This window comes from Callospermophilus lateralis, chromosome 5, assembly GCF_048772815.1.
Source record: "Callospermophilus lateralis isolate mCalLat2 chromosome 5, mCalLat2.hap1, whole genome shotgun sequence".
Taxonomy (NCBI): domain Eukaryota; kingdom Metazoa; phylum Chordata; class Mammalia; order Rodentia; family Sciuridae; genus Callospermophilus; species Callospermophilus lateralis.
In genome coordinates this window covers 83,152,014-83,224,102 of record NC_135309.1, presented here as the reverse complement: position 1 = coordinate 83,224,102, position 72,089 = coordinate 83,152,014, and the positions used below count along the sequence as shown (strand labels likewise).

Sequence of the window (72,089 nt, the reverse complement as noted above, 5' to 3'; positions counted from 1 at the left end):
CAAAACTGAAATTCATTTTATGTGCTGGTAGTACATGACTACTTATAACCTGAGCAAAACCTGTGGCTTTATGCTTCTATGCAATTACTTATGTTATTTTTGCACCTGTAACACTCTACTTCACCTGCTAATTTCTACTCATGCTGCAAGATCAGATTTCATTTCTTCTTGTAGTCTTTAATAAACGTAATTTCCACCTTCAGAGTCATTAATTGTTCCTCTTCTGTTTCCATGAAACCTTGAGCTTATCTTTAAACACTGTATGTACTGAATTATAATAATATGATTCCTTTAATTATCTCTCTCCTTTAATAAACTGTAAGCTTCTTAAGGATAGAGATTGTGTTGTACATATCTTTCTATTCTCAGCGCTATAGTATTGCCGGCATAGAAAGCACTCTAGGAATGTTCAGTGGTTGATGTTTCCATAGGTAATAATTACAGAGTTGGACTAGAAATCTACTTCTGACTCCATATATTTCCTTTATAACTTTGTGATGCTTCAGAAAGAAGAGTCCGAAGGCCCCTATTCAGGTTTTGGTTTTATTCCTGACTATCAGTCAATTTTTTAAAAAATTCAGTTTCCTGATCTTGAAAATGAGAACAATAATATTTGTTCTACCTAGCTCCCAGGGTTGTTTTGGGACTCAAAGGAAAACTACAAAGTGCTATGTAGAGGTACTGTTTTTAAGATAATCATGAAAACAGGAAGTCATCTTATTAGTATATATTAAATCAACTTCATTTAAAACCATATTATTTGATGTTTGGTGTCTTAAAATGACAAATATATTTAATTTATCCAAATTGATGCTATTTTGTTATTGTTACTTCCAGAATGACTAATATGCTTGATAAATTGCTTATAACTAAATTAGAGCTTGTCTCTAAGACAGAATCCTCAGGGTTCACACTCAGAAGCCAATTATAGATGAGCACATGTTCTTGTATTTCTGCTGGTGGCTTATTCTTCCTGAATGGATTCCCAGCAGGAAGCATGTTATATTGATTTCCTATCTCTAACAGGTTGTTGTATAGTTAGCTTGGAAGATATACATGGTTGTAAGAATTAGTAGTATTTGTTGGAGGAAGCAGAATACCTTTATAATAAGTTCTCTTTGCAAAATCTTTATAAGGAAAAAAAAATATTGTGAAAGCCCTGACTAGTGATTTAAGTGCATGTTTCATATAGCCTTCTAGTGGATCATTGGGTGGCATAGAAAGTAGAGCCACTCTTGCTTCCACCATTGATTCCTAGTCTCCCATGAATTCTTAAGGGAAGGTCATAGAGTTCTCTGATTTAATGGATGCATATGCTACATCCTGAAGTAAGGCATGCCCTTTCCTCATAGAATATTTCTTCTGATGCTGCAGTTCTATCTTCAACAGGATGTCTATTGTATGAAGCCCTGTGCTTTTTATATATACCCCTTTCCCTTTTAAGTTGGTACATTATCTACATGATTCCTTGTTTGGAATGCTATGCTTACGAATTGGATGATCTGTAACTCCACAAATAATGGGCTTGGCTGAAGGAGAGGCAGTGGGAAGGAAAGGCTCACTGCAGCTCTGTAAAGGAAGGAACCTTTATTTGGAATATGTTTATTTTCCTGTAAGGAATAATTGTCAGTGCTTCCAGGGAAGAATAGGCCTATTGCAGTCAACTGGTCAATGGGGACTGGTTGATTTCCTTGAAGACTGATTTCATATCAAGGAGTCACCACTTGTTTTTGTTGCTGACAGCTTAGATACTCTAAAGCAGTTAATATTGGTCTTGATAAGTGGATTCCTGAATTGTGGGATCAAAATGTAGCCTCCATTTCTGCAACTGTAGTCACTCTTTTCATGTGCAGATTTTGTTATTTTTAAGATGATCAATGGTGGAGGCTAGTTAAAATAAGTTGAGTTACTTTGTCTGCTTGGTTATTTTGTGACTATTTCATGGTGAATACTTTCAGTGATTGTTATTAAATGATGTTAAAATTTTCATGTGGGAATTCCTACTTTTATCAAATGAGAATATCGTTGAATTTTCTTAAAAAGCAAATATAAGCTAGATGAACTTGATAAAAACAACCCTTTCAGTACTCTTGACCTCAAGAAACAAGTGCAATAATACTAGAAATATTTGTGCTTGAAAAGTTGATGAAATTTGGATAAGAAGTCTCAAGGTTTTTTTTTATAACACAGGTGATACAGTTAATATAATTCTGGGTACAAGTACATATAAATGTCATTGTCTATTCTATATGAATATCAAAATGCTTCTCATCTTCTATATACCTTATAGATAAAAGTGTATTTACCATTTCTACTACTGTATACTTTTTGTCTTACATCCTATTAATTTGCTTTACCAACAAAACTGCAACATGGTATAGCCACTAAGATTGGGGCTACTACTTGGTGGAGTTTGTGGTAGTATTTAGTCTTTCCTCAAGGATCCAGTTGGGAAAGTCTGAGATTTGATTTTTATTGTTGTTCATTACCTTGGTTTGGTTAGATGAATTTTCAGAGAAGTTTTCTGGGTCTTAACCATTATGATAACTCTTATTTCAGAGGCCAGGGACCAGTGGGAATTATATCCACTGGTGAGTATATCAATCCCTTCACTCAACTTTTAAACATCTCTGGAGCTCCATCATTCTAGTAAGTTCTAAAGTTGCTTTTCAACTCGGTCCAGTCTTCCTACTGCAGGAGATAAGGGCCTCTTTGTAAACTACCACAGCAAATTTCTGACTTAACTTTAGTCTTTAGCTGTTAGTTACTCCCCTAAATCTTTTCATAGCATCACTATTTGTTAGTAACTATCAGTGAACTTCACTGTTTTTGTAAGCATTTGCATCTCTAATCTCCCTCTTCCTATCTTTAAAATGGCTGAATTCTTGCACTGCAGGGACATTTCCTCAGGTCATTACCCACAAAATCTTCAAAAATTAAGCTTCAACTTGTGTCAGCAACTGTCTGTGCTACATTCTACTCAGGTTGTGGCATTCCTTGACAGTAAGGAGGAAGTGAGTTAATCTCCAAATCTTTCTTTCTGCCAGTTTTCTTAAACTACTGCTCTTACTGGGCTGGGGTTGTGGCTCAGTGTAGAGCACTTGTCTCACACATGTGAGGCACTGGGTTCGATTCTCAGCACCATATACAAATAAATGAATAAAATAAAGGTGTATCAACCGTAAAATACATACATACATACATACATACTACTGCTCTTACCAATTGTGTAAGTTCAAGTTCTCCAAGGGGCAAACATCAAGATGGTATTATATATGCAAAAGATTTATTGAAGAAAATTCCAATGAAGGATATAAGGGAGAAAGTGTGAGGGGCAGAGGGAAACCTTGGACCATAATGCAATTGTGAGAATGTGAAAATGAATGTAGTAATGAGGGTTGGATAAGAAAAGCTGTAGACTAGAGTGGAGTTCTGGTTGATGAAAAATCTTAGAGCAAAAGTGCCTATTAGAGGTGTTCTGTCAGGATCTTAGTACCCCCTCATTGGTTGGGGTTAGTCCTTATGGGAATAGGATGAGCTTGAGGGTAGCATAGTCTTGGCCTGCTGGGGTGGATAGGAAATGTGGCAGCTAGAAGCTGTAGGTCAATTATGCTCCTTGCAGCAAGTTCTCAAGAGGTGAAATCTATGTGACACACTTCCCTGGTCACCAGAGTAATCCCAAGAGGCTACGAAGAGAAAGGAGTAAAAAGAAAATTTATATGTGATTGAGTTGTTTTATTTGATATTATAATAGTAAATTTCTTTTGTAATATATAAATCAACCAAGACCATTTAAAAGAATTAAAAACAGCTGTTGCATGAATAGAAGTATATTTTTCTGTCTCCTCCTTCCAGATTTAAACTATATAAAATAAAGTTTGAAAATGAGTAAGTCCACAATTACTCTGAAGTACAAGAAGGGAGACTATAAGAGGAATAGAAATATGTGAAATTTCTGATATTCTTATATTAGTAGGAAAACGTAGGTCAAAAAACACTTAAGAGTGGCGAGAGGTAAAATTGGTTCTGGAGAGGGCTCCATGCCTGCAGAATGCAGATATGGAGCTGGAAGTTCTCTGGGGCTGCCCCATAGGTCACTGGTATTTGATGTTGAGTGCACAGTCAAGAGTTCCTTAGTTCATTTCTTTGGATGTGATACTTGTCTTTTACACAGGGCAAAACTAGTCATCTAGGCACTGCTGTGCACTTCCTGTCCATGTTTACACTCAGCCCACATTCTTGAACCTGCTTCCTAGCTGAAGGCAAATGCTTCTATTCATAGCTGCCCACAAAAACTGTAATGGTGTGGCATGGGTAGTAAATGCAGTTCCGATGACTGATATCACCCTGAGAGAAAGCACCCACATTTGAAAGGTGAATTCTTGACATCACAGTCAGAAGCAAGCAGCATGTCTCTCCACTGCCCTCCCCCAATCAGTGGAAGCAGATAATGGTTTAAAAGAGTCATAGACACGTGAATAATGAGATGTGTAAAAGAAACACTGAAGGCAAGCAAGTAATCAAGTATTTCCAAATATTTTCACATAATCAAATCCATGAAAATTCATGGATAACATAAGAAGAAACAGAATTAAAGAATGAGTTAGACTTTAAAAAGTATAACTGGTGTACATAAAGAGATTAGAGGTAAGTTAATTCAGCAGTGAAACAGCAAAAGATTATTAAAAGTAATCAGAGGTCATCAAAATAAAAGGCACAGCAATAAGGGTAGATAATAGAATAATAGTAGATTAAGATTTACTTAGTGATTAATCAAACTAGACAAAGGATTTCACCTAGAATTCAGCACAAAGGAAAAAAAGGTGAAAAGTAGAAAAGAAAAATTGATGTAGGTTTAAACTATTATATCCATCTAGAGATTCTATAGGTAGAGAACATTGTGTGATAGTACCTGCTCTTCTAGTACCTGCTGCTTATTTATTTATTTGCAAATCCAATAGATTAAAAGTTGTGAAAGTTTTTTAAAATGCATATTTAATTTATATGATGAATTAATGAGGTGCAGCATCATTTCCTGTATGGAGTATATACATATGTTTGTGTGTGTGCATATATATATATATTTTTTTTCTCTGTTATCTATTAGTGACTTTTGACTTATTTATTTTTGTGTTTTTTATATACTGATATACATCTTCTTTGTATGTGAGAACTAATCCTTTGCCAGTAATATAAAATGTGAACATATATTTTAGTTTGTCATTTAAAAAGGTAAGTTATGATATATGTTAGCTTTCTGTCACCATAACAAATTCTTGAGATAATCGACTTATAAAGTGAAAGGGTTTATTTTGCTTAGCAATTTTGGAGATTTCAATATAGGATCAGTTGGCTCCATTGCTTTTGGGCCTGTAGTGAGGCAATATTTTGTGATGAGAGCATGTAGCAGAGCAAAACTGATTGCCATATGGGAGCCAAAGAGAGGGAAGAAGAGGAAGGGTTGGATCCCCCAATCCCCTTCAGGAGTGTGCATCTAGTGACCTAATGGCCTTCTAGTAGAGCTCTACCTCTTAAAGGTTCTGTCACTTCCCTAAAGTGAGTTTTTGGGAGACATTTAAGAGCAAACTATAGAATGAAGTATTCCAGAAGACTTATTTTTCTCATTTATTCTAATATGTTGATATTTTATTAAATGTTTCCTTAGTCATATATAACTTTCTTAAGAACTGATATTATCTTTTGCCTAACTCCCCAGCCTAAGCTACATTTTCAAAACTCCTAAGAACCCTTTTAAAAACTCATTTATATTTTTCTTTTTAAACTTTATATCTTAAATTGAGAATTTACACTTTACTACTATTGTATTAGATATTCATTATTTTCCTATATTAGAAGATGTGCGTTGTGTATTTGTATTTATGAGTATAAAAATGTGTTCTCTTTTTGGTTTCATTGATCTATTTGCTTATTTCTCTCCTCTAGTTACCAGAACTTTAGGTTCACAGCTGTTCATGATATTATGCTTGTTATACAAATTAATTTCTGTGATTTTGTGTTTATTCTCTCTAGAATCACTTGAATCTTTGTCAAGTTTCTACATGAAGTATACATTTTGTTTTAAAATACATACATTAAAACCACAGATGAACAGTTATATAGTTTAATGAGTTAATATAATGTGTTTACTATTATAGCTACTACCTGAGTTAGGAAACATGTTTTTTTCCTGCCATCTTAGAATCTATCCATGTGCTTTACTCCATCCTAATGGTACCAATATTAATCACTATCTTGATCTTTTTTACTGATCACTTTCTTAAATTTTATTATAGTTTTATTACCTATACATGCATTCCTATATTATGTTATTAGACATTGTTTGCCTATTGGTTATGCCTTCTACATCTTTTAATATATAAATCCTCTTTTCATTTTTTTCTCTGAAATTCATTGGTTGAGAAACACATATCAATTAACCTACAGATTTCCCTTCTGGATTGTGGTAATTTTATACTCTACTGCTATAGTGTTCAAAACATTCCTTTGCCCTCTCATTTCCGGATGAATAGCAGTTAGATCCAAGGCCTTGATTCGACTAAGTTTGCTCCCTTTGGTAAATCTGTTGTTGATGATAGTGGTTTTTCCTCAAGATGCATATAATCTCTGGTATCTCTCTCCTTTTCTATTTCACTGTCTCTCAATCTTTCATTTTCTTTCATGTTAGCAACCATTGGTGCTTAATGCCTTGACTAATTAATTCATTAGGGGTTGCAAAATAGTCAAGATTTTATATTCATTTATCAGCTAGAAAAAATTTCCTGAAGAGATGCTTCTCTTCATCTACTATGTAGTGACCCAATGGAAAACAGTAGTATATAAGAAAAGCTGTGTAGATGCTTAATTATTTGCCTTAATTTTCTAATTTCCAAGATGCTGGTTCCAGTCATCTTCTGGAAACTCACTTGTCTTTTTGTCCTTATTATTAAAAACTAATTTGTGTATTTTGATCAATTGGTGTTATTACCTCATTGAAGCTCAAAATGATCTATTTTGGGCCAGTAAAATTTTTTTTCTTTTTTTTTTATTAGTTGCTCATGACAATACAATGATCTTGACATATCGTACATTTGAATCAAATGGGGTATGAATTCTCATTTTTCCAAGTGTACAGGTTGCAGAAAAAATTTTTTCTATCAGATCCCGAGTACTTCTGTACTTTCTCTAATAAGTCTCTGATTGTTTATCTTCTATCTGATTTTTCAAGATGCTCTAGGCTTATCTTATATATTCTAAGTTCTAGAATCTATCTTTGTCTAAAAAATCAAATTCTAGTTAATTTTAGTGGAAAATTTGACTTCAAGAATAAAATCTAGTTAGGGATTCTGCTTTATCTTAAGATGGTGATTGTTTCTAGACATTTATTAAGATTAAATATGTAAACACACCTGCAAAACACCTCCACAAAAATATATGTATATATGTGTGTATTTATATGGATATCTAAAAATAATATACTTCATATGCCTATATTGATATTTTGAATTCCATGTCATTACTACAGGGATTTTTTTTGGAGGGTGATGGAGTACTGGGGATTGAACTAAGGGGCACTGATCACTGGGCCACATTCCCAGCCCTGTTTTTTGTATTTATTTAGAGACAGGGTCTCACTGAGTTGCTTAACAACTGGCTTAACTTTTGCTGAGGCCGGCTTTGAACTTTTCATCCTCTTGTCTCAGCCTCCCAAGCCACTGGGATTACAGGCATGTGCCACAATGTCCGGCAGGGATTTTTTTAAAACCTAACTTCTACTAAAAAGCACAGAAGATGATAGAATTATTTCATATTTTTATTTTCTTTATCCTGTGTTTTACATACCACTTTCTAAGAAAAATAATACTAATATTACCACTATTAGTATGATTATAAAACACAGTTGTAGAAGTGATTTTGAACTCATACTATCCTATTCCTTGTTCATATTTTAGTAATTGAATATACCTACAATATATGGGTATATAAACATTATGTACAATATTCTTTTCCCTTAAACTCTCCTAGCTCTAAATGTAATTATAAATATAGTGCTCACCACCAGTGCTTATATTGATATGTCTCTAGCTATTTTGGTTGCTAAAATTCTCAGAATGTGCTCATGAGAACATTCTTGAGTTATTCAATATTTAATAAATGTTTGACTTATACTTTTTATATTTTAAAGTCAATTTTGCTGGATATAAAATCCTTGACATATGCATTGTGTCAATGAAATTCTTGAATATGTTATTAGGTATATTATGTATGTTATTATTTTCTCTTATGTTATAAACATTATTGTCCAACTCTGATGATAGCCTACTTTTCTTTTCCTTTTAAAATGATTGATTTTTTTTTGAAAGATAGAGAGAGAGAGAATTTTTTAATATTTATTTTTTAGTTTTAGGTGGACACAACATCTTTATTTTATTTTTATGTGGTGCTGAGGATCGAACCCAGCGCCGGGTCATGCCAGGTGAGCATGTTACCACTTGAGCCATATCCCCAACCCCAAATGATTGATCTTTTTAGAATTACCCAAAAGATTTTTTTTCTTTAAAGTTCAGTAATTCTATTATAGTAAGACATTAATGGTAGTAGTCCAAGTCTAAATTTTCATACATATGTGCTTTTTTACTATATAGTTTCCAAATTTACTTCAAGAATGTCTTGAAAAAATTCTCCTTACCAAAGCAAAATCAATCAAACAAACAAACAAAGAAAAGAAAAGACAAGAAAAAGAATCTCGAAGAAAAGTTTTGAGGTTTTAGTTTTTAGTATTTGTTCGATCCCCATTGCTTTGGTTTTTTATTTCAGGGATTTTTGTGATCAAAATCTTGATGTCTTTCCAAGATAATGTCTTCAATATTTTCTCTCTTCACTGTAACTTCCTTCTAATCACTTTCTTTTTATTTTTGAAAATTTTAAACTACATGCAAATAAAGTAAAATTCATGTGCTTTTGTGTATAGTCCTGTGGATTTTAAGAAATTCATAAAACCTTATAATCATCGCTACAATTAAGAACATTACATTGTTTCCAGTTTGAGGTAACTATAAATAAACCAGACATAATAATTTGTGAATGAGTTTTCATGTAATATAAATTTTTATTTCTCTTAGGTAAATATGTATAGGAGTAGGATTTCTAGTTGACATGGTGAGTGTGTTGTGACAGGTATTCTGCCACTAGAATGAATTAGGTTAATGTGAAAAAAGAAAAAGAAATTAGTATTCAAGGAAATGACCTAATATTGTTAGTAAGTTCTTGGTCTCAATTATTTCTAACATCCAGGAGTTTGTCTCTAGTTGGTTGTCCAATTGTTGCTTGAATTTTATGAAATAAACTAACATCCTTTAGATAATTCTTTTTTGTTCCTTTAGGCAGTTCTAAATAAATATCCATCTCATGCAACCAAAGTAAGATCTCTGATAACTTTTCATAGGCCCCTTAGAAGGAGCTAGCCACTGTGCTAAAACTCTTACATGCATTTTATAATTTGCATGGATTATCCAGCCTATTGGTGGCAATGAAAATTGAACTCATTGTTATGAAAAAGAATGAGGAGAAAAAATGAAAACTAAATAACTTATATGGAAATGACATGTTTACTAAAGATTTATAAATATGCTGTCAAGATTTTCAATGTATTTCTTGTTTTTGAGAAATTTTATTATAAATGGCTTCATTGTTTAGTATACACATTTCAATGTTGATAAATAAGATACAAGTGCACTTTGCACAAAAGAACAGGCTACATTGCTATGAATTCATATGTACATATGTAGATTACTTCTTTTATGTATGTTAATAAATAAAATATTCATGAACTGAGGCCTTAAAATGAAAGACTTAACACTATGATGACTAAAGCACTTTTCTATTTCCATTAGTTTTAACAATATTGAGTTTGAGATTCCCTTGGGGACAGATGTTTAAAATATAAATGATATAAAAGACCCCTAAATATGACCATGACCTTTATTGAATTATTTAAGATACTTTGATATCTTTTCCATTTGGGGATGAATACTCTTTTTTCTTAAATAAGTACAGGTGATGCATGCTTCTGGATATGGGAAGAGGGAAAATATAATGTGTGGGTTAAAGGGCCCAGGGATGGCTTCACAGAGAAGGTGGCACTGGATCTGGTTATTATAAATTGTTGGTGTCAAGAGACCATTGGCACTAATGAGAATAAATTTATTAAATTAAATTATGATGCAATGTACTAAACTGGAGTTGAGACAATAGATTCTCCTTCAAAAAGTTATTAAATTTCTCCTTTGAAGTAGTTTGAACTCCCATTGAAATCATCAAATCTAAGTGGCTATATTATTATTATTTAAAAAAAATCATGCCTTCTTTAATCCTTCCTCCTGTCACCATGATAGAAAGCAACTTCTAAAAAAAATTTTTCCCCTACAAAATTTATGATTGAATATTTTGTATTGTATTTATCTAAGATTCTATAGTGTATCTTTACTTGTATTTGACTGACATAAGTTCCAGCAAGAGAGCTGTTTTAAAATTTTAATGACCTCTTGGAAAAAATAATAGGTCATTAAAAGCGAACATTATTTACTCACCAGAGATCAAAGAATCAATGTGGTCACTCAGTAAAATATGCTGTTAGGCTTAAAAAATGACTTTTAAATGGCTTTTTAGAGTGATAAAACAATCTCCAAAGCTATAAGAGTATACCTTAAAGCAGGAAAAAAATATAATGGCATTTAGAAGCAGTAGGAAAAAAATTAAATATAGCATATTTGTAATTGATTACAACAGGCCCTCTGACATTTCTGTGTACGGGCTTGCTCATGAAGCCAATGCTAAATAGAGAAGTGCTGCTGATTATTTATGAAATATATAAGAAATAATGATTCATCCTTGGCATAAATTCTGAATTAATCTCTTGAGGACTTGTTTTATATGTAGCATTAGCAGCCTGATTTGACCCACATGGATAAGAGACCATTGTATAAACTTGTGATTATAACTTTTCTAAATGATGATGAGGTGTTGACTTAACAATATACTTTCCCACCCCAAAGATTGTCTTAATAAACAAGAGATTGCACACATTTTCTAATAGCATTTGTGTGTACTTTAATAAATGTGTTATTATATATGTGGTACCATGTTAGGTATCACTTGAATGATTTTGATCCACTATTTGAATTGTGTTTGGTAATGCTAAAGACTGAATAATTTGAAGTGATTGTCAGTGTGCCACCATTGATTGATGTCCTCAGTTTTTAAAAACAATAGTGAGATATATGGGGTGGTCCAAGACTCTGGGCAGGTGAACTTCATCCATTTTTCTTAGCATATGATATAATGTCCAATTTCTATGTGTGTCATTTCAACAAAATGTTGGGAAACAGCATTTGTTGAGCAGCAATTATATAGAGGATATTGGCTTATGAGCTAAAAGTCATTTAAAAACAAACAACCAAATTCCAAATGTTTTCTTTGATATAAGGAGGCTGATTCATAGTGGGATAGGAAGAGGGAACATGGGAGGAATAGACGAACTCTAGATAGGGCAGAGGGGTTGGAGGGGAAGGGTGAGGGCATGGGGTTATAAATGATGGTGGAATGTGATGATCCAAAGTACATGCATAAAGACATGAACTGGTGTGAATATACTTTGTATACAACCAGAGATATGAAAAACTGTGCTCTATATGTGTAATAAGAATTGTAATGCATTCCGCTGTCATATATACATAAAAATAAAAAAATCTGTTTGAGAATAAAAATAAAAATACAAGATTTGTTCTGTAATAAATACATTGATAGAAGATATGCAATGGATAAAAAAAAAACAGTAATGAATAAAAAGTAGTCCCAAACTCAAAGACTTTTAATTTGTGCTTTATTTGTTTGTTTGTTTGTTTGTTATATTCTTTTTTTTTCTTTTTTTGTGGTACTGGGGATTGAACCCAGGACCTCATACATGCTAGACAAGTGCTCTACCACTGAGTGACACCCCCAACCCTTAATTTGTATTTGAATGAATTTATCATGTATTCCAAGCCCCCATGTCTTGCAAGATCAGTCTTGCAAGATCAAGGTAAGTCTTCTAGGCTAAAGTCTGTATCTTCTATATAAATCCAGTTAATTTTACTTCTCTCCCCCTGGACTATCTAGGCTCTTGATATTTCTTTATCTCCCTGACACTGAATGAGGGGGCATAGTCTATGGCTCCTATCTGCTTGAGTGAATTTCCATCTATCTTCTCAGTGTCAGCAGAGTATAGTGATTGTTCTAGGAAGCTCATGCAGTACAATACCTCCCCTAACTCATCCATTTACCCTTCAGGTATGCCATATCTTAATTTTCACCTACCCTTTGTGTCTCACTGTTCAGGAGAGTATTTTTGGATCCTCAACAAGTTCTACAGCATTCCAGGAAAGATGATGGAGTGGGCATAAATCTCAAGACACTTTTCTGCCTAGACTTTCCAGTTGTAATTTATACCTAAAAACAGTGGCTCCTTTTAGCAAGCATCATACTGCTAGTCAGCCTCATTTTAGAAATCCAGATATGGAATGGAAATTTTCTGTCTTCATATTCTCAATATTTGGTGGTTGCTCTGGACTCCACTTCTCTGGGTATCAAAGCTTCAGTGGAAGAAAGATGGACTCAGGGACAACAGTTGCACGCAGCTTCCTTTCTCAATCCTCTCTAAGCTTTCTTCCACCTCATATATGCCTATCCAAAGTTCTGGACAACTGAGCTTATATAAGAATACTTCTTCCTTTCACCCTCTGTGGTTTATAAACTAATCTGATATTTTTTCAAAATGTTTCAGTAGAAAACTTCTGTGAGAAATACATTTTCATATTAACCTCAGAAATCACACTGTAAGCATTCTAACTAATTGCAGTGCAACTCATTTCATTTCATTAGAAAAAATATAATGCTGATCTAGATCCAGTAAATTGATTTCCTGACCTGCTTGTGGCCTTGACCAACATTTTGATAAAGCAGAACTATATACCTTTATTCTGAGTGCCTCTCTACTCCTAAGAAGCAACACTAGGTTTTTAGAAACCTTGTAGACATTTTCTCCTTCTGAGTAGATTGGGCTTAAAAATAGAAAGAGCATTGACCATTAGAACTAAAGATGTATGCCATGTAGTTAAAGAATCCATTCAAAAATCCATTTGTGGCTTGGGGATGTAGCTCAGTGATAGAGTGCTTGTCTAGCATGCATAAGGCTCTGGGTTCAATCCCCAGTACTGCCAAATAATTTTTGAGTAGTTTTTTGTTATTGTTCTATATCCTACTCTCCACCTTTGATAATGAATACTTTAAGGTACATGAGTACAGAGTAGTAAGAAAAATGAAAGAAATAATCTGCCAAATTTATCTGCTACACATAAATCAGACTCAGCAGCACAGAATATTAAAATGCCACAAAACCTGAGAGGTATTAATTCTCCCAACTGTTCGCAATGAACACTAATCTTCACAGGAGTTATCTGACTTGTCCAAAGCCAATGCCAGAGTTTGTTAGAGCTCAAACTTAAACCCTTGGCTCTTGGCTATCATCTAACCAGGTAATACTGTCCAATCTCTTCTTTCAGAAAATTGTCCAATACAAGTACATAGAGTGTACTAAAATGGGTGGTGTTGATTCCACATGATATGCTTAACAATACGATACGTTCCCCCCTGACCTTGATGGGTCGAGATTGAAGTATTCATTATGGTAGACGCAGTTTCCCTAATTTTCTATTTTCTTTCTCTTTATTGTTTTCTTCTTTTCACCATACTTTGGGTGGAGCATGCTGCCTTTACTTCTGTGGAATCACTATTAGGCCTTGGTCTTAAGGAGTCTTAATGACTTGTGCTATAAAACAAACTTTTGAAGATTAAACTGATTGTTACTTTGCTATTTGGCCAATTCACTCAGTAATATAGTATCATTCTCTATTTTTCTCTTCTTAGGGAAGACATATTTTGTACACTGACATGAAGGTATCTGGATAGTTCTGATGATCTACTTCAGGTATGGGCAAAGAGAGGTTTATTTGAAAAAAAATATTTATCTTAAGAAAAAGTGCTTAACTCTTTTAGAAAGTGATTTATCAATATGTGTCAAAGATTTTGGAACTACATGTTAGTGTTTATCTCAGAGTTGTGTCTAATAACAAAATGCTACATTGGATAAAACTTAAATATCAACATAATTTGATGAAATAGATTATGATACTTGTATAAAATAAATTATTATTGACCCCTGAAATTTGATACTAATGATCAGTGCCCAAGAATGTGGAGAATGTTTGTGCTTTAAAGGTTTTATTAAGAACATATGAAATTGTATCCTCAGTATGAAATTAAATATATAAAAATAATTGCATAGAAAAATATAATAAGGGGCTGGGGATGTGGCTCAAGCGGTAACACGCTCGCCTGGCATGCACGGGGCGCTGGGTTTGATCCTCAGCACCACATAAAAATAAAATGAAGATGTTGTATCCACTGAAAAACTGAAAAATAAATATTAAAAAAACAGTTCTCTCTATCTCCTCCCTCTTTCTCTATAAAAAAAAAAAGAAAAAAGAAAAATATAAGAAGAAATAGATCAAGATATGTCTAGCTTTGGGAGATGGAATATGGTGGTCATATTTTCTTCTTTCTGAATTTTAATTTTTTTATTTAATTATCATGCATTAAAGATTCTGAGAAAAACATAAATTAATGTAAAAGAATGATAAAATATATAAAATTGATTTAAAATACTGAAAGCAGAAAAAATGATCAAGTTTTAAATTTTTAAGATTTTTATATTGTGTTTGAGTACAATTGCATTTGAATACAATATTTAAGGGAGTTTCATGAGTTGGGGAATTAGTAATTTTTCAGATGGCATATTCTGTGATGTAAAGTCCATAAATCACAGCCACTATTAGTAACACAAAATATAAAAAGAGCTATTGAATAGAAAGAAAAGATATTGAATAGAACGATCATCAATCTTTAAGGAACAAGTGAAATTATTATTTAGTATTTTGAGTGGGCAGAGTGTTTGTTTATGTCCTGCTGCTATTTAAAATTTAGGACTATTGTTATTAAATTCAGAATAGAGGGACAAGTTGGAAAAAAAATAAATGAATAGCTCTTTTACCTCCTCTCTGAGGAAGTTACCTGCAATCAATCCTGCTAGAATGAGCAGCAGATACAAATAGATCTGCTTTCTTGAATTCACCGACTGCCTCCACAGTCCACACTGCACAAGTTGAAGCAATCTTCCTTTCAAAATATTGATTTCCTATGGAATTGTCATTTGAAATGATGGATCTACAGTTGGGTTGGGACCTAGAGAAAGCCGATGGTTGTGTTTGTGTTGCAGGCATGAATCTTGATAGGTTTTGTCCTCCACACAAAGGACAAAAGGAAAGGAAAGAAATTTTTAGAGTTGGGAGAAAGATTAAGGAAAATACTTTAATCATCTTACAATTTTATAAAACACCTTCTAAACTTATGACAGAATTATTTTGAGCCTATCATTTCATAGTAGATAGTTTTTTTAAAAAACTATTATTCCTAAAGCCATAGTAGTCATACTTACAGTTATGTAGTTTTCAACAGAAATACAGAATGTTTTACTTTATTGGTTAGACTATTCATTTGTATAATTTTCTTTTTCCTAGAGGAAGTCTGAAGGCTGACCCTTGGGTCAGAATGTTAACAATCCTTTCTCTTTTCTAGGAAACCTGAAGCTTTGCATTTTAGAAGGGAGGGCCTGCTTTTTCTTTCCTTACATCTTAATGTATTTGAACCTTCTCCCTTTCCCCCAATCTTCTTTTGTGTCTTCTTTTGTATGATATGGATTTCATCCACATGGATCTTCACTTTTTGTAGTATGTCATTGCTTTTTTCTGTCACAATTCAGCTCAGTTATTACATTGTTCCTTTTGTTTTCATGTCATTCCTCTCTTGTTATTTTTTACATCAAAAGTAGCCCAACTTCCTTGGTTTGGGGTTCACTAATTATATTGGTTACTTTCTTGACATGGATTCCTTTCCTATTGTCCTAGATAGGCACAAAACTATTAATACATCCTTTTCTCCTTAGACTTTAAGAATAACCCACAATGCAAAGTGTGTGCATATGAGTAAATACTCATGTATTTAAGTATATGCTAAACAAATACATTAAGTTCATATCCTAATTAATGTATAACTATCATCAATGAATACAATATTATTAATAAATAAATTTTCTAAGAACAGAAATTTGGCTTTATTATTAGACAGTAGTTTTAAACTATTCTATAGAGAAATTTTTGTCTAAAAGTCACTGATACCTGTCCCTATATCAAGTATAATAAGTCAGATTAAACCATTTGTAAGTGATGGAATATGATCACGGAATACAAAATATCAGGTACTCACAAGAATTTTTAAATTTATGTATCTATGTATCTGTGTAGACTGAGATATATCTGTCTATATCTAAATTTATGTCTCTCTGTATATCTAGAGAGATATTGAGAGATGTCTTATCTATGTATATCTACATATAGAAATGGATATATCAATAACAAAGAATCATAGTGGTCCTTTACCCTAAGAAAAGAATTACCCAATATAGCCAGATGGTTGGGGTGGCTTGATGAGCTGGGTTTAAAGGAGCTGGATGCAGCAATAACTAAAAAAATGGTGAAGAAATCATGCAACACACGAAAATGAGTTTCTAAGATTAAGGGCGGGACTGCTTAGTGATGCCAAGGGTCAGCTGCACACTAAGCAGCGTTGGAAAGAGAGGAGAGAGAGAGAGAGAGAGAGAGAGAGAGAGAGAGAGAGAGAGAGAGAGAGAGAGAGAGATATCCCAGAACCCCCCTATTTATTGGGGAAAAGACATTGGATAGAATATTCCACCCAAATAAGGCAAGGGTAGGGTTTCAAAGGGTGGAGTCTTGCTTGGTAATGTCTTGTGGTCAGCAGATTGATTGACATCTTGGCAAATCACACCCATCTCAGGTGCTTTGTGGGATCACAGGCAGAGCGAGAGGAAAGGCACACTTGCTTCTCAAGCCCAAACAGTGCGTAATGCCGAACAGTCCCTAATATGCTCAAATGTGCACAGCTCACATACACAGCCCATGGATGGCTGGAGACAACCCAATGTCTCAGAAATTTCTGAGATCACATGGTAAATATTTGAGGAGACAGATATGTTTAATTTTATTTAAATGTTATGCAATGTACACATATATCAAAACATTCTATGGTACCCCATTAATTTGCACAATTTTATGTTATTTTTAAAATAGTTGTTGATGGACACACAGAATACATTTATTTTGCTTATTTTTATGTAGTGCTGAGGATTGAACCCAGTGCCTCACACATGCTAAGCAAGCTCACACTGAGCCACATTCCCAGCCTACAATTTTATGTTTTTATATATCAGTTAAAATAAATTTAAAAATTTTTATGAGTACCTTTTGTATAGTATTCATGTTCCATCACTTACAAATGGTTTAATCTGATTTATTATACTTATATCTTTCTCTTTCTCTGTATCTATCTATCTATCTATCTATCTATCTATTTTTCTATCTATCGAGTTGGGGAAGCACATATTAAAGATTTATATCTCTCACTCTCTCTCTCACAATGAAGATACATTGAAAATAGGTGTTTCTCCCCTTCTCTAGTTTGTTGTTTTTAATCTAATTTTGACTATACAAAATCATATCTAAACCTCAAATTCTGTTGTAAGTGGAATTGTCACTGAATGATATTTAAAAAAAATAACATAAGACTATGAGCTTTAGTACACAGGTTTTGACTTCTGTTTTTGTCTTTTTGAGGCAAAAATAAAGCATCATATTTAATAAAACATTTTGTTTCTTTCTTGTTGGACATATGAAACAATGGGGTAAGTGTGATGTTGAAATATTTGATTATTCTTAAGTGATATACATAATAATAGGTAGGCCAACTATTAAAATATTCTGAGGATTAAAAGCATCTTGTATACATGTATTTGATACTCAGTCACCCAGAAAAAGAGTAAGGAAGGGTAGAGAGAGAAAGAAAGAAAGAGAGAATTAGAGACAGAGAGAAAGAGAACACAACAGAGAGGGGGAATCCTTTCCTTTCTGGGGTGAATGAACCAAAACCTGTAGTTTGAAACTCATTTCATAATCACTTCTAGCTTATTTCCCTAATTTGAATCACAGCTTCGACAACATTGTCAAGCTAGCAGCAACCTTACTCAACCTTGTTTTGTTTAGGGATACATTACATATATTTGTTGTTTTAGAGAATATACTTTATTTGGAGATCAGACTAGGATGTGTGCTAGGTATATGAACATTAGGTGGAATAAAACATAAAAACACCGACCTGGAGTTGTGATTTTCTGATTCTGGCAATCAACTGAATATCTGAAATACTGTAAAAACGGAGTAATCATTTGAGACATGCTTACTGGTGATAAGTTGTCATCATGGCAGCATCTTATTATTGAACAAGGGGTAATTTTTGAATGGGGATGACTCTTCCAATTTGGACAAGAACACACATCAGGATTCAGGTGCTCACTTCAGTTTCTAGTTAGAGAAATTTTAATTGATCAAAGATCTATATATTAGGAACATGAATCAAACAGGTTTTAATAGTAAAATAATTTCTACTCTAATAATATAATCTAGCATTTTTAAAGATTCTTTTAAAGATTTAAAAATATGTTAAAATTAAAAATAAATGAATGTTTTCAAGCCAGAGTTCATTCTTCCAATCCTGGTTTAAAATTGTTAAATCATTAATTGGAAGTTTTATTTTAACAGTACTTTTAAAGTAGAAATCTGTCCTCTATCAAGACAGTAATCCTGTATTGAAATTATCTTACAAATAAAATTTTAATTAGACATAGTACAAAAATGAATATGACATTCATTTTCCATATATATAGACAGAAGGATTTTTATGTTACTTCTCTCTGTGCATGTGCATTGTTAATAGGAAATTAGTGGCATTTGCTAAAATACTATACTTAGACCCCTTGCATTTATTTTTACAAAGTAAGTAGTTTACATTTGATGTTGAATAAAATAGGATAAGTTTTGTTGCTGTTAAATAAAACATGTACCATTTCTCACTCATCTTTTTTGACACAATTTGAATTTCTGATATTTGTCTATCTTATTTGCCAGTCACTGCTATTTATATTAGTAGGCAATGCTGTTTTCTATTTAATTTTGGTATAAGCACTATGCAAGAATAATTTTGAGTTTGGTATTTATACACTCTGTCATGCAGCAAACAAAACTTCTTTTAGAGAAAGTATTTCAAGAGAGAGAAGTGATAGTGAAACATTTGAGAATTCTAAGAGTAAATCAGATTTAAACTGAATTTTTAAAAACTGTTGCACATCTAAATTCCTGAAGATGCCTCTTGATAGGCATTATAATTGAGATGCTGGTGAGTATAACTGGAGTAGCAGGACATTTTTTGATAATTCTTGGATCTAAGCCTTTAGCTTATAAATATTGAAAATGTGTTAACATGTATTGATGTTTGGTCATGAACTCTGGGGCAGTAAGATACATAAAGAAGACACTGAATACATAATAAATGAAAAAGGAGCTAAGCTTGCTCTTAATTGATGTACTTTCATATGAATTTTTTTCCTCACATGGAAAAGTATTTTTATTGTGAATTTTTGAAAAGGATTGTTTAGAGTACAAGTTTCCAAACTTCAAAAATTTATGAATAAAATTTCAGAGTAAACTTCTTAGTTAATATAGTATAATAAGGATTCTGGAGATCACTTTAGTCCTATTATCAGTGTTATTTTCTAGCTCAATGCCAGTAATCTATTTTGCAGACTGAGTTTAATGAACTTTTAGGTGAATATTATTTTATGTATTATCAAAACCTAGTAGAAGACTCCCCCACCATCAAATATTTTGTCTTGTACACAGCAGTAAAAGATGTATAAAAATGATTTGAGAATATGAAATTTTTGAAGTTGTACACTCTGTTAAAAAATAAGGACTTAAATTTCTCTAAACAAGGAGCAATATGAATGTATAGGCAGAATTCTTCGTGAACAACAATAATTAAATGTGTGTGTGTGTGTGTGTGTGTGTGTGTGTGTATACACACACATATACATATATTTGCCAATGGAAAACTTACATATCTTACAATTTTTTTTAATTGGTCAAGGAAAACACCAAGCTTCTGATAGTGGAATGAAGTTTTGACTAAGGTCTTGTCTTCCTATCTGAAAAGAGTTCTCTGAGTATGAGTTTCTAACAATATGGGTAATCAGAAATTTTGAGAAGAAAAGAAAAGGCTAGTCTTGCAGGATGTCAAGAAAGGGCATGAACAAGCACTAGACAAAAAGAACACATAGAAAAAAGACCCCTAATTGGATGAATACCCAGCTTGTCACAAAAATGCTTAATGATGGAGTAAAGATAAATTTGTCAGTTTCTCATATGTTGAATATTCATCATATAGTCTATGCAGCTGTATCTTAGAATGCCATTTCCTTTTGATAAAAACATAAAGCAGATTATGCTACTAGTTTATTCTTAGGAAGTATATTGTATACCTTATATGCCAAAGTGAGCTATTGAAGAACAACTTTAAATGATTATTTTGTTATTATCAGTATATTCTTTTTACCATATGATCAGATGGTGGCACAAGGATTACCCAATTCTTTTTTAAGGTAGGCAAAACATTATTATGTAAGTGAGAATATCTCTAGATGGTAATTCTGACATTGCAATTGATATTTGTTCAGTGTTAAAACTAATACAATATTTAAAGGATATCTGCATGTACACTTTCAGGTATGAACATTGTTCCTGATTATTCATTAGTAAGGTAACTGGTATTAATTATTACTCTAGTAGAATTTGCTGCCCAATACTAAGTCTACTCTTATCCTCTTAGATGTAACAACATGTGTGATTCAAATTTACAGAGCTTATAATGTCTTAGAAGTAACATTAATAATATCTTATTGGAGTTTGTAATTCTATATCTTAAAGTGATTTAAATGACCACTTTAAATTTAAAAATATCTGTTCATATATTGCTTCATTTTTTGTGGAAAATATAATATTTGACTTTAAAAGGGGACTTGTAGTGCAGGTGGTAAAGATTTTCTCCCATTCTATAGACTCTCGTTCATGTTCTTGATGTTTCCTTTGCTGTGAAGAAGCTCTTTAGGTCGATGCCATACCATTTATTGATTTTTTGATTTTATTTCTTGTGCTTTAGGAGTCTTATTGAGGAGGTCTGTTCCTGAGCCAATATGATGGAGAGTTGAGCCTACTTTTTCTTCTAGTAGGCGCAAGGTCTAATGCCAAGGTCCTTGATCCACTTTGAGGTGAGTTTTGTGCAGGGTGAAATATAGGGGTTCAATTCCAATCTACTACATATATATTTCCAGTTTTCCTAGTACCATTTGTTGAAGGGGCTATCTTTTTCACCAATTTATGTTTATAGTGCCTTTGCCTTGTAAGAGATAACTGTATTTATATGAGCATGTATCTGTGTCTTCTGTTTTGTTCCATTGGTCTTCAATTCAATGCTATTTTTGTGCCAATACCATGCCATTTTAGCTTCTGTAGCATTTTTGCTACTATATTATACCATTTTTGCTACTATAGCTCTGTAGTATAGCTCTGGTATGGTGATACCTTCTGTATTATTTTTCTCCCTAAGGATTGCTTTGGCTATTATAGACCTCTTATTATTTCCAAATGAATTTCATTACTGCTTTTTCTATTTCTATGAGGAACATCACCATTAATCTCCAGGATATACAAAGAACTCAAAAAAGTTATCACCAATGAAACAAATAAACCAGTCAATGAATAGGCAAAGGAACTGAACAAGCATTTCACAAAAGACAAAATATGATTAGTCAACAAATACGTGAAAAAATGTTTGCCATCACTAGCAATTAGAGAAATGCAAATTAAAATTATACTGAGAATCCATCTCACTCCAGTCAGAATGGCAATTATCCAGAATATAAGCAACAATAAATGTTGGAGAGGATATGAGGAAAAAGGTATACTCATACATTGCTGGTGGGACTGCAAATTGGTGCAACCACTCTGGAAACAATACGGAGACGCCTCAAAAACTTGGAATGAAACCACCATTTGACCCAGCTATCCCACTCCTGGGTCTATACCCAAAGAACTTAATATCAACATACTATAGTGATGTGGCCACATCAATGTTTACAGAAGCTCACATCACAATAGCTAACTATGGAACCAGTCTGGGTGCCCTTCATTAGGTGAATGGATAAAGAAAATGTGGTATACATACACGATGGAATATTACTCAGCCATAATGAAGAATGAATTTAAGGCATTTCCTGGTAAATGGATGCAACTGGAGGCTATCACACTAAGTTAAATAAGCCAATTCCCCAAAACCAAAGGCTGGGTGTTCTTTCTGATATTTGGATGCTAACTCATAATAAGTGGAGGCAGATGTGGAGAACAGGACTTCATTGAATTAGACAAAGGGGAATGAAGGGAAGGGAGGAGGATGGGAATAGCAAAGAAATGATTTTCCCGTGTTCATGTATGAATACACAACCAGTGTTAACTCCATATCATTACAACTACAAAAGGGAAGTTATATTCCATGTAATATGTCAAAATACATTCTATGTGATGTATGACTAAAAAGAACAAATAAAAAATTTAAAAAGAGAAGTAATGGAGATTCTACTAGCATTTGTAACATATAAATATATGTATTTCCTATCAAGTATTTTTCACTTGCTTGTCATGACATTTTGTAGTGGGTTAAATGTTGGCTCCCATAAGATAAATTCAGGCCCTAATTCCTGGAGTTTGCAAATGCTATCTTATTGGAAAAAGGGTCTTTCCAACTGTAATTAAATTAGGGATGTCAAGATGAAAAAAGTCATCCTCAGTATTCCAGATGGACCCTAAAACTAAGGACTAGAGACACAAAACACAAAAGAGAAAGCAATGTGATTGCTGAGTTGGAGACTAGAGTGGTATGTAAATAAGGACAGCCACAGGAAGCTGAGAGGGAAATAATGCAGTCTCCCTGGAGACTCTCAAGGGGAGTGAAGTCCCAATACACCTCAATTTCTGACTTCTGGCTTCCACAACTGTGAGAGAAAAAAAATTCTATTGTTTTCGGTCACTCAGTTTGTGGTAACTTATTATAACAGCCACAGGAAACTACTCATCTCATTTAATCACAAACACTTTCTCATGTCATCATTAATATATTATATTGTAACAAAAACAAATAATCAGAAACATGTAAAGGAGGTGGCAATAGGGAGTGAGAGGTTTGAACAGAAAAACTTGTGAAGACACGGCAAAAATCAAAAATTTCTACTCATAAAATAAGAAATTTCAAAAATACTTTTTTCCCTCTCTTATTCTATTTTTTTCCCCTGATATTACTATTTACTGTTTTCTACTTGTATAAGGTTATTTGTTTAGGAATAGACCTTTTTTTTCTTCTTTCCTTTTTTTTTTCTCTTTTTTTGGTGCTGGGGATATTGAACCAATGACCTCACATATGCTAAGCAATTAATAAATAGACTGTTTCTTAACCCTTTGGTTAGGTTAGTTCCAGGAACAGAATGACAAGGGAAGTTAAGATGTGGTAGTTACAAATCTTAGGAAACCTTTCAACTTCACAAGGAGGCACAGTGCCTTTTAGTCATATGGACAATGCCCTGAAATCCATCCTTTTCTTATATGTAGGCTCAAAATATTATCACAGCATGAAATTATTAATGTTATTTGCCCAAGGTGCAATTATTAATGCTATTTCTTACCTGAATATATGAAAATATTAAGTTTTATTTTTACAACAAAGTTTTATTTTTACAACATGTTTTTAAAAATTCTCTTGAGTGCTAGGCATTGTGGTGCATGCCCGTAATCCCAGCAGTTTGGGAAGTTGAGGTAGGAGGATCACAAGTTCAAAGCCAGGCTCAGCAACTTAGAGAGGCCCTAAACAACTTGACAAGACTCTATCTCCAAATAAAAAATAAAAAGACCTGGGGATGTGACTCAGGGGTTAAACACCTCTGGGTTCAATCCCTGCTGTCATTAAAAAAATATACATATATATTCTTTTTGAGTTGATGTACTTATTATTTGTTTTTTTATTTACTTGTATAAATGTTTTAATTATATATAAGCATATAACCAAAGGATAATAGATGGGCAAGTTTTCTTCATTAATTGGGGGTCACTGATTACTTAGGAAATTAAAGTTTGGACATAAAATAAGCCATCAGTCATTTAAAGAAGTCTTAGGAAGTATGCTGAACTAACATATATAGAAAGATTATTTCAATTGCATTCAAGAAAGTAATTCAACTATTTAGGTTCAATAGTGGCTTTCTGTATATTGAATTCTCACATATCATCTTTGGAATGTATAGTCATTTTTCTTAAAAATTGATGAGGAACTCATGAATTATATCCATTGAATGTCAGACTTATTGTTCTTTGTAAGAACAGACATTAAATTCAGTATTATATTTAAAAATCAGATTAAGTGAGAAGCACTGCCTTTTCTATCTTGTTTTATTTTAGAGAACATTATTTTCTAAGAGAAATTGAAAGGATTTTATCAATATTGGCCCAGATCCTGTTAGTAACCTCTGTCCAATAGCAAGGTAGGTGGCAGATAAAGGGTTCTCTTCTTTTAGATTAATCTCCCCTTTCCCCCATCCCTAGCTATCCTCTGAATCCAATTTTATTTATAAAAAATAGAAATTGCTTTTTATTGTTCTCAAGGTAAATGTAAGAGTTTTAACATTTGTGAATGAGTTCTTTTTAGTGAAAAGATTCTACTTCTTGCAACTACCATCCCTTTCTGTCCCCTTACTCACCCTTCAATTATTTTATATTCTAATTATATTGAATTATTAAACCATGCTATTCTGTATCTCTATAAAATTTTGTAAGCATAGAGAAGTTCTGGATGAGATGCAATCATGTGCAAACATGATGTCATTTGTCTTGAAAACTGGAGGAGTGAGTGTATTTTCTATGCATTTATTTTTTATTTTTTTGAGAGAGAGAGAATTTTTTAATATTTATTTTTTAGTTTTTGGTGGACGCAACATCTTTATTTTATTTTTATGTGGTGCTAAGGATCGAACCCAGTGCCCCATGCATGCCAGGCGAGCGTGCTACCACTTGAGCCACATCCCAGCCCTGCATTTATTTTTTATTCGATTTTTTTGTTACTGGAGATTTAACCCAATAACCCCAGCTTTTTTTTTTTTTTTTTTTTTTTTTGAGAGGGGAGGTGGCGTGTCTCACTAAGTTGCTTAGGTCAATTGAGGCTGGTCTTGAACTTGTGATCCTCCTGTCTCGGTCTCCTGAGCTGCTAGAATTACAAGCATGCGCCACCATGCCTGACCACATTTACATTTTAGAATAGCTTGTCCTGAGGGAATAAAAAGAATGGGTATGTGGTACTAAGGGAACCAGCCAGTGAAGTTCACAAACAATCTTGACTCAACATGTTGTCCATCATTTGTTCAGATCCCTATTAGGATCATCTGAATTCTATGGAGAACAATGCAAAGAGGGTGGAAGGAAGGAAGGAGGGAGGGAGGGAGGGAGGGAGGGAGGGAGGGAAGGAGGGAGGAAGAAAGAAAGAAAGAAAGAAAGAAAGAAAGAAAGAAAGAAAGAGAAGAAGGGAGGAAGGAAAGTGAAAGAGTGAGTCTTCAGTCAGCATTTCCCTAGAATCTAGAATCTATGTTCAAAAAAAAAAAAAAAAAAAAGGAACCACAGCACTGTTGCTTTTTGAGTCTTCTCCCTTTTTGGACCTAAACAGCACTCTTTGTAATTTTGATTACATGAGGGCTACACTGGTGACTCCCAGAGAAATGTGGTTCATTATTTGTGATGATACTCTGAATCTTTTGGTACCAGAGATGCCACTGAAAATATACTTTTTTTTTTTTTTAATTAGTCTATCTAAGATAGTATGGTCTGGGCACCATGGCTCATGTCTATAATTCCAGTGACTCAGGAGGCTAAGGCAATAGGATCACAAGTTTGAGGCCAGCCTCAGCAATTTTGTGAGGCTCAAAACAACTTAATGAGATGTCTCTGAAAATGAAAATTAAAAAGGGCTTGGGATGTGACTCAGTGATGAAACACCCCTGGGTTCAATCCCCCCCAACCCCCAAAAGACACTAGGAGTTCTTATAGATGTTTGATGGATATAGTAGTAGTGGAATTGGTATGGATTGAACATTCTGAATTAGATAGAGCAAAGATACCAGGAAATTGTGACTGCTGTTTGTATTTTCTCTTTTAAAATGTTCAGAAATTTCACATGCTTTTGAAATTCAAATGTCTTCCCTGTTCATACATACTTCCCTTCACCTGTAGGACAGTAGCTTCTGATGTGAATGTGGAGGTCAGTAGAATATCAGTTCCAACCCAGTTTTCTCTTAGAATAAATCGGCTCTTCATTGGTCACAGGTTTGGTTTGGTTTATTCAGTTTTCAAGATCAGATGCTACTTCTTTCAAAAAAAGTCTTTCTCAACAACCTTGTTCAAGATCCATAGAGATTTGACCATAATCTCCTTTGGGCTATTTTTGTATTTTGTATTTGCTTCTTCACAGTTGCACATTTTATATACATTGTCTTCCTATCTATAGTGTCTCATTTCTACTGTTTTCCAAGTCCCACCCGGTATCTGGCACATACTATAAACTTAATAAATGGTTGAATGAATGAATACACACACTTGTTTTAGTCAGCTTTTTTGCCTCTGTGACTAAAGGACCCAACCAGAACAATTATAGAAAAGGAAAGGTCTATTTAGGGGCTCACTGTTTCAGAGGTCTCAGTCCATAAGTAATTAATTGGCTGCATTCCTCGGGGCTTGAGGTGAGGCAGGGCATCATGGAGCAAGAGTATGGCAGAGGGAAGCAGCTCACATGATGATTAGAAAGTAGAGTGAGAGAAACTCCACTGACCAGATACAAATACATACCCCAAAGCCAAGCTCCAATTCCCGCCTCCTCCAATCACACCCTACCACTTCAGTTACCACTAGGTTAATCCCTATCAAGGGATTAATTCACTGATTGGGTTAAGACTCTTACAACCCAATTATTTCTCCTCTGAATTTTTTTGCATTGTCTCACATGTGAGCTTTTGGGGGATACCTCACACTCACACCATAACAACACTGAATGTTACTTTAACGCCAGGAATATTTGTTCAAGCATTATTCAACTTGTAAAGTAGGCATTTTACCCCTTCAGTACCCACTATCTGCTTTAGTTCTTTTTATCCTTCTCAAATATTCAAACCTTGATCTTCTATTCTAGTAGGCAAATTCATTCTGAAGGGTTTTTTTTTCTTCTTTTCTTTCCAAACTTAACTATATAGTGCCCTGATTAATAGAATCTTGCTAAACAAATGTATCTTTTCTAAAATACTTATCTATGTTGCTATGTTAAATGGCTAAAATGTCTTCCTTCAATTACTATTTAAATGTTATCAAATGATGAAATTTCACTAGAAATAAAGTATGTTAACTCAAAAACCTAAGTCCATTATGATTGGGTTTTGTCCCTATGGCAAGCTTGCTGATCAGATTTTTGATAGGGTGTATTTTTCAGGCATTCCCCAAATCACATCTCTTAATTTCTTATAATGTCAATTCTTCCAAATTTCCTCTAAATTAGTCAATTGCTTTGACTCCAGGATAGCTTATGGCTCACTGAGGAAATGGCCAGATGTTCCATTTTGTTTCCTAACTCACTTTACTACCCCCATGTACACATGAGAACTCTCACATTTGTCATGTAACATTACTGAGTAGGATAAGATTAGTGGTAACAGTTGCTAGAAAAATCAGTATAAAGTAATTATTAAGAAATATCTGTTATTTGTATTCTTTATTGTTTTTCTTGATAAAAACTAACAAATGAAATCAAACAAATGAGGAAAGAATCTTTTTATAATGACATTATAAGCTGAGACCTACTGGTTTCATGCAGAACTCTGCTTTGCACACTGAAAGAACTCTAGAGGACTGATGTAGTTATTGCATCCTATTAAATAAGAGTACAGTTCACAAACTTACTAGTTAATGATTCAATAAAACTGAGAACATAAATGTGTCTATAAAACTACAAAACTTTCTCATCATTATTATTTTCACTAACTAGCTCTGATTTCCACCAATGCTTTTAATGGTAAACACTTTATTCTTTCATTTCACATACTGGTTATAGAAATGGGGGCATGCAGGCAAGTGGCAATGCGATGTGTGGGATAAGATTTTTAAAATTATTTAATCCCCATTCTCTAAGAAAAAAGAAGAGGGGATATTAGAAATCACCAGACATAATTTTATAACTCTGCATATCAGGAAATTGGAGACGTTAAGTGGCTTTCTGTTTATGGAGTTGGAGCAGACCAGAAGTCAGGTCTTGACTGGGATAGACTGGAGCCAGGACTTTTGTCTGCCTCTCAGGCCATTTATCTTTCCTTTACATCATGCAGTTCCTGATTAAGACACAGAGTTAATGGTCTCTTGTGGTATCTGATAATGCAAATATGGCTAAGGTGCTCTTGAAAGTCCTTGGTGCTTACTTCCCTGTAAAATGGAAAAATGAACCTAAATCTGATTGCTTATTTTGAAGTATTTTCTAAAGAAATTCTTGGTGATGGGCATGGAAAAATAAAATCTTTTTGCTTTTTTTCCTTCAGTACTGAGGATTGAACTTGGGTTGCTTTACCACTGAGCTACATCTCTAGCCCCTTAAAAAAAAAATTGAGACAGGTCCTCACTAAGCTGCTGAGATTGGTCTCAAACTTGAGATCCTTCTGCCTCAGAGTTGCTGGGATTATAGGCATGTGCCACTGTGCCCAACTAAAATCTTTAAAAACCATACAACACATAATCAGACATTTTCTAGCTGAATTTGGAAGGGGTGTTAAAATTTGAGTGCATTCTGTTTTCTTCCCCCAATAAATATTAAAAAGGAACCTACAAAGTGCTTATGATACAATAATAACAGTATGGGTATGACTCTTGGCTTTATCAGACCTACAGTCTGGTGAGGGATACAGGTAAAGCGGTAGGTAAGTATGGCAAAAGATTATGAAAATGTAACATTATAGGGAAAATATAGTTGTCATATGGATATTTAGCGATGGCACCTCCTCTAGATGTAAAGTCTGAGAAGTTTTGTCAGTAGAAATGACATTCAAGTTAAGAAGTCAAGAATGACAAGAAGTGAACCTAATTAAAACAGGAGTTGGCTTGAGATGGACAAGTGTTCCAGGTAGAGGGAGCAGAAAGTGAAAATTTTCCAAATTAAAAGAGAAAATAATTTTTTTTGTGGTGCTGGGGATTGAACCTGGGACCTTGTGCATGCTAGGCAAACACTCTACCAACTGAGCTACATCCCGAGCCCTGAAAAAATAATTTTCTAGGAATTGAGAGAGGTTCTGGATTGCTGAAATATGCTTCCCATCAAATTTTCTTTGACTGTATTGATTGTAAGCACCTAAGGTTATTTTTTCTTAGGGTATACATATTATTCACCAAATGAGTACATTTTGCAGGCCTGGGCATTTAGGTAACAATTTTGATACTTTTATTTTTTAATGAAGGAACAGAATATTAATCTCCAGATATATTGGGTATATCTTTGCTCAAGATGAGTGAGCTTTCATATGATTTAAAGCCTATGAAACATGAAAAGGGAAATCTTCTTTATCCTGAATTTTGTCTGTTGTCACTTGCAACTGAGAATGCTAACATTATGCTCAAAATCCACGTATAACTCATTGTATATAATTGTTAACCTGTTTTCAACTCGTAAGATTCCCAAACTTTGTTGTATTTATTTTAGTTCTTTTTTAAGTACAGCAACTCAAAACCCTACTTTTTAAATTTTTTTTTTTAGTTTTAGTTGGACATGAAACATTTATTTATTTATTTATTTATTTGTTTTTTATGTGGTGCTGAGGATTAGACCCAGTGCCTCAGATTTGTTTTTATGTGGTGCTGAGGATCAGACCCAGTGCCCAGAACCCTCCTCTGATGAGCCACAACCCCAGCCCTCAAAATTCTACTTTAATGTTTGAAAGTTTCTGAGAATTCTGCCACAATAGAATGTCATACTCAACAATTAAAAGGAAAATAAATAAATAAAGAAATGTAGAATATAATGGTAACCAACTTATGTGTATTCAAGCAAATTAGTAATGAAAAAATTGGTCTATTTATGTTTCCTTGAATGGAAATGTCTTCTGGAACAGGAGGGAGCAACCTATATGTTAGGTTGTTCAATAATAAAGTGATTATGAAGATTCCTAATGCACAGGTTGGTGCCAGTAATGTATAATTATTATTAACAATTATAATTGTTATCATTGTGAATATAAATAGCTAATATCTAAGTCATGTTACTAAATATAAAATATTATGCTGTTTCTGTGCACTAGTACATTTAATTTGCATAGCATTCTTATGAGGTAAGCACTCTTTACCTTACAGTTAAGGAAATTGAGGCATAGAGCAGTTATATACATTGCCCAAAATCACACAGCTAATATGCTGAGAGGAAAAATTTGAATACAGGATGTCTGAATTTTGTACCAAAATGAATCTGTAGCTGAAGATAGTAGCATCATAAAAGATTGCAAAATTGTAAACAGCAGTATGTCAAGAAACCACTAGAGTATGACATTAATTTAAAGGATAAGTTTTTTTGGTATGATGGACTATGTTCTTATGGGTGTTTTCAGGATACTTATTCGATTAAAATTAACTTGCAGTACTTGTGGATGCTAATAAGCTGCCCTGTTTACCTTTAAGCTGAACTTTACAAATGGTTTTGTACCTTTATAACCTTGACATTTATTGGGGTTTGAAAAGTGCTATTCACTTTTGGGAAAAAAAAAAAAAAGAGTAAATGTACTCCCAGTTAGGGTGTAGTGAAAAGAAAATTCAGTACTATATGGGCTAAGTGTTTGTGTGGTTCTTTATGGCATACCAAGCATTTTTATGCTATTTTATTTTATTATTACAGGTTTCCACAAGAGACAGAATGGGTAATGGACTCCACAGTCCTAACACAGAAATAGACTTACTGAGTGAAGGAAGGATTAGAACTAAAAAATTGAACTCTCATTATCTTCTCTATATGCTGCCTTTCCTTGTATAATTTATAAGGAATGTACAGAGAATAATAGGTAAGAAGCTGAAGCTCTCCATTAGATAAGCTAGAATGTGAGAATATTCCTTAACTGATTAGCATTACTGAATATTACTTGGTTGATAATGTCACTCCAGACAGTGACGTTCCCAATTATCGCAACTTTTATTTATGGCACATGGCAATTTGCCAGCCCTATTCTTATGTCAGTAGAAGATGCAGCTTCACAGACTTCAGTTCTCCCCTTTACCCTATCTGTCACCACTTTAGAAGGAGAACAGATGCTTATAGAGCATTGCCTTATAAACCCTCAGGAAATCTTGGGAAGCTCCTTCATTTTCTCATAGAGAGAACCCATTGACTTTCAGCAAGGATTTTGAAAGAATTTGTCCTTTTAGCAAATAAAGCTATAGTAAAATGTTTTGTAATTAAGAGGAAACTCTCTTTTCACCAATTTCACACTATTCTCTATTTCTTGATAAAATTTGTATTAAAAGAATGTATACTGCATGTTAGAAGATTCAACTCTTGGTCTAAAGTTTTCCACAATCTTATTAAAAAAACTCAAATTAATTTAATTAAGTAAATAAGGGTGAGACAAGTGACAAAACAACTGAGATAATAAATAATGGGCATGAACTGGCAGCAAAGACATTCTGAAGGAGATCTTGGTAGCAGGCCCAAGAAACAGTGTTAATCTAAAACACCTGAAATGATAATTCTCTGGAGATATGTGGTAAGTGAAATCAAACTGAAGAAGGAAAAAAAAAAGTCCATTCTCATTAGCCAATCAGATGCTAACTTGATAACATTTTTAAAATTAAAATAGTATTAACATTAATTTTGTAATTATCATACATTATGGAAACTTTGTAATTTTCAAATATTGTCATAAAAGGTATTTCCTTGATTAAAAGAATATTCATTGTAAAGCAAAATCATCCATTGTTTTAACAAAAACATTTGGCTCAATGCAGACCTGGAAGGCAGCAACTTGAAGAAAGTAAAATAACACAGTGGTTGATAGGCTGAATTGAGGCACTTTGAGAAAGAGAGATTGAGGTCTACCCAGGGCAAACACTTCATGACTTTGGTGAGGAGGTCTGGACTCTGCTTCAGAGATGTGGGCTCTAATCAAATTTGTTATAACTGGGTTTAGTTCAGCTCTAGTTTTTTTAGTTACCCTTACAAATATCTATCATGGATCTGCCATAGACTAGCTATGTGACCTTGAACTAATACTTAACCTCACTGAGTCCGTCTCTATAGCACAATCAATACGCTTCCTGTTCTTTTTAGGTCTTAACAGGGATGCCTGAGAACAAATACTATAGCAAATGTGAAGTTGTTTTGAGTTTCTCAGAGGAAAAATACATTGTATACTGGAAATTATTGCTATTATTTAAGTTAATGATTATTATTAGCAGGAAACTGTGATAAACAGCACTTCCAATCAAGTTTTGAGTAACTCTCAGTCAAAAATCAACAGAGTTCAGCTGGAGTTAATGTTATGATGATTCTGTTGGAATAGAAACAAAGTTCAGGCATATTATTATTATTTTTTCTAGGAAGAACATTGAACCTTAGGTTGATCTAGAACCTGAAGAAATGTTTTCATATATTATTTTAAAAAAATGGAATTGAAAGGTACTCAAGTACCAGATAAAATCTATTATGTTAGATGAGACTTCCTTAATTCAATGACTGCTAACTGGCTACAGTTTTTATTCTCTTCCTCCACATACAACTGTGAAATAATTGTAAAAGATATGCATTCAACAGACTCAACTCAGCAACATATAAACATATAGCATTCAAATCTTTCCAATACCTTATCAACATTTTGTGTTCCTCTATGCACTGATAAGGCTGAGGAGAACAGATACATGGTATTTACAGAAAAATACATCAGTACATTTGGTTAATTTGGGGAGTGGCATAATCAACATTATAGTCTGTCTACTCTTAGTAGAGGGGCAGTGTCTTGCTTATTCTTTGACTTGGGCTTGTAGAAGCTCAGGGTATAGCTAAGGACCAGCTTCTCACTTGAGGGACTTGAGGCTCTTTTTGTGGAATTCAGGGCACCACTGTGGTTGGCCATGGCTGTACTGGCTGCCTCGTTACACTTGGTGCAGCCTATTTTTAAATGTTGGATTCCTGGTGTGACACTTGAGACATGTCTTGACACTAAAAAGGCATTGATTCTATAGCCTTCTACTTTCAGAAATCCTGTGGGACAGTGCCAGCTCTTTCTCCTCACAAGCCCTCATGGTTGCTCTCTGTGTGGGCTGCTAGGCTTGACTACCAAGTCTACCTCTGCAGCCTTGTTTAGCCCCTGACAAAATACCACAACCCCTACCGTGTAACCTCAGCTCAAGAAACAAAATGAAGAGATCAATTTTTACCCTTTTCCTAATTGTTTGCAAGTCCTGGTGCTCAACACATAGTCAGTTCTATAATGAAATGCCTCGAGATTGTGTACCTATGCCTGCAAAGGTGAGCATAAAGGAAAAGAGTTCTAGTGCTTTATAAATTCTCACCTTTAATATTACTTCCACAGATACCCCTTCTCTCGTCTATTGATGCTCTTTATAGTTTATTTGGTGACAAATTTTGGTTTCATTGGAAACTGTTAAGGCCAGGTAATTGTCAGAGAAAATGCTTCTACATTTCTCCTCCCTACATTTCCCTTGAGTGGATCTGCATCTTTTAGAAATGAACTTTAAGGAGTTATTTATATCCATTCTCTTTAGTTTTGCAAAACAATACATAAATATTTCATGGTGAAATCTACATCCTATGATGCTAAGGAGATATTTGGGAGAGAAAAAGTCTAGGTTAACCAATTAGAAACAATATCTACCATTTTTTGAATACCTATTATGTTACAGAAATGTGTCATATATTTAAAATACACACCCACCTTTCTTATAAATCAAAATGTAATTATTATTTTCCCTATATAGCTGATTTAGAAGCTGATTTTAGAAATCACCATATTCCTAATAAAAGGCAGAGGAGATGTTCAAGTTCAGGTTTGACTAGCTTCAAATTCTATATTTTTTCTGCTGCCATAATTTATCTCTTAGTCTGACATTTCTCTAGGTTGTTCATTATCTACACCCTGTTCGTTAGCATAGAAATTGCCTTTACCTTGTAAGTCTTGGAAGAGCCATATACACCTCCCCCTATGGAGAATGGAAATATTAGATACTCACTTCCCTAATCTTCCTTGCAGCTAGACCAGAGACATATGACCTACATACTGTCAAGTCAGATGTACTTCCACAGAATAGCGGGTACTTCGAGGAGTTCTCTGTCAGCAGTAGCTGTTATAGAAAACTTGAGTTTCAGGGTATAAGAATAGTGAGTTAGTCTCTGAATCTAAGGCTCAGGGATGACAATGCTGGTAGTGAAAAATGCAAAGTCCAGTGTCTTAAGATGGCAGGTACAATGTCCTGTCAAGCAGGTCAGTGGACTAATTTGGGGCATAATTTTGGCTGGGTATGTCATGCCTCTGTTTCCCCAGTATTTCCCATTAGTCTGAGATCTATTTAATGTTCTTGTAATAAATACCTTCCTTTTTAATCATTTTAAGCCTATCTTCTTCCATTTTTAATTTGTATTTTCTGGGTTTGAGGACTATAGACTTTATCAAAGAACTAGATAGCATTACTATTGGATATATTTTACAAAGGATTATCCATATTTCCTTATAAACTATGATTTTCAGGATATAAAAATTTGATCATTGCAACATACCTGACAAAATGCAAGTGCACAAATGATTTTTTTCTTGCATTCTCAGATGTATGAGCTTTGGAACTTATGAAAAGAGAAACAAAATAAAAATTTCAAGTAAGTAATTGTATGAAGTGATGTCCTTCACTTGCCATCTGTCTAGCAATATCTGCTCAGTTCAAGTATTAACTCACATGAAGTATTTCCTACTTTTTTATTCCTTGTCCCCTTTCTAACTACAAATCACTTCTTTGGCTTTACCTTCACATTATTCTTTACTACTTTATTTTACTGTATTTTGGTTTTGCTGTTAACCTCATTTCTTACACACACATACACATATTCTTAATTTAATGGTTCCTCGAAAGCTCATAAAGTCTTCTCATTTGCATTATTTTCTCCAAAGTCAAGTCCAATTCCTGGTACTGACTAGGCAATGAATATTTATTTGAAGAAAATAATAAGTACTGTAATTTTGGTATGAAAAAATTCCCCAAATTTCTTTTTCTTTTCTTTTCTTTTTTTTTTTTGCTTTAGTCAGATTTCAAGAGAGAATTCTCTGGTTGATTTATTTATGTGGTTCCTCATTAAGCTTTCATGATTTACTTGTCTTCTCCCCAAAACTTAAGTTCCTTCCTTTCCACATTTTCTCCCACTCTCAAACCCCTCCATGTAAAACTGCATATAACTCTTGCACCCTGTATAACAAGATAACCCAGTATTTGTGACTATTGTTTCAAACTCTACAGTATTTTCTGAAAAGTATTGATATTAATATGAGCACATTTTAAATTACTTTGTCCTTTTACTTTTTCTGATCTCATTTCATTGTAACCGTGTTTAATCCATTGACATAGGAGGAAGTTTTTTATTGTGCAATGACAGATGGTTTGTGTTAGTTTTTTTTTTTTTTTGACATTTTAAGTTTAATGTGATGAAGAGAGAAGTTTAGATTGGATGTAGACATGCCTTTAACTTTATATGCTGAGAGCCTGCCTTCCAAACTTCTGAGGTACAGTCATTATCCTAGTCTGTCGTGTAAAACACTATTTGTGTTATCTGTCTCAGAATTCTGAATTTCAAGCTGTGAAATATGGGGGTTCCATTTTGTAACACTCCCTTTCTAGAACCTACTCTTTATTTTCAAAGAGAACAAGGGTTGTAGTGGAAGAAAAGAATGAGGATAATAATGGCTCCATTTTTACAAGCACCCTGGAAGGTTTTTGTGATGTAACTTCTGTAAATTTAAGTAAAGGCAGGTGAGAAAGACCCAGGGGCTCCAGCCACACAAGGCTGCCCTACATGTACCTACTGTTCCATCTAACCCTAACTCTCTTCTAGTCTTTTAAAGGAGAAAAGAAAAAGACATGAATAGTGCCTGTCTGTTGTACTGCAGCCTGGATAGAATAAATCAGAGCAGAAATTATACATCTGGGATTTGGAAAACATTCATTATAACTGATCATAGAACAAATTGACATGGACTGGTGAAATGTTCTGGCCTTACAGTAGATTTAAATACTTAGAGCAAATGCAAGGACAAGCACTAGTATGACCTTGGTTTCCAGCCAATTTCTTTAAATATCCTTTTATGATTTCTTCTACATTATGAGTTTTTTAAAAAAGAAATAACCAACTGAGCTCCTTTTCTAGAAAAAAAAAACTGTATTAAACATTAAGTTGTATAAAAAATATTACCTTCAAGTCATTTGCAGTTTAGTAGGGGGGAGGAGTCAAAGAAATATGCCAAATTGTAAGATTTTTAAACAATCATCTTATGTTAACTAATAACCTTGTGCCTCAAATGATTATAAACACTTTAACCATGAGATCACCTTTAATCTTCCTAACTCTTATTATTAGCAGCATTTTACAAAGAAGGAAACTGAGGCATGGTAAGGTTAGGCAACATGCCGAAGATCCCAAAACTAAAGAATGATAGAGCAGAATTATAAAACCAGACAGTTTGGCTGCCAAACATGTGTGCTACATGATCCTGCTGTTTTATACAATAACAAGAGATGACACAAGGCAGTAGATACTAAATTAATTTGTATTTCAGAGGTGGCAAAGGATGATGTGGGACAAATCTCTTTGTTAGTGTCTGGGCTAAGCTCTGTTAGCCTGAATGTTGTTTCTAAACATTTCTGTATGTTTTTAAAAATTATAGTTAATTGCCAGTAGTTGAAAATGGAGGGATTTTATACATAAACATCCAGATTTGGACTTCTGATAATTCAGATGATTTGGGTATCCTCCTCCCACATTCTTCTGAGAAAACATTGAAGCTGAGTAACTTCTACTTACTTTTAAAGTGGCATTTCCCTTTAATTTGCCCCATAGTCCCTATTGCTCCCTTTTTATTCCTATGTGTCAAGTGTCAGTTGCCATTCGCCATTCTTTTCCTTTAGTGTTTTTCCTTTTGTGATAGAATTAGGGAGGAAAATTATTTCTTTTGTTTATGTCTGTATTGCATGAGAAAAATTAGAAATATATGTAGATACAAGATGTTTAGACTTACTCACTCATGTTACCTGCCAGATTTGTAAGCCTAAGGTTATTAAACTGGTCATCTATAACACAAGACTCACTTAGGCAGTAAAACTTTGCTGAAAAAAAATAGTATATTTACTTGGGTCTGAGAGAGTTGGTGAGAATTTTGTAGACAGAATGAGGCAGAGTTAAGTATGTTAGGCAAGGTAGGAAGGTTAAGTGTGTAAAAATCACACTGCCATTTTTACAAAATGAAGGTTCAGTAGCAAAACAAGCATTACTCAAGTTTTTTACTTGTGATGGTTTTGGTGGCTTCTAAGGTTGAAATGCATGGAATGCTTAAGTATATCTGAGAATATTTTAATGGAAGGACCAATCACGTTTTCAAGACACAGATACACAAAGGCATCTACACATGAACATACACATGCTCAGATATATACACATACACAAACACGTGCATATACATATACTTATAATACACAAGCATATACAAATGCATACCCATATTTACCCTATTTTCCCCTACAATTGCAACAGTAACTGAATTGCTAAATCATAATATATCAAAAGATAATAGGTATCAGAATTAGCTTAATTTCCTTCAGGTGGGCACCTATAGCATCCATATGGTAATGGATAAAAGAAGGACTAAGAGATGAGCCATGATGCTTTAAAGATAAATGACCATTTTGATGTATGACCAGCCATTTTATAATCTGGCTTTCCAAGTCACTGACCAAAGGTTTTATCCCTGGCAAAACCGTCTATTGTCATCTTATTTTTATTAGACTTGAGTGCAACCTCCTACCACCCTTGCTCCATAGGGAAAAAATAAAGTATTAAAAGATATAGTTTTAAATAAGTTGTTAAACTGGCATCTTTCAAAATGATAGAAAACAATTTCAGAACTGTGCTTGAGTGCATTTGACTGCATATCTTTATGTCCAGTAAACCTCACTGAGCATCAGTTTGCTACACTTCACTGTACTAGAGGTAGCTCTTAATGCCATAGTCCATTCCAATTTATTTTATGCCAGGAAATTAGTACTTCCTAAACTCCAGAGGCACAATTTCCAGTCTTATGTATTCTGCTTTAAAATGTCACATCTAAACAAGAAGCAAATATTTGGACTCCCTTTCGCTCCTCCCCATTCCTATCTTTAAAAGATTAGCTATCAGAGCAAAGTAATTTGTGGTAACTGTGCAAATCCTTAAGATGTAGCCTGGCTGAGCTACTTCTGTTCAAAACACAAAATATTTCTTAATAAACTGCTTGAAGCAAAATAGAAATTTCACAGGTGTTAAGTCCATTTTCTCCCTTCAGATGTAACTGTTGATTTCAGACATGCAGATTTAGGACCCATGCATGATAAAATTACTGTCCTGAAGGTGCATAATAACAAATAAACATGAAAGGTTGAAAGCATATGCAAAGCACATATGAAACCGAGTGCTAACCAGGTTTTAGAACTGAGAAGTTTCATAGAATTTGATGCAGGGAAAAGGGCTTAGATATTTTGGGATCTTGTACTGGAGCCACTAATTTTTATTTGTAAGGAACTCCCTTCCTTCCTTCCCATCTCTCTCCTTCTTTCCTTCCTTCCTTTCTTTATTCACTTCTTCCTTCCTTTGTAACATTAGCACCTACTCTGTGCCAGTCACTTTAGCAGAAAAGGGGAGCATAAGCACCTTGTACTGGTTTGCTAGGGATGCCATAACAGAATGCCATCAATTGGGTGGATTAAATAACAGAAATTTATTCCTCACAGTTCTGGGATAGAAGCCCAAGATCCAGGTGTCGGCAGATTTAGTTGTCCTGAGACCTCCTCTCTTATTGGCTTGAAGGTAGCTGTCTCCTTGCTGTGTCCACACATAGCCTTTTCTCTGTGAATAGACATATCTCTGGAGCCTCTTCTTCTTGTCATAAGGACATCACTCACAATAGATTAATGCCCATCCTTCTGACCTTATTTAAGCTTAATTACTTTTTAAAAGATCCTATTTCCAAATACAGTCACATTCTAAGATACTGGAGTCTAGGACTTCAACATATCATTTTTGGGGTGTGGGGAATACAGTTCAATTCACAGCATACCTTAGGTAAGGTCCCTGTCTTGGAAAATCTTATGATATAATGGGGGTGGGGGTGTTATGGTTTATATATGAGGCACACTCCAAAAGCTCATGTGTAAGATAATGCAAGTAAGTTCACAATGAAATGACTGGGTTATGAGAGCCTTAACCTAATCAGGGCATTAATCTCCTGATAGAGACTAAAAGGCAAGTACAATGTGTTTGGAGGTCGTGAGTCATTAGGGGTATGCCTTTGGGGTATGTATTTTGTCCTTGGAGAGTGGAGCCCTTGAAGAGTTGGCTTTCTCTCCCTCTTTCTGCTTCTTGGTAACCATTTCCCCAGCTGCTTTCCTCTTCCACACTCTTTCACCATGATGTTCTGTCTCATCTCAGGTCCTAAGGAATAAAGTCAGCCATCTGTGTATTGAGACCTCTGAAACCATAAGCCCCAAATAAATTTTTCCTCCAAAATTGTTTTTGTCAGGTCTTTTGGTCATAGCAGTGAAAAAGCTAACTAAAACTGGGTGGAGGGTGTAAATAGAGAAATAAGCAAAAGGATAAATCCCTGGGTCAAAGTCATCACTCTACCTCTGAATTTCTTAGCAATTTTCCTGCAAATGAAAAGGATACTATGTAGGATTCCTTACAACATTCATAATATTCTATTCCAAGTTTGTGTCTAAAATTAGGCTTAAAACACAAAGTAAAATACATATGGAAAATGGAATGAGAGGCTGTGACCAGGCAACATAATAGTAACTGCTCTCTCTAGGGGTAAGGATGGAATTTCACCTTCATCATTCCTCTTCAGTTTTGAAGAATGGTTCCTTGTCTCTCACATGCTATAGGGAGTTGATGATTATTATCTTTCCATAACCTTCCAAGTTTGAATTCTGACAAAAAGGAATAAAATTTTAAAAATAAAAAAAGTTTCCAAACAAAACATTTTGCCTTGGATTTAGGCAGACATCTCATTGTCCGGATTCAATGAGTGTTTCCCTGAAAGAATTCCAAAAACATGTACTACCATATCAATAACATAGCTTGCTTCCATCATAATATAGAATGAACACAAAGGAAATCCTTAGTGTTGCATATTCAGTGACAGATATGTAAGGCTTATTTTCATAAATCGTGATTTTTCTCTGTGAAAAATGACTTCCCTTTTCTTCCTTTTACCTTTTATCCAGTATGAAGTAATTTAAAAATCCATTAACACATATTGCCATGTTAATTGGATGATATTCTTCAAGGTCAAGAAACTATCAATAGATATTGAATAGTGACTATAAATAAACTCATCACAGTAATTAGATTTGTCAATTAAAATTGGGAACAGCTAACTCTTTATGACTGGATTAAAGGTGGATCACTTTGGGAAAATAATTTTGTTCAACGTAATAGATGAAGATTAGATGATGATCTCATATGCAAATTTGACCCCGTGAATGAAATAAGATTTTGATTTTTTTTTATATCAGCAGATTTAGAAACTCCTGGAAATGTAGATACTAATGAATTTTCTCAAAAATATGAAAAAGTAAAACTATTGGATAATATTTACCAAGAGGGTATTTTAATGTTAAAAATCTAACATTAATTAAGACCTTGATCTATGCCAGGCTGTGTACTAAACTTTTAAATGCATCATCTCTTTCATTCCTCATGAAATCTGCATGAGGTATATAATTATCTTCTTTTGCAGGTAAAACTTTTCCAAGGTCACTTACACTACTAATAAGTGATGGATCTGGATTAAAATTTAGGTTCATCTGACTCCAAGCCTGATACTCTCTGCACCTCTCTGCATGTGCATGACTAGATAAATATTTTAATTAGTTTCACTTTGTTCGCTATCCTCTCCAAGTCAGAAGGTTTCTGGTGAAGGAGAACAATTCTTGTTTTTAAATTTCATGCATCTGAAAAGGTTCTTCTGAAATCCAGGTCTCATATTTATGGCATAGTTTTCTTTTTTTTAATCTGGAATTTTGTTGGTCACACAGAATTATTTATTTTCCCACAGGTTTTCTCATTAGAAAAGGCATAAATTGCAAAGCAACTTTAGCATCCCTGATCTAGGAGTGTCAGATATTTGGTGCATGGAAGAGAGGTGTGATTATCAGTTCTGTGGCTGCCAATCTGATATATTCACTCAGCAAATAATCAGTAAGTGACTCTTGTATGCCGAGACTGATCTAGGTGCTATCAATATAGCAGTGGAATTTTAAAAGACAGTATCTGAACTCAAGGGCTTATAGCTTATATTCTGGGGGTAGAAAAACAAACAAACAAACAACAACAACAAAAAAAAAACAGCATGTAACTTCAGATTTGTCTGACCTCAAAGTGCACACTTTACCATGAAGCTATTGTGCATTCTCCTATCTGCTGAGACACTTTTATTTATTTATTTTTTAAATAAATGATTGTTAGTGGTCCGAGGAACTTTTGGGGGTTACATAGAGTATGTAAGTAATAGCTGGGGAGTAACATGCTAAACTTAGATTAAACTTGGTATATCAAAGTGTCACACTAACACAATAAGGAATGGTTCATAATTTATAATTGTTACAGTAAAATGCCTGGAGTATGTGGTGTGCCAGATCTCCAAGAGGAGTAGCACTAGGAACTTCTACACTGAATGAAGTGTCACTGTGCAGAATCAGTGCTAAAAGTCAATGGGAATGCCAGATTTTTATTTATTTAGATAAATACTGTTATTGATCACTCAATGTGTTAGGCTGTAGGAAATGGAGACCAAAGATGACAAAGAGAATATTATCCCCAAATAATCAAGGTTTAGTAGGAAAAATTACTATAAAATAATTGAAACACTATTTGCTAAACACTATTATTTAAATATATGTGTGTGTGTGTGTATATGGATGCACATATATAAACTGTATTAGAAACAGAGATAAGGGTGTAAGTTCTTATGTTTAAGGAGATCAGGGAAATTTTCATGGTGGAGTGATATTTAGGTTGAATAATAAAGGTTCACTAGGAGTTTTCTAGGGAAGAGGTAAGGGTAGGTCTATGAGGGTTTTCCAAGTAATTAAAAGCAAATATTTGAAAGCATGACACAATAGGGCACATATAATAGATATCTACTATCTTGGCAAGGATAGAATATTGACCATAAAAGTCACTGAAATGAGGCTGAAGAGAATAGAATGTGTGCTATGCTGCAATGGCTTTTGATCTCACTAGAAGAAGGTGAACTTCCTATGCTCCACAAACTGGGAAACAGATGCCTTAGGGAACGTATGGTTGTTGCTAGTGATACAGACCTGGCCACTTTTCTCAATTGCCTCAAGGGAAAAACAAAACAAAACCAAAAACCTAGAACCCTTGATTTAAAGACACTAAACACAGCTATATTATGAAGAACACAAAATCTAGGAGGCTTAACATTCATATTTATTTATTGAAATATAATATATATCTTAGAGAAAAATAAAACTCAATGTAGAGAAGGTGAGTTTTCACTGTTGACAACCAATATCCATCAAGGAAAGAGCATTAGCTGCTCCCCGAAAACCCTGTGTTCATTTCCAGTTTTTGCCTCCTTCCAGTAAAAAAGAATACATCCTGTCCTGATTTCTAATGGCAGAAGTCAGTTTGACCTGTGTGTGAACTTGACACACAAGGAATCATATGGTATGCACTCTTGTGTATGACTTCTTTCACTCAGTATAAATCTTGGGAGAGTTAAGAATTTGTGTGTATTTGTAATTATGGATTATTTATTCCCATGCTGGATAGTGTTCATTGTGTGAATACACTACATTTTATTTATACATTCCGCTTGTAGTTGGCATTTAAGTTGTTTAGAGTTTACCATTACAAATAGTTGTGCTATGATACAAAACTGTCTTTTCATAAACATACAAATGTATGTATAAGAGCAAAGTTATTCTAGTTTATATAGATTTACTTTTTTTTTTTTGGCACTGCGCATTAAAACCAATGGCACTTTATCACTGGGCTACATCTCCAACTCTTATTATATTTTATTTTTGAGATGGAGCCTCGCTAAGTTTCTGAGGCTGGTCTTGACCTTGTGATCCTCCTGCATCAGCCCCCTGAGTCATTGGGATTATGTGTGTGCCACCATGCCTGGATGTATGTTTACCATTAAAACACACAGTTTTCCAAAGTAATTGTACCATCTGTACTCATACTAGCAGTATATAAGAATTTTGGTTGTAGCTCAGCAGTAAAGCACTTGCCTCGCACGTTCGAGACCCTGGGTTTGATCCTCAGCACCACATAAAAATAAATAAGTGAAATAAAAGTATTTTGTCCAATTACAACTAAAAAATAAATATATATATATATATATTTTAAATTTGGGTTGCTACAATTCTTTCCAAAATTTTTAAATCTTTTTAATTTTAGTTATTCTGGTGGGTATTTCATGGTAACTGATTCTGATTTTAATTTGCATTTCCTTAAGGAAATTTTCATATTTTTTATCATTTGGATATTCTTTTTGTTTAGTGTTTCTTCATATTCAGTCCATTGTTTTATTGCATTTTTATGTTTTCATTTTTTTTTTTCTTATGGATTTGTATGAGTTCATTAGATATTCTGGATAATAGCCCTTGCCAAACGTCTGTATTGAAATACCTTTTTTCAGGCTGTGTGTTGACATATATACATTTTTAAACTTATATGTAAGACCCAAAAGAAATTCTGCTCACATCAGTTCACTTAGGATTATGTCCTAGTGAAGAATGAAACCTCACTTATGGATTTGCTCCAGTACCACTTAAAGGCTCCACAGTCCCTTGCCTGTCTTAGCCTCAAGTTCTCTATTGTTGATGTTAGAACCAGCAAGATTTGAGAAGCAGCAAATAAGCCAAGTCGTCATTGTTTGCAAAAATACTCCATAGGCTTGGGATTATTATAGAGTTCTGTATAAAAATAAAATTAGTGCTTATAAGAAATGCTCATGTAGTTGAATTGAGAGCCATATTTTAGGATGGTTAGGAAGTTCTCACCCACAGCCAGAGTGGTTTTTAGGAAGATGTGCCCTTTTTGTTATTAGACATAGGACATGTTTGTAATTCTGTGAGGACTGCATAAACATCATTATGCTAAACCTGGTCTTGAAAATCATGTGATATTTTGGCACATACCTTCTTCTCTTTATGTACAGTGTAAATACCTTTTTATTTGTTTTACTCTTTAATCTTGTAACACGGTTATAAGTAGCAATTTATTTTTTATTTTGTTGTTTATAAAGATTTTATTGGTGTATTATAATTATGCACAGTAGTGGAATTCATTACAACACATTTGTGCATACACATAACATCATTTAGTCCATTTCATTCCCCAATACCTCCTCTTTTCCTCTCATCCTCTCCTTTTCCTCTCATCCTCTCTGCCCCTGGTTCCTTTCCTGTACTCTACTGGTCTCCCTTCTGTTTTTGTGAGATTTACCCACACCGTATTTTGTTTTTCCTTTTTTCTCTATAGTTTCCACATATGAGAGAGACAATTGACTTTCTGAATCTGGCTTATTTTGCTTAATATAATGCTATCAAGTTCCATTATCCAAGAGGATTAAAGTCAGTATGCAATAGCAATACCTGCATACCCATGTTTGTAGTAGTGCAAGTTACAATAACCAAGTTATGAAACCAGCCTAAGTGTCCATCAACAGATGAATGGATAAAGAAAATGTGGCATATATACCCAATGGAGTTTATTTAGTCCTAAAGAAGAACAAAATTATGTCATTTATAAGTAGCAATTTAAATCCTTGAAGGATTACTGGTTCATGAAGCAAGCTCAGGACCGAGAAGCCCAGAAGTGGCCAGGATCTCAAGGTGACCAAGGTCTTGGTCAGCTTTCTTCTCCTTATACTGCTGTCTTTAGTGCTAAGGTCATTGTTCTCAGGGTCACAAAATGTCTGTTGCTGAACCCACAGAAAGAATATTCCCTTCCAGGCTGGAAGAAGCAAAAAAGCAAAACAGCAAAAACCATTTCCTAGTAGCTTCCATATTTATATTTAAAATCTCTAGGGACTTATGCCTATATTTTATGTTCTGAATTTTGTTGTCTGGCCACAAAGAGCTCTGAAGGAGGCAGGAAAATGAAATATTTTTTCTTTTTAGCTGCCACTTTAGGGACAGTAAATATAAGACAGTTTTTCATTTGTTGATTGCTTTTCCATTGCTGGGTATGTATGTGTATATATATGTATGTATGTATGTATGTATCCATCTGTTCTCACAAGAGGGTTTTGACTAGGTCATAGTACCTTTGTCTCCTCTCCCCCTTTTTTTCCATATTTTATCATGAAATTTTTATCATTATTAAAATAAAGAAGGCTTATTAAAGAATATTTGAAAAATAGCAAAGAATGAAAAATTACCCAATAGTTAAACAAAGAATCACTATGAATACTTTAGTGTGTATTCTAGTCATTTATATAAAACAATATCTGTGTGTGAGGAGTACTCATTGGTTTTGGGGTGTGGTTGCTTTCAGGTGCTCTCAGTAGACAGAGGTACTTAACACACACATACACACACACACACACACACACACACATACATAATGCATCCATATATCTACATCTGTCTGTATATTATTAAATCAGTGAGTCCATCCTGATATGTGTATTCAATGCCAATATAACATTACTTCTCATTTTCTCTTTTCTGCATTTGTCAATTTTTTTCCACAGTAAGAATCTGGCCTCTTTATTCTCAGCATACATACTTACTCAATCTCTCTAATATCAAACTTCCCTCAGCGTCTTGCCCCACTTTTTTTTAATATATATTTTTTAGTTGTAGGTGGAACAATACCTTTATTTTTTTTAAATTGTTACGTGTTGCTAAGGATCAAACCCAGTGCCTCACGCATGCTAGGCAAGCGCTCTACCACTGAGCCACAACTCAGCCCAGCATGTTCCCCTTTTGCCCCTATAGGTGACTTCCTCCTCTGCTTAGGCTTTAGTACCTTGTGCCAGCCTGCTCTCTCACATGAACCTAAGTTCTCTCCTACTGAGCTCAGACACTTCTGTGGGCTTTCCTATTCCTTTCCTGCTTTTGAGAAGGAGTCCTTCTCACAAACAAATGCCCCAACTTCTCACTGGTTCATGAGTCTACCTGTTCCCCTATTCTGGAGCCTATTTTGCTTGGACCTATCTGTTAAACAGTTTGGGGACTTAATTATTCAGAAGGGGTAAGGAATGAAAGGAGAGAAGGAAAAGAAAATAAAAATCATACATGTTTCTAGTTTGTCATGATGTCTTATATATTTTCTTTATGTAAGTCAGTCAATCTCTTTTGTTAATTTATTATATTACTTTTGAACTTAAAATATGATATAGAGAAATTGAAAATGATGATATTTTTCATTTTTTTGTGTTTAAGTATCCAATCAACTATGTACTTATTTTGTCATTTAATATGGGTAAAGACCTATGCTAATTTAAAAAATTATTGCTTTATTATCTTCATTTTCTAAAAACTTATTTTCACTTCTTTTATTTTTTTCTTTCTGCTTGGATTGACTTTTCCTCTTTGTACTTTGGTTTCAATGTTACCATAAATCCTGCTTCCAAAGATCACAGTCTCTGCCAGCTCCTCCCTCAGTGCCCTTTATGATCCTCTCTGTCTTACTCTGAATGTTCTCAGACTATGGAGAACTCCCAGCCCTTGAATAGTGGCCAGCTAGTTTTTCAGCAATCATGCTGCTGAGTTATTAATAGTAATTAATGCCAAATAAATCACATTTAAGACTCATCCTAGGAAAGGTTATGGAAAGAAGACCCTTGAATTCTCTAAGAAGATCCTCTAGCCTTAGCTTCAGTATGGAGCGGGATTCAACAGGATTATTTTTTATTCTTCTCTGTGAGGGAACTAGCTTGGCTAAGCAAAGTATGCCTTGCTATTATATTAGACTTCTACTCCTGGGCATGCTGATTAGTAAAGAGTTCCCATATTAAGTGAAATATGTCACCTGATGAAGAGGTAATTTTAGAAGTGTCAAAAGCATCTGGGCATCTGAGGATACCTCAATCCTGCTTATTTTTCTACTTCTTTTCCTCAGATGAACTGCAAATGAACATGTTTGGTGTTAGAAGCAGCCATGGATATGAATGGCTTTATATTTATGTCTTAATATGAGACCGTGAAACAACAATTACTCATGTCATGTAGATTTTATATGACAACATCACTCAGATTTTCTCAATATGTGTCTGACGTTTAAAATTCTATGGCGTAGTTATCTGATCACAACTTATATAACTAGTGATGTAGGGACAGTTTAAAGAAAATGAGTGGGAAGGACTAAGATCAGTGAGTCACTTTTCTTTCCTCTTAATTCTCAAGTGAATTCATCTGCAAGGAATTTTGTTTTAGGGGGATGTTTATCCTGAGTGGTAAGAGAAAGCACTAAAATGATAAGGTTATAATGAGAACATGATTGGGGATGGGGAAAGAAGAAGAACATCTATTTGTGTACTGATTAATTTTCAAAATATGTCTTCAAGGTGAAAGTGATAAGCCAACCCTTTCCCAATCTTTCTGGAACATTTAGTCAACTCTTCATTGTAAGGGACCAGTGGTGTGGATAACTAGCAAAGTGTGGATAGTTCCCAATGCTTTTCTGTTAACATGGGTGAAGGTGGTGGTTGGTTTAGGTTGTTTAGCTGACAGAGGAGAAGAGGGAGTCTCCTTTCTTCTCAAACCTTTGACACTCCTTCATTCCTTTTCTTCATTAGAAGTGATAACTTTGTTTTTTATTTTACAGAAAAGAAGTAATCAGAAGAGAATTTGCTATCTTTCTGTAATCACATCATTCACTACCCCTGAATCCATACACATGAACTCTACTCTGCCTCCTTCACTGTGGACGAACTGTGTTTTGAAAGATGGCAACACTCTCCACTCCTCACCACCCCACTCTTTGCTGTTAAGACTCCTTTCCCTCTGTCCTAACCAAGGACATTGCTCCAGAGTCTCTCTCCTCTCCTGCTTCATGTCCCGTTTATTTTTAACCAGATTATTTAAGTGAACAACTAATACGCTTTTCTCCATCTTAAACACAATTAACAGAATCAATAAAAACCCTCAGATTTCCCTTTACCACATTCATTGGCTCTTCTTTAGAGTAGAACTTCTAGAAAGGGCTGCTTGGTGCATGTTGTAGACCATTTGTCTCTATTCATCTTTGAAGGCAGTTGCCAACCTTGAAACAGCTCTCATTAGGATGCCTTTTATGTGAATAAACAAAATGGTCAATTCCTGGTCCTTATCTTACTCAGGCACAGCATCATTTCACATAATAAAGCACATTCTCATTTAAAAATCATGTTAAATGATTTCTAGGATGCTTCTTTATCTTGTTCCCTGCATTACTACTGATTTCTTCTTAGTCTCTTGCCACTGCCTTGACCTTTAAAATAAGAATGAAATACCCTATCATATGTTTTATTCTCATGCTTTAAATATTACCTGTATGCCAAGCCAAGGACTTATTTGCATGGAGATTCTCTACTCAGGTATAATCAGCTTTATTTTCCCTTTACCTTCTTGAGGTCTCTGATTAAGTGCTGAGTTTTAAATAGTCTTCCCTGACTTATCAATACAGAAGAGCATGCCTCTTCTTAGCAAACACTATACCTCATCCTTTTAAAAAAAACAACAAAAAACAATAAAAACTTTTAATTTTGTCCTAATCAACATATGCCAGTGTGTATTTACTAGCCAATATTTACATGAGAATGTGAACTTGCTGATGTCTAGAGTTTTTACTTGATCAACTGCTGAATCCTAACACTCAGAAGAGCACCTGCCATATAACAGATACTGAGCAATTATTTATTGAGTAGATGGATGGTTGATGGTAAAGGAAGCAAGTGGCTTCTTCCTTTTCTTAACAGCTTTTAAAGGCTGAAATTGTATTATACTTGAGTGGTAGAATACCTGGAGAAGTACATGTGTAGAGAATAGGGACCAGAGCTCAAGTGCCAAAAGCCAAACCAAATCCTTGACAAGGAATTCCAGTGCTGATTGGTGATAAAATGTAACATGAAGTTAGATTATAGACTTTTTGGCATCAGAATAACCGGTGAGGATATTCTAATGTGCAGGTGGATAAACCAGAATTTTTTGTCAATAGAGAAGAAAACCTGAGATGAACCAGGTAAGAGAAGCTAGTACCAGGACTAACTCCATGAATTCTTCAAATCTGTTTGTCACAAATTGTAACTTTTTCAATAATGTGTACATTTTTTAAAAAGATAAGGGGCTAATGTTCTGTTCTTAGGATGTATTTTTGGCTTACAGAGAGACAGGAGAAAAAATAACAACACATTATGTATATGAAAATCAACAGCTGCAATGTGATGAAAATAAGGCAATGAGATTTTTAAATTAAAAATATTCTAATCAAACCTCCTGTCTCTCACTATTAAAAAAAAAGTTTTTAAGGCAACAAGATGTGGCTATAAAAGCTCAAAATCACTTTTAATCCTAGCTATCCTACAAAACTACTAGAATAGCAAAATGGGGAATTACTTATGTTCTTATTTCAGTTTCCTTTTCTGTATATTAAGGTTGCTGGACTTGATTAAAGCTTGTAAATTTATTTCTTCTTCTTGTCAACTGTGATGCATTTGTAAGAGCAACCTGGAGTGCTATATGGATAAGCATTTGAGGCCACACGGAGGCTCAGTTAAAAAAGAGAGCTGAAATTGATTAGTGCTGTCTGCCTAGAGTTTAGGAAAGATAAATGGCAGCAAGGCTGTGTTGTATTGATGCTATTCTGGACTATCCAGACTTTATGCTATTTTTCAGTTCTAAAATTCCATGACTGAGAATGCCTAGTATGTTAAGTATAATCTTTGCAATAAATATAGTGATAAAATTTATATGTTAGCTATCAAAACATTCCTTTTAGTTTATTTTTTAGAGACTCTGAATATTTGGTAACTATTTCTTCTAAAGGTGCTGGGATTTATATACTACTCATAATATTTTTACATTGTGTGCTAAGTGAAACATGGCAAGAGTATACAAGCAGCATATAGAAACAGTCGTGATATTTTTACCACCAAAATAATTCAAGTTAGCATCAATGAATAAAATTCACATAAATCAGGTTTTAGTTTAATTCAAAATAAGTGTGCAGTTTTGCTTATTGGCTTTGCCTCATAATATGCCCATAGGAAACATGATTTTAATACCCAGGAAGTGAAGCATTTTGACTGCAATCCTTTCAAATTATGGTAGAAACATCTAGAATTGAGTAGCAAAATGGCTGATCTTCATTTCACTTCTTGGTTACACAGCAGAACAGTGTGTCTAAATTAAAAGAAATATCCGAGTGTGACATCAAGGGTTGTATGTAGAGATATTTAGAGATATTCAACTTTAATTATGGACCTTAATTAGAAGATGCAAATGTGATCTGCTTCAGTTTGTATTTCTTGACGCAAATCCTCTCTGCCCTCAATCCCAACATACCATGTAAAAGAAGGAAATTTTGGGTGACTTACATGGATTTGATATAACTTCATTTTTTTCAAAGAAATTACAAAAATATTGTGCAATTATATAACTTGCTGAAAAGTGGCATTATATTTTAAGTATTTTTTAGTTCAGTAACCTAAGTAGTCCCAAGAGAGAAATATCAGTTTATTTATGGAAGTAAGTCTGTGTTTTTAATGTAATGATAAAAGTTTGTACTGCATTTTATCATCAAACCTGGCTGAATTTGGCACTTACTTTCATTTTTTGAATGGAAATAATTTAAATAGGACTTGAATGAATGTGCTTTGAAATACATTATTCCATGTAAAATCCTGGAGTTATTTGTGGTATGTAATGGTCTGAACTCATTTTCTCTAATTTCTGATCTTGGATATGTAATCAAGGGATTTTTTTTTTTTTAACTGGGAAAGGACATTTAAAAATCAACTAAATCCTCTCATTTTCCTTTCCTCTCTCTTTCATTTTTTTAATTTTATAGTTCACGTGATTTCTGTATTCATTTTAGTCATTCATTTGCTTTGTTTTCCCTGCTGTCTGGTCTTGCTCTTACTATTTTAGAATGTCAGCCAAACACCTGATTCAAAGTGAAATGTCTGTTAAATTAACCTCATATTGGTTTGCTTCCATGCCCTGACCAAATTGTCTGATTTTAGTCTGGAATTGGTTGAAAGTTTTTCCACTCAGACTATCTGAATTAGTTTTTTTTTAGTAAGCTGATTTGATTAACTGAGTTTATTTCACACACATCTCTGTAATCTCTAGTAATTTCAAGATGACTATGGTGTGTAAAAAGCTCCTGGGCTCATGTTTAGTTTGTTTGCCTTTTTCCCTCCCTTTTCTTTTTACAAAAGAGTCATCTCTTCCTGGTAGGGTCCACATTTTGTTCAGTTTCCTTTCCACTTATCATCAGCATCTTGGACAATGCTTTGTACCCAATAGGTTTTTACTTGAGATACAGGTAAAGGGTCTTACCATAAACTAGTACCTCAATGATGTGGTTTTCATACAAATTATTTTGGAGTCCTGATTGAATTATTTGGATATTCTCCTCAGTTCTTTCATAATCTTCTCAAACTTTGTCCATCTTTGACCATTTGTGAACACCTAATGTTATGTGGACTCCCATGACAGTTTTTGATAGTTACAAAATATCCTAGTGTCCCAGGACCATTCTTTTTCTTTGCATTTTACAAATGCATAGGAATTCCTAAGTTTTTCATTACTCTAATATTTGTAGATGAAACTTTCTGAATAAAGGGTGTCTTAGAGAGATTTAGGTAATTAAACCCTAGGTTTCCTTTTTCAGTGATGAACTACCACAAACGAAAGAAGAAAACGCTGGTTTAAAAATGCACCTCCCAAAAGTGAATGTGGGATTTTGTAGTCATCATGAGGAATTCAAAACCAGAGGCAGACAAACCTCTTCATTTTACATATTACTAATCAAGGAAAGATTAAGAGGATTATCCAGATGCCCACTAGTTAGTAACTGAAAGATCATCACTCTAGCCCAGTGTACTCTTGACTCCACTGTCCTGGGGGGTAAATCAGAAGTGCCTCAGATTTTCAAGTCTCCCCCATCACTTTTACTAAACTTTCTACTATCTAGAGTAAATCATAAATGTCCAGTGTTCCTCTAAGCCTTTTCCTAAAACAAAAGAAAAAATGGTGAAAGGTGTGGCTAAGCTGGGTGGTAGAGTATGAGAGGATAGGTTCGGTGCCTAGTGACTGGTAAAACATTGACGACCTCACACATAATATTTATCTAATGTTTTCAGAGTTTAAGACAAACTTCACCAAATTGCTTGGGTATTCACAGCAGAAAGTAACCACTCTCCTAACCATCACACTTCACGGCAATTGTTTTCTTCCTTATTCTGTTACACAGGAGTGCATTCCAATTTAGGGTACTTTAACTGTCAGAAATATCAGAAAGAGCTTTTGCACTTTAAGCAATCATCCCAAACCCCTGTCCAGTAGACACGGGGAGAGCGATTTAGAAGCAATCTTTGTTTTGCTCCCCATTGCCCTTTCACCTGAGATATAGCTTTCAGCTAATTAGCTCTTTCTGACATTGCAATGAGAGTTATACTGTGCTCTACCCAGAGAGGTAGATTGTGTGAGGTCACAGAACTCTAGCCTTGCTGGGATTTATTTTAAAAGCCGTATTTTGTTTAGCTACTTGACATCTAACATTTCAGTTGCCCAAGTGCTCATGATTTCAAGTTTGCAATGAACTGAAACTTAACCATTATAACTCTCAGGTCAGCCTCTTTACTCTGTTTCTGCCTCTTATGGTTAGGTATTGTCCCAGGTTGTAATGAAATTCATTTATATTTTGCTTTCTAAATATTTAAAGAAATATTGATTATCAGCATAAAATCTACTTGTCTTCTATAGACACTTTGCCTAAAAATTAAAAAGCAATGAAAAAACAAAGACCTCCTCAATATTTTTACCATAAAATGTGCTTTAGTGATAATAAATCATAGGTCAGTGCTCTTCTAGACCTTCAGAGTTGAATGAAGCCAATTAATGTACAATTACGGGCAGCAGTGTTTTATTTGAAGGGTCTCTTATAATGAAACTTTTTAACAGGATAATTGTAGACATCTGCTGCATGTACCTTAGTAAATACATAGCCAGTATTTGCTAAGATCTTCAGAGCTTTTACAACTTTACACAAAAGGACATATTGGCAATTCTGTTTTCCTATATAATAGGCAGACTATGCAAAATGCTGTGCTAGAATTCAGCATTGTTATAGAAATGCTCAATGTCACCAGAGCGATTGACTTGTTCCACCTGGCTTTCAGACATTTGGAGAAGAAAAACATATGTACCTTAATTGCAAAATGTAGGCTTAATGAACATGCGGGCGTTATGTTATACCAAATGCAACAATCCACATGATGGCAAGCTACTTAAGAACATGTCACAATGTTTGGCTTTTAAGAGGTTTGCCTTTGGCAATGTTTCAGAGAAGAATGTGTTCCTTACATTTGCAGTCCTGTGAGCCAATAATAAAGTGTTCAGCATATGAAGCTGGTATTTATTTTAAATTGCTATGTCAATATTTTTGTTTAAAAGCAAGCTTGATTCCCTGTGTGGACTTTGTTGAAGCCTTCTATCACTGCTTTTTATTTGAGTTTGATTTAGCTTCTTTTCCCCCTGATTTTGTGTTTTGCAGAATGACTTGCTTGAAAGCCTTCTGATTGGGTTGGGGGAATAAAGTTGCTGTGTGAATTTCAAAGACCAGAAAATGTAAAAAGGAGCAAACACTTGCTGAAGGCATCAGAGAAGTGACTGCAATCAAGCAGTGTTGGTGTGACCTTGAAGCTTCCTAGAATAGAGGCCACATTTGGAATAATGGAAGCTGTGCATTCAAATGCCTCCAGATGACCTCACTAATAGAAGCCCCTTATTCCTGCTGAGATGTCTCTAGGCCCAACACCAGTGTTTAGTCATTCCTAGGAATCCAGAAAATCAGCCTTTTGTTTTTAGAAATACAAATGGAATTATGCCATTGTTGAATATTGCATAACTGATTTAATCCTAATGTGATGTCAAAACAAATTTCCTCAGCAGTTAAGGGAATGCCGTATCTACCACAGATACAATTGCTTTGCAGATGCCATATATGTACTCTTCCAACAAATTATTGGGCAGTTCTGTTCATGAACTTTCACAATTCTCCATCCCAAATATTTCCGTGGGGTAATTAAAATGATCTTTTCATAAAAGCAGTATGAAGCAGTATGCATCATCTCTACACACTGAGCTGAAAAATATTGTATTCATAAATTAAATTGGACATTTTGAAAGGTTAACACAAAAAGCTACTTTGCTCTTGGTAATCAATAAGGAAAAAAGGATTTCAGGTAATTAAAATCTGTGAAGTGAACATTTCTCATTTGGAACCTATTAAAGGAATATAAGCAGACAGAGGCAAGAGATAAATATGAAAACAAGTGATTAAAAATGTTTTGTTATATGTTGGCAAGGGAATATAATAACATATGGGGCCTGAAATAATATAACATGTTGTTATAGATAGTATAACATTTAAATTATATGGTATGTATATAAGTTATGCATGTACATTACTTAATTTAAACATTAGACTGTAATTTTTTTTTTAAATATGCCTGTTCTGTATGTTAGGCTATAGTTTATGTGTTGTTTAAGTCTTTCCAACTGAATGCTTGGTATAGAAACCAGCATGGCTACTTGTTAGAAATGCAGAATTCCAAACCCATACCAGGTGAATCAAAATCTGTAGTTTAACAAGTTCTATGGGTGATTTATAAGCACATTAAAGTTTGAAAAGCATGGTTTTGTGTGATTGCCCCACATAAAGTAAAGTTGCCTCTGAAAAAGTCAACTATACTTCCTTCTTAAGGCCCAAATCAGTAATTTTGTGGCTATATGTGAGGGCAATAACTGAATCTACAGAAGTTGTAATAGTCAATGTATGTGCTAGAGCATCTGACTTTCTATAATGCACCAACTAAGGGAAACACTGAGGGGCATGTAGACTCCATGCTCAATACCACTGGCTTTTGAGTCCTGGTTGCACAACTTTTCCTTTGATCTACTGGCAATGTTCTTTCCTCTTACCTGTCAAAGTTTGATCTTTGCTTCCAGGGTGCAGTTTTTTGTTTTTGTTTTTTTCTTAACCCAAACTCAGCTTCTTTGGAACATCCAGCCTATTGACGTTTCCAGGGACAGTTGAAGGGTTGACTCTCTTTGGGGTCAATTTTAAGCTAAGAACACTTCTGGTCAGAAAGCACCTTTAAACTGGCTCTGTGGTGCAATGGATAATGCATAGGTCTCCTAACCAACCACAATGTGGTCATTAAAAAAAAAAAAAAAAAAAAAAGAGCCAGGCATGGCAGTGCACACTTGTAATCCCAGCTACTTAGGGGCTAGGATGGGCAACTTGTTGAGAACTTGTGTCAAAATAATGATAATAATAATAATAAAGGCTGCAGATATAACTCAATGGTAGAGCACTTCTGGGATCTATCTCTAGTACTGAATAAAAAGAAAGAAAAAAAAGAAAGAAAAGCAACAATAAAGCACATCTGGGTGACTGTCTCTCACACCAATGCTTAGTGTTAAAATCAACCAAAACTGCATGTTCTCCTTTGCTGGTCAGTCCTTATATTTCCTGCCTTCCTCCACTTAAACTTCTAATCTTAGCTAGTACAACCACTCTGGAAAACAATATGGAGATTTCTCAAAAAAAAACTAGGGATGGAACCACCACATGACCCAGCTCTCCCACTCTTCGGTATTTTCCCCAAAGACCTAAAATCAGCATACTACAGTGAAACAGTCAATTTAATGTTTATAGCAGCACACTTCACAATAGCTAAATTATAGAATCAACCCAGATGCCTGTCAACAGATGAATGGATTAAGAAATTGTTTTATACACACACACACACACACACACACACACACACACAATGGAGTTCTACTCAGCCATTTAAAAGAATGAAATTATGGCATTTGCTGGTAAACAGGTGGAAAATGCTAAGTGAAATTAGTCAAACTCAGAAACTCGGAGGTAGAATGTTTTCTCATATGTGAAAGAGTAAAATAAAAGAAAGCAGGAGGGAAGGGTAAGATTACATAAGGGACCAATCAAATATAAATTAATGAGTGAAAGGAAGTTTAGTAGAATGGAGGAAGGAGAAGGGGAGTGGGGAGGGAGCACGAGAGGGGAAGGAGGAGATATGAACTGAAATCAATTTCCATGCACGTATGAGTTTGTCGGGATGAATCCAACTACTATATATAACCATAAAGCTCTAACAAAACCTACAAAACTAAACAAACACATAAAACCTTCTGGTGTTAGGCACACAGCTTCTGCTAGATAGAGCATACTGCAGTATAAAATTTGTTGTACTTTCTCTTCAGTTTACATATAGCTCTCATGACCTTAAAGTAACACGTTTCTTTTTAGTTTTAATATAACATTACAAAGATGTATTTATTTTATGATACAGGAAATATAAGGATTAAAATATATGGTTTCTAGATAAATATTAATTTAATATATGTAAGATTATATTTCCCACTGAGTCGTAAGACCCTTGTGCTATGTGATGTGCAGCATAAGGATGGATTATCAAACACATGGCCTAGTGCACTTAGCACTCATAACTGTAGTGTGGGTAGGCCGATATATAAGTACTATTAAAATAGAAGTGACAAGAAGGGCATTAGGTGCTCAGAGTAGGAAGAAATCATATCTGGCTTATATTTAGAAAAAAAGTCTCAAAGAATAGGCAGTATCTGAGCAGAACAGAAAATGGGGTAGGGAAATGATATTCCCAGCCCAAGGCATAGAAGGAATATAGACGCTAAAAGAGATTTATGTAAGATATACCCAGAACCATAATGGACACTTAACAAAACTGAATATATGCAAAGGCAAATGGTGGGAGACAGAGGAATCTTAACACAGTGTGCTAAGTATATGAACTGGATCTCTGGAAGAAGCATAGCTTTTAGTGATAAAAATGATAGAAAAAAAGTGCAAGGACACAAACTCCAGCAACCTAAATGTCTGATTACTAATGGCTGGCCATGAAAAGGCAACCATTAGCAATGAAGAAACATATATGAAATTGTTCTCTGTCATTCTAAGCAAGGTTTCTCAATCAGAGGAGAAAAAGTTCTATTAGAAACCAATGACATCATTTAGTTTATCTGTGAGCCATACAGCTCCTAGACAAAACAATACATAGACAATATGATTGACTGAATGATCTATTGACTCAGAATCCAGCACACCTATTGACTAAACTTTGCAGCTCGGGACAGACGAAACAAATAACTGGTTCTTGTGAACCAGAAGAGAACAAGTAAGATAGGGCCGAATACAGAATAGTGTAAGGGAGGTAGAAATTTTCTGGGACTTAAAACAGGAATTACAATTCAAATTCTGACCTAATTCATGATGTGACTTTTGGCAAGTTACTTTGCCTTCCTGAGCTTCACTGTCCTCATCCATAAAATCAGCATAATTTCTAAATTCCCTTTCTAGCTCTAACATTCTCTAGATCTAAAATTCATGAGGAAATTTCTGATTAATATAGGTACATTTTGCTTGATTTTCTACTTCTTTTGAAGATCACCATAAACAAACCAATTCTGATTCTGAGACTGTGCCACACAAGGTGAAGAGATGAGCAATTTAAATTTCCTATTATCAAGGTAATAGAAATTTTCTTGAATCTATATCTGCTATTTTGATTCCCTTGTGGGTCACTCATGCAGTAATGTCCAACTATTCAGGTAGTGGTGGCAGCAGTTCAAAGTCAGAGTTTGAGAAGAAGCACCAATGTGTTGAGAACTCATATTCAGGATTGCTGCTGTTACAGAGTTGGGGCCTTCCAGGAAACTGAGGCAGCAAGAAGACCCCCTTCAAACACTTACAATTAATTCAGAAAGGTTTCCAACATGTCACTCAGAGTAACAGGCCCAAGTTTTATTGAAGGGATAGGAAAAGGGAACAAGGACACTCTCAAGAGAGAGAGTGTGTACTCTCATAGAGGAGAGGGACAGTATGCCTCTCCTGCACTCCATTTTTATTAGGGAATCCTAAAGAAATTTCTTGAAGATCCTGCCCAGGTCTACTTCTTGACTTTTTACTGACAGCAGCGTAACCTCAGACATTCAAGTACCTATTGCCATGACAATTTTAGGTCCCCTTGGCCCATGCTGAACAGTTCTAATTGGATTCTTTTTTTTCTTTTATTATTTTGTAGTTGTAGATGGACAGCATGCCTTTATTGTATTTGTTTATTTTTATGCAGTGCTAAGGCTCGAACCCAGAGCCTCACATGTGCTAGGCGAGCACTCTGCCACTGAGCTCCAGCGACAGCCGCTCTAATTGGTTTCTTTACCATAAATTCTTACAGATTTTATGATTAAGAGTAATTATCCCCATCTTCCAGAATCTGGTCTGTAAAAAAGAGTCACAAAATTTTTCCCTTCAAAGCAGTTTGCATTCCTCTTATCAACATTATTTCCTGACTGCATTTCCTTCTAGAGGAAAGTGACATATTCTATCCACTTAGGCCAGGCAGGACTGTAGGTAAATTGCTTTTTGACAAAGACAGCATGTATGTGTGTTGGCAGGGGTGGGGGGTGCTGCACAGTGGGACTATTTCATAGAATTATTCTTTTAACCTTGTGTCTCCACCATCTTCATCTGCAAGTCCCCTAACATTGGGAGGATCAGAGGAGGGTTAGGGTTAGAAGCTATGATATGGGGTATTCTTGGGTGAGTCAGTAAGAATAGGACATGATGTTGGGCATCCAGAAAAATATCCAGCCCCTAACCTTTACCTGAGTTTATTATTCTCAAACTTCAAAGGAAATATATTTTGGAGTTCATACTTTGGAAGATCTTAAAAATAATTTGCAATTAAGACTTTTTTGTTTCCAGAGTCAAGTGGTTTATGCAACACAGGGAATGTATGCCAATCAAATACTATATCTTAATGAAATATTTATAAAAATTCTGGTAGCTGTAATCATCTCTAATTATATATTTTTGCACAGTTTTCTCTGAAAAGAAAACTGAAAAATGGGAAAATAAAAAAAGTTGTATTTTCATAAAGTTATTCACAATTAAGGCCAAGTGAATAAAATTCTTGTGTTTAAATGTCAAAGTAAAGACAATGCTAATTTGACCTTCTTCTATTTTCATGTGAAAGCTTGTGAAGTTTGGGTAGGATAAAGAGAAAAGCACCTTTTATTCCCTAAAGCTTTTAAAACCTGCCTTTAGTAGGCAGTGTGTCTTCTTTTTGTGATCTCTAGGTTTTATAGTCTCCTTTATCAATTGTAAGAGGTGTGGAAGGCTAGTTTATATCTTTCAGAAGGGACAACTGGGTCAACAGGTTGAAAGAACTTTGAAAGTTATTTGTATCTTTGCCAGTCACTGCATTGTGTGGGAATCACTGGAGCTGGTGTGTAAACTACCTTTTGAATAAGAGGTAGAAAATGGAATTTATCAGGGGACAATGCCCTTTGTTTAGAAGGAACAACAAAATACGAATAAAAGGACACAGCCAGTCTTCTGTGTTTACTGTCCTGTTTTTTTTTTCTAGATAAAAAAGAGGATAATATTCTATCTTGATTGTCCACAGAGTCCTTAGGTACTTAAAGGAGATGGAGGGAGAAGAGAAATGAAAAAGAAATAAAGCAACCAATATGTTCTTGAACTGTGACTTCTAGCAGCTGCATTTGAAAAAAAAAAACCAACATAACATTTTGTGGGTATATCCATGAGGCTTATCCATTATATGTGCAAACACAATCTGATTAGTATTTGTTATAAGCTTGTCTTGTCTGCTTTTATTACAGACATCACCTTCAGATGTGGGGCCACTGCAGCTATTAAATCAGGAATATTTAGCTATTATTTGTAATAAATGTCAGCAGGGCTGAACTGAAGCCAGCAGGAAATGTTCAGGGCAGAAAACACACTGACATTCATTCATGCAAATTTGTACCACTGGTAGAATTAATCATAAAGAGGGAGGGTAGAGCATACAATGCATTTATATTACTGGTTTGGCCAAGTCCCTTCTTGCTGAATATGAGAGTAATAATGAATAGAAAGCAATCTTCTGACAAACAGTCCCATGTGAAGTGCAGGCAGTGAGATTAACTTTCCAAAGCAGGCATATTTGGGTTTAGTGTAGACCACCCATCCTTTCCTCACACCCTCTCTTGGCCTCTGCAGCAGTATTGCAGTGTCCTTTTTCCTGTTTAAAAGACATCTAGATTTAGCATGCATATTACTGTTCCTTCTTAAAATCACAGGGACACTTTAAAGAACATTTCAGGAATACATCTGCGTGTGGAACCAGTCCTATCCTATTAAAAATCTAGGTGTTACATCACACTGAGAAGATGTAGCCATAGGAACTGGTTGTTGCCTGTGAAGAAATTGTCATTCTCCAAAAAAGGAGAGAGTTTAAATCCTTTTAAATTTGCTTCTACGTAAATGAGGTCAAACAACCCATATAACCAAATGATTTAATCCTAATCACCATAATCACACATAGTTATCACTAACATTGAAAATGTTAAAGCATATCATTTAATTCTAAGTAAAGTTAATACCAGAAAATCGGTAACACATTTTTTTTTTAAATGGTGAGAAAAATGCAAGATGAAAACATATCTTTAATTTTTTTCTCATTTTCTCTTTGTATAAAATTATTATTCACCAGAAAACAAATTCCTGGAAGCAGCCGATGTAAAAATTACAGGGGAGGGGCTGGGGTTGTGTCTCAGTGGTAGAGCGCTTGCCTGACATGTGTGAGGCACTGGGTTCGATCTTCAGCATCACATAAAATAAATAAATAAAACAAAGGTATTGTGTCCATCTATGACTAAAAGTATTTAAAAATAAAATTAGAGGACATTTCAAAGATATTAATTATTCTTGTGTTTTAGTCCTATGATTTGAATAAAAACACAAATAACATGAGATAAAAATATGCTTCATGAAGTTAACACAAAATGCTTTTTAAAGTCATATACTAATATTGATAAAAATTGAGAAAAATCTTCTGGAATGTTTCACAGATCATGAAACTTAGTTCAAAGTAATGCTATTCTTAAACATTGTCATAGTTTCCCTACTGCTTTAAAACATGCACTTATTTACAGAATACATATTCAAGCTGAAGCTCTCTCCTTAATAATTCCAAGTCCTGATGGGATCATATTTTTCACATTAATTTCTTTTAGCTTAGATATTAGAAGAGTACTTTTATAGAAAGGGGAATTTCTGATTAAATGAAAGTTGTACTGACTTCATCTAGTAACTGAGTTAAATGACTTTTACTGTAATTAGGGAGATCAGTAGTGGCATCAAGGCGAGGGGTGGGAACCTGTTTTTACCTCTGGGGATGTCTGTGGTGTCAATGGAGAAGAATAGAGAAGGTAAAGGTGCATTGTAAATTCAGACTTTCCAAAGCTGAGCTACTCTTTAACAATGTCCTTGTGATATAATGATTGATTTTGTGACTCTAGCTACAGAGCATTTATGGAAAATTCAGAAAAATTTATAAACACAAGAAATATACTCAATATAAATGGATAAAAACGATGTAAATTAATGGCAATGGTATAGTAAATGCCTATCTAGAGGGAAAATTGACTAGGGAAACATTTTCATTGCAAATATATAGACTATTTTGCTTTATATTATTATTAAAGCTGAGTCAATTTTTTGACTTTCATTTCCTAATAGCCAAAGACAAAGGAAAATTCAATTCTTATGTGATTACAAATATTGAGGGAAAAAGATGTTTTTATGAGTTAGGTGGGCTCTATTTTGGTCCCATAATCCAAAGTATTCAAGTCCTTGCATAAACGCCTCCCCTTGAAAATGGTCAGGACCTGTAAATTCTTTCCAATAAGATTCAGCAAAGGAATGAAGACACATGTGATTATGTGTGAATGATTTCCTTACATATGATTATGTCATTCATATTGCCAGGGTTCTGAATTATCTCACTTCCTGACTCTGAAAAAGAAAGATGCCATATTGTGAGCTTCCATATGGACAAGACTAAGTGGCAAGTGTAGGGACAGCCTCTAGCAGTCAACCAGCCAGTATTAAAGACCCTCATCAAGGAAGCACAAAAAAACTGACTGTTTCCAGCAACCATGAACTGAGAAGCAGATTATTCCTTATTTGAACCTTAGATGAGATTAATGCCCTGGGGAGACACATGTATTAAAGCCCTGTGAGACCCTGAAGCAGAAGACCAAGCTAAATTGATCAGGACTTCTGGTCCACAGACATTATGAGACAATAATGTCTTTGTTTCAGTCAGTTTTTTTTCTTTTATGTCCAAAAGGACTTAAAAAGAATAATTAGAGAAGATAAGTTTATTTGGGGGCTCACAGATTCAGAAGTGTTTTTCCTAGATAGCCAATTCCATTCTTAGGGACTCTAGATGAGGCAGAATATTGTGGTGAAAGAATGTGGTGGAAAAAGCAGCTCAAGGCATAATATCAAGAAGGAGAGATAGATAGATAGATAGATAGATAGATAGATAGATAGATAGATAGAGATTGATCGAGAGATCCATACAAAATATATACCCAAAAAGCATGCCCCAGGGAACCACCTCCTCTAATCACATCCTACCTGCCTTCAGTTATTACACATTTAATTTCTTTCAGGAGATTAATTCACTGATTATGTTAAGAATCTCATAACCCAATCATTTCATTTCTAAGCTTTCTTACATTGTTTCACACATGAGTTTTGTGGGACACCTAATATCTAAACAGTCTTGTTATAAGCACTAACTTTATGGTAAAAAAAATATATTTCTTATAATTATAAGAAAGCTAAAGTTTTCTTATAATTATACAGCTGCAAATCTATAAATACATTATAAATAACAACATTTAAATAGGTTATATTTATAATTATATGTATAATTATAAGAAATCTTTAGTTTCTCTGCTGTTTGTGTCATAAAATAGTTGCTTATTTTTATTTATGTTTGGGACCAAAAGATCATTCCATCTTCCATATTAAATGTCTGAAGCTCCTTCTTCTCTTAAAAATTTGTTCTCTTTATTCTCTGAAGGCATTTAATTCACTTTCCTGTATATTCTTTTATCTATCTTGAGGCATCTGTCTTCTCTCCACACATACTTCCCTCACCAAAGATTACTCATTGCTTTCCCTACTTCTTTTCTAAAAGAGTATGGTACTGCTTTTAGAATAACAAGCATAGCACAACTTACAAAGAAAAATTTTATAAGAGAGACAATACAATAGAAAAGACATATTTATGTACTCACCTCTGTTCTTGGTGTTTACATATTCTTCTTACTTGAATAAGCAATTTTTTAAATGAGAAAATTGAAGCAGAGATAGGTTAAATAATTTCTTCAAAGTTACACATTTGTTAAGTACAAACTGGAATTCAGTTCCAAGTGATTTGGTTTCAGAATCTGTACTTTTAATTACTATGCTATGCTGTATCTCAAGTGCTATAAGTAGGGCAGTACAGCTACTAGAGTGCGTGTGATTGGATATAAAGTTGAGTCTGTTTCCTTGTGATGCTTACAAATAATGAAATGCACTAAGCAATTTAATATTCATTGTGAAAGAATGATTTTATGAAACAATAAATGAATCAACCTCCAAATAATAAAAGGGGATTCAGAGTTGTGTCTGGAATTTGAGTAAAACAAATTATCCCTTGTAACAAAGGAGGAACTCATTCAATCATTTAAAGAGGTAGATAAAGTAGAAGACTCACCTTCCCTTAATAAGAGGGAGTTCTGCCAGCAGATGGCTCTAGTACTTGAACTGTAGTATCTATTCTTCTTGGTCTCTACTCTGAGAGCTCATCCTCCAGGTTTTGGACTTGCTAGGCTCCATGAACACGTGAGCCAATTCTTTTTTTTTTTTTTAATTTAATATTTATTTTTTAGCTTTTGGCAGACACAACATCTTTGTTTGTATGTGGTGCTGAGGATCCAACCCGGGCCGCACGCATGCCAGGCAAGCACGCTACCACTTGAGCCACATCCCCAGCCCACTTGAGCCAATTCTTGAAAATAAACCACTTTCTACCGCTACACCTGTCCATCCTGTTGGTTCTGTTATTCTGGAGAACCCTGACTAATACAGTAGCTATGTGGTGCAGGGGAGGTTGGCCCTCCTTTTCAATCAGAGAGGGGTAGAAATGAGATGTGGGGGGAATTCCACTAGAGACATTTTGGGAAATATTTCCTCAATGGTAAAAGGAGATAAAAGAGATCCTTCTCTTTTATCACTCTGGACTTGGTTGGCTGCTATAATGCCGGAAGCAATGTAATTCAACTTAAGGGATATGGGAAGGTAGACAATATAATCAAGGCAGTAAGTGTAGGATGGCAAAGCAGGAATTGATAAATTCTAGGTGCTTGAGATATGTATCCTTTACTGCTAAATTAGTCACCAAAGAATCCTGAGCATAGAACTTTCTGATATGCAAGATAATAAATATCTTTGTGGCTTAAATCAATTACAGTTGAATGTTTATTTGCTTATGAAAGTTCCTGATGGATATTGTTACCTATAATAGATGTTTTTAGGGAGTAAAATTGATTGCCTTGCCAATTGTAGCTATTAGTTATTGATTATTGATGAAGTTACAACCTTATAGGAATATAGATAGACCCAGGAATTTAATGCATTTGAGTCAACAATAGGGAATGATGGAGAGCTGGGGGGTACTTGAAGAGGGCATAATTGTCTAAAGGGTCAGCTACTAGGTGCCTACGAAATGCTCACAATTTGAAAATTCAAACCTGGCACGGTATTTTCAAGAGAAACTGAAAGTGTGAAATTTTCTGCGAAATCTCCCAATTTTTGGATGTTTGTAATAAGTTTAATTCATATGAAGAAAATATAAGGTGCTAAATAATCAAGGTTTATGATTACAGTCAACCTATAAAATTCTATTTAATTCCTGCCAAATATAATTTCTTGTTTCATTTTATGTTATTTTATTTAACATCGTCTCCTTTGTACTACATTTTAAGAAGGACTAAAGAGAAGAAATGTAGAAAACATTTTAAGATTTTTTTTCCACCCTCTGTTCAACATGTTTTTTTCAAGAGACCATTTCCTTTACAAGTATCTTCTATGATGTTTAGTTTCTTCCCTCCTTTCTTCCTTTTTTTTTTGAAATATGTTTGCTGCCTTAATGACATAGTTCATATAGATTTAAAATTTCACTTAGATGATGATACAATGATTTTTATAGTACTGTAATACCATTTATTTGACACTGGGAACATTATTTAAGCTTATGAAAGTTATCTTTCCCATCATTAAAATATAAGAGTTGAGAATGAAAATCAGGAACATTCTTTTCAACTTGAAGAATCAATTGTTCCTGTTTGCTTATGGTAATAGCAGACAAATAATTATTTTGGGAGGAGCTAATTATACTCTTTGTAATTCTCCAAGATCAGGAATACCACCTTTTAAATAATTTATAATGGGATCAATTTATGAATTCATCTTGGACTTTTTCAGAGCTCCCACTTGAATAACATTTCTGGGATAAGAGATTTTATATGTTCAGTAACTACCAGGTAGTGTAGTATTTGCTTTTACTCATCTTCAAATAATGATTTTTTTAAAAAAATGAATCACAAATATAAAAAAAATGTACACATAACTTGTCCTCATAAGTGGGACTGTACCACCCATGTGATATGTCTTTTCTGAGTTAAACCTATAAAAGTATAATGAAACAGAAGCAGCAATTTTGTTGTTGTCCACTGAAGTAATGCAAATTAAATAGCAGTAACATCTCATGACATGATAGCATTTATCAAAAAATGATAAATTTTCTTTCTGTTACAGGTTCCCCAAGACCATGACAAAGGCATTTCGAATTTTCATTTTTATTTCCTTTTATCCCTTTTCAGGCTTGTAGCTAATTATGTCAGATTCTATACATCTACCATCTATGTGAAGAGAACAAATGTATGTTAAGGAGGAAGAAGTTTAAATATGTACACAAAATTCAATAACTAACAAATATGACCTAATTCTTGAGGGAGTTATACTGAAATCATAGAGTTTCCAACACTGAGCCTTGGCATTCACAATGAATTGTAATTTGTTTATTCTTCATTAAATTTGGAGTTCTCACCTGCTTGAGAAACCTTTTTAAAAATTGTTATATAAAGACTTTGGTTCCCTTTGTACATTCTAGGTGTTTAAAGACCATTCAAGCAAAATAAAAATTTTAAAAGTAACTACTGTTATTAATTGATTTATTTTGAGGTTAAATATTTAAAATTTTTAATCTTTTGAAATCCTTTTTTTTTTCTATGTATAAGATTAGGAAATTTTTAGAGGTACTAGAAGTAGTAAAAGTGGAAAATTTTATGCATGTTAAATCTAAGTTAAGAGCTCCCACACTTAATTCCTCAGCTGGCAATTCTAAACTAGAGCATTTATGTTTGTTAAAAATTGATTTTTACCATGGCTAAGAAGTTGATTTATTTTTGTTTGTCTTAAATCACTCTTATGAAAAGGAGTGAAAATGAAGTGTTTTGTGAAATTCATATAGAGCATCAATTTTATTTTTTGGCAGCTGTGATTTCTCTGGTTATTTGAACATTAGCTAATGATCTCATATGGCTGTGATCTGAGGTACTTAAATCTCTTCTGGTTGAGGTAGAAAATATGTCAGAACTCATTAAGAAGCTAGCCGTACACTATATTGATTTTTATAAATTGCTTCTTAAATTATAGTTCAGCATGACACTCACAAATGTCACTGAGATCAGGTATTATTTGGCTAAAAATAATATATTTTCCTAGTAGTTATTGTCACAGCTATTCTTTGACACTGTGCCCTACGTAATCATTGTCTTTGGTAAATTACTTGAAGTATGAACTTTTGGTTTTATTTTCATTGAAGGTTTGCATTGAATAAATTGTATTCATTGCTATGCTACAGATGTCAATCCTGGTTCCTAACCAATTATGATCCTTCTCAGTTCATTCTTACCTGTTCATAGCTACTTTTTAAGAATCTGACTTGAGCAGGAACTCTGGTTTCTTGATTTTGTTGATTGTCCACAGGAAGGCACCAGTTGCATAAGAATTTTTGGTGTCTATTATAGTCTTTATTTTGGGAATTTGAATTGGGAAATAGGAAAATAGTGGGTAAGAAGTGGAGCTAAAAATGAAAGGTATCATGAGATGAAATTAAAACCCCGAATGATATTTATAAACCAAAGTTCTGAGGAAGCAGAACTCTGCCGAAGTCAAAAAGGGAGAAAGGATTGCACATCTGCTTCTAGGTACATGAATAGGCATAGTAAAGCATGTAATTGGCAAGAAACCAAATTAAGATAGCACCAGAACATTGACATAAAGATTCTGACTTTAATTCTTCTAGAGACCAAAAGTTACTGATTTTCTGTAGGCATGTATCCTAGTTTCCATCTCATATAAAACAAGTACATCTCAAATTTGTAAGAAGAGAATTATTCATCTTTTTCTGTCAATGAAACTAATTTGTTAAGAGAAACTTATTTAGGACTTTAATACTTTAAACAAAGTCTTTCTGCATGAAGCAATGATGAGAAAGAATCTCTAGTAATTTTTTCCTGTATTTTAGTGGTTCCTCTTTATCACCCACTGAGACAACTCTGTAGACTCTACCTCCCACTGCATACAGTTTAAAACCCACTAATTTGAACTAAAGATAGGCATACATCCATAGACAAGTGATAAAAAATAAAATGGTGACTCAGATACACAGAGACATTTTTTTTCTTTCTCTTAGTGGGTTTGGATCATTATTTTATCATGCTTCTATGGCTATGAAACCCATTCTTTCCAATCTCTACACGTCTCCCATGATAGCATGAGATATCATGCAATTGTGTTCAACCCTAAGTTTGATAACTCCAGCTTAAATAATATCCCTGAACTCCAGAATTTTGTGTTCAATTGCTTATCAATTATCTCTTTTGTCTATCTAATGGACATCTCATTAATTAGTTGGAAAAGTTAAGGCATTAAACAAAGCATTATGGTTATATTTAAGAGAAACAGCTTTAGGCCATCAACACAATAGGCTAGATTTGGAAATTTGTCTAAAGTAAAGCACCCTTAAATAGTATGTTGAAGTTAATTTTAATTTATTTCTTATGTACTTTTGATCATGTTTAATTCATAGTTTTAATTTTATATTTATATAGGGTATTTATAACTGATTTTAGTTTTAAATATTTAAATTAACATTAACATAGTTTGAATTGATACTGGGGATATACAATGCTTTCTTTTGCTGAAAATTAAAAGTTGTCCAGTAGAACCACTGATGGACACACCATTGACATTATATATGTTATTCACAGAGTATTCTTTTATCTACAAACATCTTAACAGCAGAAGTTTTTAAAATCAGACATTTGGAATGGGAGTTGTATGTTTTTGATGGATAAAGAAGGATAAATTGATGAAGCCTTTTTGATATGTCAAAGTAGAAAAACATTTTAAAACCAAACCATGAATACAAGATGTTCCTTCTATCTACACTAGTTTTTGATCTTATCATATCCTCGAAGGGAAAGGTCATGATTAAAATGATTGTTGGAAGGTTGTTTGGCAATATGAATATAAAAGCTAAAAGGTTAAAATTTTTGAGGTAACATCAATTGCCACAGTTTTAACATATGTTGACTTGCTGAAAATATTTGGTTTACTGGCAGTGGATTGTTTTCTAGCAGTACTTGCTTTTGTATGTACCAAAAACATGTTAATTTATCTTTCTTTACCTTCTTTACCTTCTCTTTAATAATTGTGTAATAGCAAAAGGATGGACTGTGTATAAGTGGAGAAAGTCAAAAGTGACTAGAGATCAAACAAGGGAATTTTAAAATAACAGAGAATTCCATTGATAGTGACAACAAAAAAAATGAAGCTTCTTCTTGCTACTGGTATTGGCTGCATCACTAGCAATATTAATAAAATAATCTCCAGAATTAACTCAGAGGAAGTGTTTCCGCTGTTATATGTTACCGTGGAAAGGTTATTTGTGGATAAATAAGTAAGATTTATTAAACACTAATTTTGTCAGAGTCTGTGAGAGGTGCTTCACATATAATTTTGCCTTCACCCAAAGTCTGTGTTGTCACTGTTTTGAAGTCTATGAAACAGAGGTATTAAATAGTGAAGTAATGTTCTCTGGGTCAGACAATATGTATTGGGCTTTGGTTTCAAAGCCAGGTTTGTTTGCTTCTCAAATTCAAAGTGTTACAATTATATCCCTTTAACAAATATGAGAAAAATGATTATGGGATATCATGCATTTAATAAATGTTTAGGCCAATGTTCTTGTAAAGCTAATTCTATATTCATGCTATAATAATACTTGGAACATTGCCTACATTTTAATTTTCCAAGATAACTGAAGAGTAAAATGTACTTTCGTATCTGTAATTTCTGGGGTATCAAAATACAACAAATAATAGAATTATTTTTTACTGTCACTTTTGAGAGTACTGTATATACTTAAAAAGATTAATAGTGACAGAAATACCTGACTATCATTCTAAGAGAGTTGTCTTTCAGAATCCGCAATGATATATTTAATATCCATACAATATGTATACCACTATACTAGTTGCTTATGATTTTCAACATTTTTGGTATTAATCATAACACTAGTTCCCATAGTTGGAAACTTTATTGGAGCTGTATATCAATTTGAGGCCTACTGAGTTACTTCCTTCAATTCTCCAGGATATAGTATTTGATTCTTTTAAGTCATGGTTATCAACACGGAAAAGCAATTCCAGTATTCATTTTTAGGACCCCTGTGAACTCTGCAGTTATCAAGGAAAAGGTGATGGTATGTGTCTCTAAAATGATTAAATAGTGATTGCAGAGCACAATCCATTCTCTTCCCCCACCCCCATTGAGTATCAGTTCCTGGAAGCCTAGGGTCAAATTTAAAACACATTTGTTATAGTTAATCCTTATTCCTGGTTAAAAATGCCTTATTATCTTTACTTTTTAAAAAATTTCTATTTTTATTGTTCTGTACTGTATGTATATTTTTGGTAATATATTTATATTTTAGACTTTCTCCAATTGTTTTTAGAAATCATATATTCTCTTTCTATTGAATAATATAACATCACCTTGTGTCAAATAAAAATAAAAGATTATTTAGTTGTTGAATCCATAAAGCTATGGAAAATTATGACTAGGGAAATAATTTATTGAGTATATTAGTGAAATTTATCATTGTCTTACCATACTCCATACATAATGATACTACCTTTCAAAAAATTATGTAAAAAATGGTGGCATTGTAAAATGATTTTGGATTATTCTCTTACTAGCTACTTGAAAATGTGAAAAGGCAAACCAAAATGTAGATATGTTTAAAAACTGATCTTCACCACTAAGAGGAAATAGTGGCTTTTGACTCCATTATTTATTACACACAGCAGTGAAAGGGTGGTTATTGTACAGCACCAAACATTCTGTGGTGAGATTTGCTGTAATAGCACAAACCAACAGGTTTAAACTTTAGAAACGACCTTTCAAAGGGCAGGCATTCAATTTTGACAAAAATGATCAACAGCAAGCTTGAGGGTAAAATATAAAAGTTTTAAACACCATAATTAAGTAGCTTATTTAAAAACAAGATGAGAGGCAAAAACTGTTCTTATTTTAAAAAGCAAACAAATGAAAGAATAATATCAGGAGTATAAAACTAGCAATGACGGGAGATGAAGTGCCTCCACAGACTGGTCCTAAAACATGCATTTCTTGGTCAATCAGCATCTATTGGGAATAGGAGGTAAAAGGAAACATCAATCTTTCCTTTAAGGAAATTTAGCATGTAATGAACATGATAGAACTTACAACACTTAATGTGCAAGTAAAATTTCACTCTCTGAACTTATTTGTACAAGAGCACTAAACATTTCGAAAAGACAGAAGTCTTGTGCATAAAATAAACACAAATGCAGATATAAGTTGCTATGTCTCTATATACTCCAAAGGCTATAGTTCTATCTTCTCTCTCTCTCTCTCTCTCTCTCTTTCTCTCTCTCTTATCCCTCCCTCCTCCCTCCCTCCCTCCTTCCCTCCCTCCTTCTTTCTCTGATCTTATGTAAAACAAAACAAAACAAAGCTAAACTATGAGAACTCCTAGGACTACAGTTAGATAGCATTTATCAAGCATCCACAGTGTCTGCATGATATTTCATTAAAAGCTGTGTGGGGGTGAGAAGATGATGGTTTGAATGGGAGAATGCTAATTTGAAGTTACATAAATGGCTTTTGTCTTTATCAATGAAATGTTTGAGATTACAGACATGTAAGTGAAAGTTTATGCACCACAAAATTGTCTTCATTCACCTTCCTACTTGTTTTTTTTTAGGCTTTCTCTTTCTTCCTTAAAAAAAAAAGAA

The 72,089-nt window shown here is 34.1% G+C and overlaps 1 long non-coding RNA gene across 1 annotated transcript; it reads left to right on the top strand.

The window, feature by feature from the left end:
* The first annotated feature begins 13,956 nt into the window (after window positions 1-13,956).
* On the top strand, window positions 13,957-55,208 carry LOC143399289 (uncharacterized). The gene is made up of 3 exons (XR_013091399.2): window positions 13,957-14,020; window positions 21,271-21,379; window positions 54,256-55,208. It is a non-coding gene; the product is annotated as an uncharacterized LOC143399289 (long non-coding RNA).
* Window positions 55,209-72,089: the final 16,881 nt, after the last annotated feature.